The sequence below is a fragment of the Oncorhynchus clarkii genome, chromosome 1 (assembly GCF_045791955.1).
Source record: "Oncorhynchus clarkii lewisi isolate Uvic-CL-2024 chromosome 1, UVic_Ocla_1.0, whole genome shotgun sequence".
Taxonomy (NCBI): domain Eukaryota; kingdom Metazoa; phylum Chordata; class Actinopteri; order Salmoniformes; family Salmonidae; genus Oncorhynchus; species Oncorhynchus clarkii.
The window spans coordinates 90,725,171-90,797,259 of record NC_092147.1 but is presented as its reverse complement, the minus strand read 5'-3'; the positions used below and the strand labels follow the sequence as shown (position 1 = coordinate 90,797,259).

The 72,089-nt window shown below is 44.6% G+C and overlaps 1 protein-coding gene across 1 annotated transcript; it reads left to right on the top strand.

The window, feature by feature from the left end:
• Positions 1 to 27,311: 27,311 nt before the first annotated feature.
• Positions 27,312 to 60,826, top strand: LOC139413862 (receptor expression-enhancing protein 3-like). Its single transcript, XM_071161686.1, has 8 exons — positions 27,312 to 27,798; positions 37,573 to 37,645; positions 39,650 to 39,726; positions 42,449 to 42,569; positions 42,843 to 42,956; positions 48,686 to 48,845; positions 55,507 to 55,643; positions 59,078 to 60,826. The coding sequence occupies exons 1-8, from the start codon at positions 27,767 to 27,769 to the stop codon at positions 59,150 to 59,152; spliced, it is 789 nt and encodes a 262-aa protein (XP_071017787.1). The 5' UTR covers positions 27,312 to 27,766; the 3' UTR covers positions 59,153 to 60,826.
• Positions 60,827 to 72,089: the final 11,263 nt, after the last annotated feature.

Here is a 72,089-nt window from a genome sequence, read left to right as displayed (position 1 = left end):
CTTATGGCTGTGCTGCCTTATGGCTGTTCTGTGCTGCCTTATGGCTGTGCTGCCTTATGGCTGTTCTGTGCTGCCTTATGGCTGTGCTGCCTTATGACTGTGCTGCCTTATGGCTATGCTGCCTTATGGCTGTTCTGTGCTGCCTTATGGCTGTGCTGCCTTATGGCTGTTCTGTGCTGCCTTATGGCTGTGCTGCCTTATGACTGTGCTGCCTTATGGCTGTGCTGTGCTGCCTTATGGCTGTGCTGCCTTATGGCTGTGCTATGCTGCCTTATGGCTGTGCTGTGCTGCCTTATGGCTGTGCTGCCTTATGGCTATGCTGCCTTATGGCTGTGCTGCCTTATGGCTGTTCTGTGCTGCCTTATGGCTGTGCTGCCTTATGGCTGTTCTGTGCTGCCTTATGGCTGTGCTGCCTTATGGCTGTTCTGTGCTGCCTTATGGCTGTGCTGCCTTATGGCTGTTCTGTGCTGCCTTATGGCTGTGCTGCCTTATGACTGTGCTGCCTTATGGCTGTGCTGTGCTGCCTTATGGCTGTGCTGCCTGTATTATAAAGGAGAAGGTGTCTCGCTGTATGTAAAGCCTGTCCACTGGAGCCAATCAGCCTTGTGTTACCTTCAGGTCAGGGCAGTAGACGGAGAAACATATCTCAGCTACTGATAGAATTACATGTCACCTGAGACGACTTTTAAACTGTGCTGCTTGGCCAAACGGAACCCTATTCCCTACATAGTGCACTACTCTATGGGCCCTGGTCAAACGTTGTGCACTATATAGGGAATAGGGTGCCTTTTGGGACCTAGATACACTCTCCTCCTGAAAACAGAGTCCAACCAGCTGAGATGTACCCAAGCAGAGCAGGCAATTCCACCAGTCTAATGTTTAGCCACTTGAACACCAATGACTGCAATCAGAAATGGCATCACACCCTTCAGTGGCATCGTGCTTTCAGTCAGAAGCAAAATCACTACATTATTTCTGCAATTGCTTCTTCGTGCATTAATCAAATCCTCGCATGTAGCGTACAGAGAAAAATGCAATTGTCTGACTCAAGAGGAATGTCATTCTATCCTTATCCGTTATTGTAAAAATTCCACATTTTGAACAGCCTCGTAATGTTGACATTGTGTAGCAACACCTTCCCTGGCAGTTCATGGAGAGGTTAATGCACCAACGAGGTTAATGCACTCTTCAATGCACCAACGTGGCATCTGGCGTGTTCATGAATAACATTCAGTATTATCTACAGTGAGACCAGGGATCCCGTGGGGAATCTCTCCAGCCTCCTGGCGTGTTCATGAATAACATTCAGTATTATCTACGGTGAGACCAGGGATCCCGTGGGGAATCTCTCCAGCCTCCTGGCGTGTTCATGAATAACATTCAGTATTATCTACGGTGAGACCAGGGATCCCGTGGGGAATCTCTCCAGCCTCCTGGCGTGTTCATGAATAACATTCAGTATTATCTACGGTGAGACCAGGGATCCCGTGGGGAATCTCTCCAGCCTCCTGGCGTGTTCATGAATAACATTCAGTATTATCTACGGTGAGACCAGGGATCCCGTGGGGAATCTCTCCAGCCTCCTGGCGTGTTCATGAATAACATTCAGTATTATCTACGGTGAGACCAGGGATCCCGTGGGGAATCTCTCCGGCCTCCTGGCGTGTTCATGAATAACATTCAGTATTATCTACGGTGAGACCAGGGATCCCGTGGGGAATCTCTCCGGCCTCCTGGCGTGTTCATGAATAACATTCAGTATTATCTACGGTGAGACCAGGGATCCCGTGGGGAATCTCTCCGGCCTCCTGGCGTGTTCATGAATAACATTCAGTATTATCTACGGTGAGACCAGGGATCCCGTGGGGAATCTCTCCGGCCTCCTGGCGTGTTCATGAATAACATTCAGTATTATCTACGGTGAGACCAGGGATCCCGTGGGGAATCTCTCCGGCCTCCTGGCGTGTTCATGAATAACATTCAGTATTATCTACGGTGAGACCAGGGATCCCGTGGGGAATCTCTCCGGCCTCCTGGCGTGTTCATGAATAACATTCAGTATTATCTACGGTGAGACCAGGGATCCCGTGGGGAATCTCTCCGGCCTCCTGGCGTGTTCATGAATAACATTCAGTATTATCTACGGTGAGACCAGGGATCCCGTGGGGAATCTCTCCGGCCTCCTGGCGTGTTCATGAATAACATTCAGTATTATCTGCGGTGAGACCAGGGATCCCGTGGGGAATCTCTCCGGCCTCCTGGCGTGTTCATGAATAACATTCAGTATTATCTGCGGTGAGACCAGGGATCCCGTGGGGAATCTCTCCAGCCTCCTGGCGTGTTCATGAATAACATTCAGTATTATCTGCGGTGAGACCAGGGATCCCGTGGGGAATCTCTCCAGCCTCCTGGCGTGTTCATGAATAACATTCAGTATTATCTACGGTGAGACCAGGGATCCCGTGGGGAATCTCTCCAGCCTCCTGGCGTGTTCATGAATAACATTCAGTATTATCTACGGTGAGACCAGGGATCCCGTGGGGAATCTCTCCAGCCTCCTGGCGTGTTCATGAATAACATTCAGTATTATCTACGGTGAGACCAGGGATCCCGTGGGGAATCTCTCCAGCCTCCTGGCGTGTTCATGAATAACATTCAGTATTATCTACGGTGAGACCAGGGATCCCGTGGGGAATCTCTCCAGCCTCCTGGCGTGTTCATGAATAACATTCAGTATTATCTACGGTGAGACCAGGGATCCCGTGGGGAATCTCTCCAGCCTCCTGGCGTGTTCATGAATAACATTCAGTATTATCTACGGTGAGACCAGGGATCCCGTGGGGAATCTCTCCAGCCTCCTGGCGTGTTCATGAATAACATTCAGTATTATCTACGGTGAGACCAGGGATCCCGTGGGGAATCTCTCCAGCCTCCTGGCGTGTTCATGAATAACATTCAGTATTATCTACGGTGAGACCAGGGATCCCGTGGGGAATCTCTCCAGCCTCCTGGCGTGTTCATGAATAACATTCAGTATTATCTACGGTGAGACCAGGGATCCCGTGGGGAATCTCTCCAGCCTCCTGGCGTGTTCATGAATAACATTCAGTATTATCTACGGTGAGACCAGGGATCCCGTGGGGAATCTCTCCAGCCTCCTGGCGTGTTCATGAATAACATTCAGTATTATCTACGGTGAGACCAGGGATCCCGTGGGGAATCTCTCCAGCCTCCTGGCGTGTTCATGAATAACATTCAGTATTATCTACGGTGAGACCAGGGATCCCGTGGGGAATCTCTCCAGCCTCCTGGCGTGTTCATGAATAACATTCAGTATTATCTACGGTGAGACCAGGGATCCCGTGGGGAATCTCTCCAGCCTCCTGGCGTGTTCATGAATAACATTCAGTATTATCTACGGTGAGACCAGGGATCCCGTGGGGAATCTCTCCAGCCTCCTGGCGTGTTCATGAATAACATTCAGTATTATCTACGGTGAGACCAGGGATCCCGTGGGGAATCTCTCCAGCCTCCTGGCGTGTTCATGAATAACATTCAGTATTATCTACGGTGAGACCAGGGATCCCGTGGGGAATCTCTCCAGCCTCCTGGCGTGTTCATGAATAACATTCAGTATTATCTGCGGTGAGACCAGGGATCCCGTGGGGAATCTCTCCAGCCTCCTGGCGTGTTCATGAATAACATTCAGTATTATCTACGGTGAGACCAGGGATCCCGTGGGGAATCTCTCCAGCCTCCTGGCGTGTTCATGAATAACATTCAGTATTATCTACGGTGAGACCAGGGATCCCGTGGGGAATCTCTCCAGCCTCCTGGCGGGTTCATGAATAACATTCAGTATTATCTACGGTGAGACCAGGGATCCCGTGGGGAATCTCTCCAGCCTCCTGGCGTGTTCATGAATAACATTCAGTATTATCTACTGTGGCAAGAAAACCCTTTGGGTTTATGCATAAATTGGTCATAAAATGTAGATCTGATCTTCATCTAAGTCACAACAACAGACAAACACCATGGGATTAAACTAATAACACACAAATGATTGTATTTTTTTTGTCTATATTGAATACATCATTTAAACATTCACAGTGTAGGTTGGGAAAAGTATGTGAACCCCCTAGGCTAATGACTTCTCCAAAAGCTAATTGGAGTCAGGAGTCAGCTAAGCTGGAGTCCAATCAATGAGACGAGATTGGAGATGTTGGTTAGAGCTGCCTAGAAGTATAAAAAACACTCACAAAATGTTAGTTTGCTATTCACAAGAAGCATTGCCTTATGTGAACCATGCCTCGAACAAAAGAGATATCAGAAGACTGAAGATTAAGAATTGTTGACTTGCATAAGGCTGGAAAGGGTTACAAAAGTATCTCTAAAAGCCTCGATGTTCATCAGTCCACGGTAAGACAAATTGTCTATAAATGGAGAAAGTCCAGCACTGTTGCTACTCTCCCTATGAGTGGCCTTCCTGCAAAGATGACTGCAAGAGCACAGCGCAGAATGCTCAATGAGGTTCAGAAGAATCTTACTGTGTCAGTTAAAGACTTACATGCTAACATCTCTGTTGACGAGTCTACGATACGTAAAACACTGAACAAGAACGGTGTTCATGGGAGGACACCACGGAAGAAGCCACTGCTGTCCAAATTAAAATTTTGCTGCAAGTCTGAAATTTGCAAAAGTGCACCTGCATTTTTCACAGCGCTACTGGCAAAATATTATGTGGACAGATGGAACTACAGTTGTTTGGAAGGAACACACAACACTATGTGTGGAGAAAAAAAGGCACAGCACACCAACATCAAAACCTCATCCCAACTGTAAAGTCTGGTGGAGGAAGCATCATGGTTTGGAGCTGCTTTGCTGCCTCAGGACCTGGAAGGCTTGCTGTCATCGACAGAAAAACAAATTCCCAAGTTTATTAGGACATTTTGCAGGAGAATGTAAGGCTATCTGTCTGCCAATTGAATCTCAACAGAAGTTTGATGATGCAACAGGACAACGACCCAAAACACAGAATTAAATCAACAACAGAATGGCTTCAACAGAAGAAAATACGCCTTCTGGATTGAGATGCTGTGGCATGAAGTCAAGAGAGCGGTTCACATCAGACATCTCAAGAATATTGCTGAACTGAAATTTAGGAATTTAGGAATTTTCCTAAATTCTTCCCGACCGTTGTGCAGGTCTGATCCGCAACTACAGAAAACGTTTGGTTGAGGTTATTGCTGCCAAATGAGTTATTAAATCCAAGGGTTCACATACTTGTTCCCACCCTGCACAGTGAATGTGTACATGGTAGGTTCAATAAAGACATGAAAACGTATAATTGTTTGTGTGTTATTAGTTTAAACAGGCTGTGTTTGTCTATTGTTGTGACTCAGATCAAATCAAATGTATTAAATAGCCCTTCGTACATCAGCTGATATCTCAAAGTGCTGTACAGAAATCCAGCCCAAATCCCCAAACAGCAAGCAATGCAGGTGTAGAAGCACGGTGGCTAGGAAAAACTCCCTAGAAAGGCCAAAACCTAGGAAGAAACCTAGAGAGGAACCAGGCTATGAGGGGTGGCCAGTCCTCTTCTGGCTGTGCCGCGTGGAGATTACAACAGAACATGGCCAAGATGTTCAAATGTTCATAAATGACCAGCAGGGTCGAATAATAATAATCACAGTAGTTGTTGAGGGTGCAGCAAGTCAGCACCTCAGGAGTAAACGTCAGTTGGCTTTTCATAGCCGATCATTAAGAGTATCTGTACCGCTCCTGCTGTCTCCAGAGAGTTGAAAACAGCAGGTCTAGGACAGGTAGCACATCCGGTGAACAGGTCAGGGTTCCATAGCCTCAGGCAGAACAGTTGAAACTGGAGCAGCAGCATGACCAGGTGGACAGGGGGCAGCCAGGAGTCATCATGCCAGGTATTCCTGGGGCATGGTCCTAGGGCTGCGGAACCCAGAGAGAGAGAAAAAAAGAGAGAAATAGAGAATTAGAGAGAGCATACTTAAATTCACATAGGACACCGGATAAGACAGGAGAAGTACTCCAGATTTAACAGACTGACCCTAGCCCCCCGACACATGAACTACTGCAGCATAAATACTGGAGGCTGAGACAGGAGGGGTCAGGAGACACTGTGGCTTCATCCGATGATACCCCCGGACAGGGCCAAACAGGCAGGATATAAACCCACCCACTTTGCCAAAGCACAGCCCCCACACTACTAGAGGGATATCTTCAATCACCAACTTACCATCCTGAGACAAGGCCGAGTATAGCCCACAAAGATCTCCGCCATGGCACGAACCCAAGGTGGGGTGCCGACCCAGACAGGAAGATCACGTCAGTGACTCAACCCACTCAAGTGATGCACCCCTCCTAGGGACGGCATGGAAGAGCACCAGTAAGCCAGTGACTCAACCCCCTCCTAGGGACGGTATGGAAGAGCCCCAGTAAGCCAGTGACTCAGCCCTCCTAGGGACGGTATGGAAGAGCCCCAGTAAGCCAGTGACTCAACCCCCTCCTAGGGACGGTATGGAAGAGCCCCAGTAAGCCAGTGACTCAACCCCCTCCTAGGGACGGTATGGAAGAGCCCCAGTAAGCCAGTGACTCAACCCCCTCCTAGGGACGGTATGGAAGAGCCCCAGTAAGCCAGTGACTCAACCCCCTCCTAGGGACGGTATGGAAGAGCCCCAGTAAGCCAGTGACTCAGCCCTCCTAGGGACGGTATGGAAGAGCCCCAGTAAGCCAGTGACTCAACCCCCTCCTAGAGACGGTATGGAAGAGCACCAGTAAGCCAGTGACTCAACCCCCTCCTAGGGACGGTATGGAAGAGCCCCAGTAAGCCAGTGACTCAACCCCCTCCTAGGGACGGTATGGAAGAGCCCCAGTAAGCCAGTGACTCAACCCCCTCCTAGGGACGGTATGGAAGAGCCCCAGTAAGCCAGTGACTCAACCCCCTCCTAGGGACGGTATGGAAGAGCCCCAGTAAGCCAGTGACTCAGCCCTCCTAGGGACGGTATGGAAGAGCCCCAGTAAGCCAGTGACTCAACCCCCTCCTAGGGACGGTATGGAAGAGCCCCAGTAAGCCAGTGACTCAACCCCCTCCTAGGGACGGTATGGAAGAGCCCCAGTAAGCCAGTGACTCAACCCCCTCCTAGGGACGGTATGGAAGAGCCCCAGTAAGCCAGTGACTCAACCCCCTCCTAGGGACGGTATGGAAGAGCCCCAGTAAGCCAGTGACTCAGCCCTCCTAGGGACGGTATGGAAGAGCCCCAGTAAGCCAGTGACTCAACCCCCTCCTAGGGACGGTATGGAAGAGCACCAGTAAGCCAGTGACTCAACCCCCTCCTAGGGACGGTATGGAAGAGCCCCAGTAAGCCAGTGACTCAACCCCCTCCTAGGGACGGCATGGAAGAGCCCCAGTAAGCCAGTGACTCAACCCCCTCCTAGGGACGGTATGGAAGAGCCCCAAGAGCCCCACTCAACCCCCTCCTAGGGACGGTATGGAAGAGCCCCAGTAAGCCAGTGACTCAACCCCCTCCTAGGGACGGTATGGAAGAGCCCCAGGACGCCAGTGACTCAGCCCTCCTAGGGACGGTATGGAAGAGCCCCAGTAAGCCAGTGACTCAACCCCCTCCTAGGGACGGTATGGAAGAGCCCCAGTAAGCCAGTGACTCAGCCCTCCTAGGGACGGTATGGAAGAGCCCCAGTAAGCCAGTGACTCAACCCCCTCCTAGGGACGGTATGGAAGAGCCCCAGTAAGCCAGTGACTCAACCCCCTCCTAGGGACGGTATGGAAGAGCCCCCGTAAGCCAGTGACTCAACCCCCTCCTAGGGACGGTATGGAAGAGCCCCAGTAAGCCAGTGACTCAACCCCCTCCTAGGGACGGTATGGAAGAGCCCCAGTAAGCCAGTGACTCAGCCCCCTCCTAGGGACGGTATGGAAGAGCCCCAGTAAGCCAGTGACTCAACCCCCTCCTAGGGACGGTATGGAAGAGCCCCAGTAAGCCAGTGACTCAACCCCCTCCTAGGGACGGTATGGAAGAGCCCCAGTAAGCCAGTGACTCAACCCCCTCCTAGGGACGGTATGGAAGAGCCCCAGTAAGCCAGTGACTCAACCCCCTCCTAGGGACGGTATGGAAGAGCCCCAGTAAGCCAGTGACTCAACCCCTGTAATTTTTTATTTTTTTTATTTTTTTATTTCACCTTTATTTAACCAGGTAGGCTAGTTGAGAACAAGTTCTCATTTGCAACTGCGACCTGGCCAAGATAAGGCATAGCAGTGTGAACAGACAACACAGAGTTACACATGGAGTAAACAATTAACAAGTCAATAACACAGTAGAAAAAAGGGGAGTCTATATATATTGTGTGCAAAAGGCATGAGAAGGTAGGCAAATAATTACAATTATGCAGATTAACACTGGAGTGATAAATGATCAGATGGTTATGTACAGGTAGAGATATTGGTGTGCAAAAGAGCAGAAAAGTAAATAAATAAAAACAGTATGGGGATGAGGTAGGTAAAATGGGTGGGCTATTTACCAATAGACTATGTACAGCTGCAGCGATCGGTTAGCTGCTCAGATAGCAGATGTTTGAAGTTGGTGAGGGAGATAAAAGTCTCCAACTTCAGCGATTTTTGCAATTCGTTCCAGTCACAGGCAGCAGAGAACTGGAACGAAAGGCGGCCAAATGAGGTGTTGGCTTTAGGGATGATCAGTGAGATACACCTGCTGGAGCGCGTGCTACGGGTGGGTGTTGCCATCGTAACCAGTGAACTGAGATAAGGCGGAGCTTTACCTAGCATGGACTTGTAGTAGGGTTAGAGGCAGACAATCCCAGTGGATGAAGATCAGATCAAATTTGATGACCAATTTATGCAGAAATCCAGGTATTACCAAAAGATTCACATATTTTTTCTTGCCACTGTGTGGATGGAGTCCACAGTTCAATCCACAGATTCTATCAGATGCCAGATGCATTATACATGATATGACCTGAGGATATAGTGAATATACTGTGATGACCACCGTGCCCCTGAGTTTAGTCTGATTCGTCTCCTGTCCTGCTGATGTTGCTATATCATTGTGGGCCGTTAGACTGCCTACATTCTTGGACATTACCATTTACTAAATAGAAAGACATCTATATTTTCCGACAAGGGGCTATCACTATACAAGTTAGCAGGCCACTACTGTGTATTAGTAGTAGAGCATTGTGAGCTAATGTATAGCTCACTAAAGACCTTGGAAGAAAGCCCATTTGGGTTAATACAATGGTCTCTTATTACATTAGTCCTCTGCAGTGCATTTGGAGAACGTCTCCTGTAGCTGGGGTTGATTGGATTAGATCATGTGCTGGGGTTTACTTCACTGTAGAGTGGAGTGGACATTTATATTTTTTCTCTCTTTAAAATAGCTGAAATACACTGTAGGGCTTTCCCCTGTTCACATTCTAAATCCACTGCATGGAACAGGAGGCTCCCAGTGGTCTGCTTTTCCTCTGATCTCCCATCAGTAGGTTACTGACCAGAACACAATAGTATACGGTTCATCAGTAACCAGACCAGAACACAATAGTATACGGTTCATCAGTAACCAGACCAGAACACAATAGTATATGGTTCATCAGAAACCAGACCAGAACACAATAGTACGGTTCATCAGTAACCAGACCAGAACACAATAGTATACGGTTCATCAGAAACCAGACCAGAACACAATAGTATATGGTTCATCAGAAACCAGACCAGAACACAATAGTATACGGTTCATCAGTAACCAGACCAGAACACAATAGTATACGGTTCATCAGTAACCAGACCAGAACACAATAGTATACGGTTCATCAGTAACCAGACCAGAACACAATAGTATACGGTTCATCAGAAACCAGACCAGAACACAATAGTATACGGTTCATCAGAAACCAGACCAGAACACAATAGTATATGGTTCATCAGTAACCAGACCAGAACACAATAGTATGGTTCATCAGTAACCAGACCAGAACACAATAGTATACGGTTCATCAGTAGGTTACAGACCAGAACACAATAGTATACGGTTCATCAGTAACCAGACCAGAACACAATAGTATATGGTTCATCAGTAACCAGACCAGAACACAATAGTATACGGTTCATCAGTAACCAGACCAGAACACAATAGTATACGGTTCATCAGTAACCAGACCAGAACACAATAGTATACGGTTCATCAGTAACCAGACCAGAACACAATAGTACGGTTCATCAGTAACCAGACCAGAACACAATAGTACGGTTCATCAGTAACCAGACCAGAACACAATAGTATATGGTTCATCAGTAACCAGACCAGAACACAATAGTACGGTTCATCAGTAACCAGACCAGAACACAATAGTATATGGTTCATCAGTAACCAGACCAGAACACAATAGTATACGGTTCATCAGTAACCAGACCAGAACACAATAGTATGGTTCATCAGTAACCAGACCAGAACACAATAGTATACGGTTCATCAGTAACCAGACCAGAACACAATAGTACGGTTCATCAGTAACCAGACCAGAACACAATAGTATGGTTCATCAGTAACCAGACCAGAACACAATAGTATACGGTTCATCAGTAACCAGACCAGAACACAATAGTATACGGTTCATCAGTAACCAGACCAGAACACAATAGTATGGTTCATCAGTAACCAGACCAGAACACAATAGTATACGGTTCATCAGTAACCAGACCAGAACACAATAGTATACGGTTCATCAGTAACCAGACCAGAACACAATAGTATACGGTTCATCAGTAACCAGACCAGAACACAATAGTACGGTTCATCAGTAACCAGACCAGAACACAATAGTACGGTTCATCAGTAGGTTACAGACCAGAACACAATAGTATGGTTCATCAGTAACCAGACCAGAACACAATAGTATACGGTTCATCAATAACCAGACCAGAACACAATAGTATACGGTTCATCAGTAACCAGACCAGAACACAATAGTATACGGTTCATCAGTAACCAGACCAGAACACAATAGTATACGGTTCATCAGTAACCAGACCAGAACACAATAGTATACGGTTCATCAGTAACCAGACCAGAACACAATAGTATACGGTTCATCAGTAACCAGACCAGAACACAATAGTATATGGTTCATCAGTAACCAGACCAGAACACAATAGTATACGGTTCATCAGTAACCAGACCAGAACACAATAGTATACGGTTCATCAGTAACCAGACCAGAACACAATAGTATACGGTTCATCAGTAGGATACAGACCAGAACACAATAGTATACGGTTCATCAGTAACCAGACCAGAACACAATAGTATATGGTTCATCAGAAACCAGACCAGAACACAATAGTATACGGTTCATCAGTAACCAGACCAGAACACAATAGTATATGGTTCATCAGAAACCAGACCAGAACACAATAGTATACGGTTCATCAGTACCAGACCAGAACACAATAGTATATGGTTCATCAGAAACCAGACCAGAACACAATAGTATACGGTTCATCAGTACCAGACCAGAACACAATAGTATATGGTTCATCAGTAACCTGACCAGAACACAATAGTATACGGTTCATCAGTAACCAGACCAGAACACAATAGTATACGGTTCATCAGTAACCAGACCAGAACACAATAGTATATGGTTCATCAGTAACCAGACCAGAACACAATAGTATACGGTTCATCAGTAACCAGACCAGAGCACAATAGTATACGGTTCATCAGTAACCAGACCAGAACACAATAGTATACGGTTCATCAGTAACCAGACCAGAACACAATAGTATACGGTTCATCAGTAACCAGACCAGAACACAATAGTATACGGTTCATCAGTAACCAGACCAGAACACAATAGTATACGGTTCATCAGTAACCAGACCAGAACACAATAGTATGGTTCATCAGTAACCAGACCAGAACACAATAGTATACGGTTCATCAATAACCAGACCAGAACACAATAGTATACGGTTCATCAGTAGGTAGTTACAGACCAGAACACAATAGTATACGGTTCATCAGTAACCAGACCAGAACACAATAGTATACGGTTCATCAGTAACCAGACCAGAACACAATAGTATACGGTTCATCAGTAACCAGACCAGAACACAATAGTATACGGTTCATCAGTAACCAGACCAGAACACAATAGTATACGGTTCATCAGTAACCAGACCAGAACACAATAGTACGGTTCATCAGTAACCAGACCAGAACACAATAGTATACGGTTCATCAGTAACCAGACCAGAACACAATAGTATGGTTCATCAGTAACCAGACCAGAACACAATAGTATACGGTTCATCAGTAACCAGACCAGAACACAATAGTATATGGTTCATCAGTAACCAGACCAGAACACAATAGTATACGGTTCATCAGTAACCAGACCAGAACACAATAGTATACGGTTCATCAGTAACCAGACCAGAACACAATAGTATACGGTTCATCAGTAACCAGACCAGAACACAATAGTATACGGTTCATTAGTAACCAGACCAGAACACAATAGTATACGGTTCATCAGTAACCAGACCAGAACACAATAGTATACGGTTCATCAGTAACCAGACCAGAACACAATAGTATACGGTTCATCAGTAACCAGACCAGAACACAATAGTATACGGTTCATCAGTAACCAGACCAGAACACAATAGTATACGGTTCATCAGTAACCAGACCAGAACACAATAGTATGGTTCATCAGTAACCAGACCAGAACACAATAGTATACGGTTCATCAGTAACCAGACCAGAACACAATAGTACGGTTCATCAGTAACCAGACCAGAACACAATAGTATATGGTTCATCAGTAACCAGACCAGAACACAATAGTATACGGTTCATCAGTAACCAGACCAGAACACAATAGTATACGGTTCATCAGTAACCAGACCAGAACACAATAGTATGGTTCATCAGTAACCAGACCAGAACACAATAGTATACGGTTCATCAGTAACCAGACCAGAGCACAATAGTATACGGTTCATCAGTAACCAGACCAGAACACAATAGTATACGGTTCATCAGTAACCAGACCAGAACACAATAGTATACGGTTCATCAGTAGGTTACAGACCAGAACACAATAGTATACGGTTCATCAGTAACCAGACCAGAGCACAATAGTATACGGTTCATCAGTAACCAGACCAGAACACAATAGTATACGGTTCATCAGTAACCAGACCAGAACACAATAGTATACGGTTCATCAGTAGGTTACAGACCAGAACACAATAGTATACGGTTCATCAGTAACCAGACCAGAACACAATAGTATACGGTTCATCAGTAACCAGACCAGAACACAATAGTATACGGTTCATCAGTAACCAGACCAGAACACAATAGTATACGGTTCATCAGTAACCAGACCAGAACACAATAGTATAAGGTTCATCAGTAACCAGACCAGAACACAATAGTATACGGTTCATCAGTAACCAGACCAGAACACAATAGTATGGTTCATCAGTAACCAGACCAGAACACAATAGTATACGGTTCATCAGTAACCAGACCAGAACACAATAGTATACGGTTCATCAGTAACCAGACCAGAACACAATAGTATGGTTCATCAGTAACCAGACCAGAACACAATAGTATACGGTTCATCAGTAACCAGACCAGAACACAATAGTACGGTTCATCAGTAACCAGACCAGAACACAATAGTATACGGTTCATCAGTAACCAGACCAGAACACAATAGTATGGTTCATCAGTAACCAGACCAGAACACAATAGTATACGGTTCATCAGTAACCAGACCAGAACACAATAGTATACGGTTCATCAGTAACCAGACCAGAACACAATAGTATATGGTTCATCAGTAACCAGACCAGAACACAATAGTATACGGTTCATTAGTAACCAGACCAGAACACAATAGTATACGGTTCATCAGTAACCAGACCAGAACACAATAGTATACGGTTCATCAGTAACCAGACCAGAACACAATAGTATACGGTTCATCAGTAACCAGACCAGAACACAATAGTATACGGTTCATCAGTAACCAGACCAGAACACAATAGTATGGTTCATCAGTAACCAGACCAGAACACAATAGTATACGGTTCATCAGTAACCAGACCAGAACACAATAGTATACGGTTCATCAGTAACCAGACCAGAACACAATAGTATACGGTTCATCAGTAACCAGACCAGAACACAATAGTATACGGTTCATCAGTAACCAGACCAGAACACAATAGTATGGTTCATCAGTAACCAGACCAGAACACAATAGTATACGGTTCATCAGTAACCAGACCAGAACACAATAGTATACGGTTCATCAGTAACCAGACCAGAACACAATAGTATACGGTTCATCAGTAACCAGACCAGAACACAATAGTATACGGTTCATCAGTAACCAGACCAGAACACAATAGTATGGTTCATCAGTAACCAGACCAGAACACAATAGTATACGGTTCATCAGTAACCAGACCAGAACACAATAGTATACGGTTCATCAGTAACCAGACCAGAACACAATAGTATGGTTCATCAGTAACCAGACCAGAACACAATAGTATACGGTTCATCAGTAACCAGACCAGAACACAATAGTACGGTTCATCAGTAACCAGACCAGAACACAATAGTATACGGTTCATCAGTAACCAGACCAGAACACAATAGTATACGGTTCATCAGTAACCAGACCAGAACACAATAGTATACGGTTCATCAGTAACCAGACCAGAACACAATAGTATACGGTTCATCAGTAACCAGACCAGAACACAATAGTATACGGTTCATCAGTAACCAGACCAGAACACAATAGTTTATGGTTCATCAGTAACCAGACCAGAACACAATAGTATACGGTTCATCAGTAACCAGACCAGAACACAATAGTATACGGTTCATCAGTAACCAGACCAGAACACAATAGTATGGTTCATCAGTAACCAGACCAGAACACAATAGTATACGGTTCATCAGTAACCAGACCAGAACACAATAGTATACGGTTCATCAGTAACCAGACCAGAACACAATAGTATACGGTTCATCAGTAACCAGACCAGAACACAATAGTATACGGTTCATCAGTAACCAGACCAGAACACAATAGTATACGGTTCATCAGTAACCAGACCAGAACACAATAGTATATGGTTCATCAGTAACCAGACCAGAACACAATAGTATACGGTTCATCAGTAACCAGACCAGAACACAATAGTATACGGTTCATCAGTAACCAGACCAGAACACAATAGTATACGGTTCATCAGTAGGTTACAGACCAGAACACAATAGTATACGGTTCATCAGTAACCAGACCAGAACACAATAGTATATGGTTCATCAGAAACCAGACCAGAACACAATAGTATACGGTTCATCAGTAACCAGACCAGAACACAATAGTATATGGTTCATCAGAAACCAGACCAGAACACAATAGTATACGGTTCATCAGTACCAGACCAGAACACAATAGTATATGGTTCATCAGAAACCAGACCAGAACACAATAGTATACGGTTCATCAGTACCAGACCAGAACACAATAGTATATGGTTCATCAGTAACCTGACCAGAACACAATAGTATACGGTTCATCAGTAACCAGACCAGAACACAATAGTATACGGTTCATCAGTAACCAGACCAGAACACAATAGTATACGGTTCATCAGTAACCAGACCAGAACACAATAGTATACGGTTCATCAGTACCAGACCAGAACACAATAGTATATGGTTCATCAGAAACCAGACCAGAACACAATAGTATACGGTTCATCAGTACCAGACCAGAACACAATAGTATATGGTTCATCAGTAACCTGACCAGAACACAATAGTATACGGTTCATCAGTAACCAGACCAGAACACAATAGTATACGGTTCATCAGTAACCAGACCAGAACACAATAGTATACGGTTCATCAGTAACCAGACCAGAACACAATAGTATACGGTTCATCAGTAACCAGACCAGAACACAATAGTATGGTTCATCAGTAACCAGACCAGAACACAATAGTATACGGTTCATCAGTAACCAGACCAGAACACAATAGTATACGGTTCATCAGTAGGTTACAGACCAGAACACAATAGTATACGGTTCATCAGTAACCAGACCAGAACACAATAGTATACGGTTCATCAGTAACCAGACCAGAACACAATAGTATACGGTTCATCAGTAACCAGACCAGAACACAATAGTATACGGTTCATCAGTAACCAGACCAGAACACAATAGTATACGGTTCATCAGTAACCAGACCAGAACACAATAGTACGGTTCATCAGTAACCAGACCAGAACACAATAGTATACGGTTCATCAGTAACCAGACCAGAACACAATAGTATGGTTCATCAGTAACCAGACCAGAACACAATAGTATACGGTTCATCAGTAACCAGACCAGAACACAATAGTATATGGTTCATCAGTAACCAGACCAGAACACAATAGTATACGGTTCATCAGTAACCAGACCAGAACACAATAGTATACGGTTCATCAGTAACCAGACCAGAACACAATAGTATACGGTTCATCAGTAACCAGACCAGAACACAATAGTATACGGTTCATTAGTAACCAGACCAGAACACAATAGTATACGGTTCATCAGTAACCAGACCAGAACACAATAGTATACGGTTCATCAGTAACCAGACCAGAACACAATAGTATACGGTTCATCAGTAACCAGACCAGAACACAATAGTATACGGTTCATCAGTAACCAGACCAGAACACAATAGTATACGGTTCATCAGTAACCAGACCAGAACACAATAGTATGGTTCATCAGTAACCAGACCAGAACACAATAGTATACGGTTCATCAGTAACCAGACCAGAACACAATAGTACGGTTCATCAGTAACCAGACCAGAACACAATAGTATATGGTTCATCAGTAACCAGACCAGAACACAATAGTATACGGTTCATCAGTAACCAGACCAGAACACAATAGTATACGGTTCATCAGTAACCAGACCAGAACACAATAGTATGGTTCATCAGTAACCAGACCAGAACACAATAGTATACGGTTCATCAGTAACCAGACCAGAGCACAATAGTATACGGTTCATCAGTAACCAGACCAGAACACAATAGTATACGGTTCATCAGTAACCAGACCAGAACACAATAGTATACGGTTCATCAGTAGGTTACAGACCAGAACACAATAGTATACGGTTCATCAGTAACCAGACCAGAGCACAATAGTATACGGTTCATCAGTAACCAGACCAGAACACAATAGTATACGGTTCATCAGTAACCAGACCAGAACACAATAGTATACGGTTCATCAGTAGGTTACAGACCAGAACACAATAGTATACGGTTCATCAGTAACCAGACCAGAACACAATAGTATACGGTTCATCAGTAACCAGACCAGAACACAATAGTATACGGTTCATCAGTAACCAGACCAGAACACAATAGTATACGGTTCATCAGTAACCAGACCAGAACACAATAGTATAAGGTTCATCAGTAACCAGACCAGAACACAATAGTATACGGTTCATCAGTAACCAGACCAGAACACAATAGTATGGTTCATCAGTAACCAGACCAGAACACAATAGTATACGGTTCATCAGTAACCAGACCAGAACACAATAGTATACGGTTCATCAGTAACCAGACCAGAACACAATAGTATGGTTCATCAGTAACCAGACCAGAACACAATAGTATACGGTTCATCAGTAACCAGACCAGAACACAATAGTACGGTTCATCAGTAACCAGACCAGAACACAATAGTATACGGTTCATCAGTAACCAGACCAGAACACAATAGTATACGGTTCATCAGTAACCAGACCAGAACACAATAGTATACGGTTCATCAGTAACCAGACCAGAACACAATAGTATACGGTTCATCAGTAACCAGACCAGAACACAATAGTATATGGTTCATCAGTAACCAGACCAGAACACAATAGTATACGGTTCATCAGTAACCAGACCAGAACACAATAGTATACGGTTCATCAGTAACCAGACCAGAACACAATAGTATACGGTTCATCAGTAACCAGACCAGAACACAATAGTATACGGTTCATCAGTAACCAGACCAGAACACAATAGTATACGGTTCATCAGTAACCAGACCAGAACACAATAGTATACGGTTCATCAGTAACCAGACCAGAACACAATAGTATACGGTTCATCAGTAACCAGACCAGAACACAATAGTATACGGTTCATCAGTAACCAGACCAGAACACAATAGTATACGGTTCATCAGTAACCAGACCAGAACACAATAGTATACGGTTCATCAGTAACCAGACCAGAACACAATAGTATGGTTCATCAGTAACCAGACCAGAACACAATAGTATACGGTTCATCAGTAACCAGACCAGAACACAATAGTATGGTTCATCAGTAACCAGACCAGAACACAATAGTATACGGTTCATCAGTAACCAGACCAGAACACAATAGTATACGGTTCATCAGTAACCAGACCAGAACACAATAGTATACGGTTCATCAGTAACCAGACCAGAACACAATAGTATACGGTTCATCAGTAACCAGACCAGAACACAATAGTATACGGTTCATCAGTAACCAGACCAGAACACAATAGTATACGGTTCATCAGTAACCAGACCAGAACACAATAGTATACGGTTCATCAGTAACCAGACCAGAACACAATAGTTTATGGTTCATCAGTAACCAGACCAGAACACAATAGTATACGGTTCATCAGTAACCAGACCAGAACACAATAGTATACGGTTCATCAGTAACCAGACCAGAACACAATAGTATGGTTCATCAGTAACCAGACCAGAACACAATAGTATACGGTTCATCAGTAACCAGACCAGAACACAATAGTATACGGTTCATCAGTAACCAGACCAGAACACAATAGTACGGTTCATCAGTAACCAGACCAGAACACAATAGTATACGGTTCATCAGTAACCAGACCAGAACACAATAGTATACGGTTCATCAGTAACCAGACCAGAACACAATAGTACGGTTCATCAGTAACCAGACCAGAACACAATAGTATACGGTTCATCAGTAACCAGACCAGAACACAATAGTATACGGTTCATCAGTAACCAGACCAGAACACAATAGTATACGGTTCATCAGTAACCAGACCAGAACACAATAGTATACGGTTCATCAGTAACCAGACCAGAACACAATAGTATACGGTTCATCAGTAACCAGACCAGAACACAATAGTATACGGTTCATCAGTAACCAGACCAGAACACAATAGTATACGGTTCATCAGTAACCAGACCAGAACACAATAGTATACGGTTCATCAGTAACCAGACCAGAACACAATAGTATACGGTTCATCAGTAACCAGACCAGAACACAATAGTATACGGTTCATCAGTAACCAGACCAGAACACAATAGTATACGGTTCATCAGTAACCAGACCAGAACACAATAGTACGGTTCATCAGTAACCAGACCAGAACACAATAGTATACGGTTCATCAGTAACCAGACCAGAACACAATAGTATACGGTTCATCAGTAACCAGACCAGAACACAATAGTATACGGTTCATCAGTAACCAGACCAGAACACAATAGTATACGGTTCATCAGTAACCAGACCAGAACACAATAGTATACGGTTCATCAGTAACCAGACCAGAACACAATAGTACGGTTCATCAGTAACCAGACCAGAACACAATAGTATATGGTTCATCAGTAACCAGACCAGAACACAATAGTATACGGTTCATCAGTAACCAGACCAGAACACAATAGTATACGGTTCATCAGTAACCAGACCAGAACACAATAGTATACGGTTCATCAGTAACCAGACCAGAACACAATAGTATGGTTCATCAGTAACCAGACCAGAACACAATAGTATACGGTTCATCAGTAACCAGACCAGAGCACAATAGTATACGGTTCATCAGTAACCAGACCAGAACACAATAGTATACGGTTCATCAGTAACCAGACCAGAACACAATAGTATACGGTTCATCAGTAGGTTACAGACCAGAACACAATAGTATACGGTTCATCAGTAACCAGACCAGAGCACAATAGTATACGGTTCATCAGTAACCAGACCAGAACACAATAGTATACGGTTCATCAGTAACCAGACCAGAACACAATAGTATACGGTTCATCAGTAGGTTACAGACCAGAACACAATAGTATACGGTTCATCAGTAACCAGACCAGAACACAATAGTATGGTTCATCAGTAACCAGACCAGAACACAATAGTATACGGTTCATCAGTAACCAGACCAGAACACAATAGTACGGTTCATCAGTAACCAGACCAGAACACAATAGTATACGGTTCATCAGTAACCAGACCAGAACACAATAGTATGGTTCATCAGTAACCAGACCAGAACACAATAGTATACGGTTCATCAGTAACCAGACCAGAACACAATAGTATACGGTTCATCAGTAACCAGACCAGAACACAATAGTATACGGTTCATCAGTAACCAGACCAGAACACAATAGTATATGGTTCATCAGTAACCAGACCAGAACACAATAGTATACGGTTCATTAGTAACCAGACCAGAACACAATAGTATACGGTTCATCAGTAACCAGACCAGAACACAATAGTATACGGTTCATCAGTAACCAGACCAGAACACAATAGTATACGGTTCATCAGTAACCAGACCAGAACACAATAGTATGGTTCATCAGTAACCAGACCAGAACACAATAGTATACGGTTCATCAGTAACCAGACCAGAACACAATAGTATACGGTTCATCAGTAACCAGACCAGAACACAATAGTATACGGTTCATCAGTAACCAGACCAGAACACAATAGTATACGGTTCATCAGTAACCAGACCAGAACACAATAGTATGGTTCATCAGTAACCAGACCAGAACACAATAGTATACGGTTCATCAGTAACCAGACCAGAACACAATAGTATACGGTTCATCAGTAACCAGACCAGAACACAATAGTATACGGTTCATCAGTAACCAGACCAGAACACAATAGTATACGGTTCATCAGTAACCAGACCAGAACACAATAGTACGGTTCATCAGTAACCAGACCAGAACACAATAGTATACGGTTCATCAGTAACCAGACCAGAACACAATAGTATACGGTTCATCAGTAACCAGACCAGAACACAATAGTATACGGTTCATCAGTAACCAGACCAGAACACAATAGTATACGGTTCATCAGTAACCAGACCAGAACACAATAGTACGGTTCATCAGTAACCAGACCAGAACACAATAGTATACGGTTCATCAGTAACCAGACCAGAACACAATAGTATACGGTTCATCAGTAACCAGACCAGAACACAATAGTATACGGTTCATCAGTAACCAGACCAGAACACAATAGTATACGGTTCATCAGTAACCAGACCAGAACACAATAGTATACGGTTCATCAGTAACCAGACCAGAACACAATAGTTTATGGTTCATCAGTAACCAGACCAGAACACAATAGTATACGGTTCATCAGTAACCAGACCAGAACACAATAGTATACGGTTCATCAGTAACCAGACCAGAACACAATAGTATGGTTCATCAGTAACCAGACCAGAACACAATAGTATACGGTTCATCAGTAACCAGACCAGAACACAATAGTATACGGTTCATCAGTAACCAGACCAGAACACAATAGTACGGTTCATCAGTAACCAGACCAGAACACAATAGTATGGTTCATCAGTAACCAGACCAGAACACAATAGTATACGGTTCATCAGTAACCAGACCAGAACACAATAGTATACGGTTCATCAGTAACCAGACCAGAACACAATAGTATACGGTTCATCAGTAACCAGACCAGAACACAATAGTATGGTTCATCAGTAACCAGACCAGAACACAATAGTATACGGTTCATCAGTAACCAGACCAGAACACAATAGTATACGGTTCATCAGTAACCAGACCAGAACACAATAGTATACGGTTCATCAGTAACCAGACCAGAACACAATAGTATACGGTTCATTAGTAACCAGACCAGAACACAATAGTATACGGTTCATCAGTAACCAGACCAGAACACAATAGTATACGGTTCATCAGTAACCAGACCAGAACACAATAGTATACGGTTCATCAGTAACCAGACCAGAACACAATAGTATACGGTTCATCAGTAACCAGACCAGAACACAATAGTATACGGTTCATCAGTAACCAGACCAGAACACAATAGTATACGGTTCATCAGTAACCAGACCAGAACACAATAGTACGGTTCATCAGTAACCAGACCAGAACACAATAGTATGGTTCATCAGTAACCAGACCAGAACACAATAGTATACGGTTCATCAGTAACCAGACCAGAACACAATAGTATACGGTTCATCAGTAACCAGACCAGAACACAATAGTATACGGTTCATCAGTAACCAGACCAGAGCACAATAGTATACGGTTCATCAGTAACCAGACCAGAACACAATAGTATACGGTTCATCAGTAACCAGACCAGAACACAATAGTATACGGTTCATCAGTAGGTTACAGACCAGAACACAATAGTATACGGTTCATCAGTAACCAGACCAGAACACAATAGTATACGGTTCATCAGTAACCAGACCAGAACACAATAGTATACGGTTCATCAGTAACCAGACCAGAACACAATAGTATACGGTTCATCAGTAACCAGACCAGAACACAATAGTATACGGTTCATCAGTAACCAGACCAGAACACAATAGTATACGGTTCATCAGTAACCAGACCAGAACACAATAGTATGGTTCATCAGTAACCAGACCAGAACACAATAGTATACGGTTCATCAGTAACCAGACCAGAACACAATAGTACGGTTCATCAGTAACCAGACCAGAACACAATAGTATACGGTTCATCAGTAACCAGACCAGAACACAATAGTATACGGTTCATCAGTAACCAGACCAGAACACAATAGTATACGGTTCATCAGTAACCAGACCAGAACACAATAGTATGGTTCATCAGTAACCAGACCAGAACACAATAGTATACGGTTCATCAGTAACCAGACCAGAACACAATAGTATACGGTTCATCAGTAACCAGACCAGAACACAATAGTATGGTTCATCAGTAACCAGACCAGAACACAATAGTATACGGTTCATCAGTAACCAGACCAGAACACAATAGTATACGGTTCATCAGTAACCAGACCAGAACACAATAGTATGGTTCATCAGTAACCAGACCAGAACACAATAGTATACGGTTCATCAGTAACCAGACCAGAACACAATAGTATACGGTTCATCAGTAACCAGACCAGAACACAATAGTATACGGTTCATCAGTAACCAGACCAGAACACAATAGTATACGGTTCATCAGTAACCAGACCAGAACACAATAGTATACGGTTCATCAGTAACCAGACCAGAACACAATAGTATACGGTTCATCAGTAGGTTACAGACCAGAACACAATAGTATACGGTTCATCAGTAACCAGACCAGAACACAATAGTATACGGTTCATCAGTAACCAGACCAGAACACAATAGTATACGGTTCATCAGTAACCAGACCAGAACACAATAGTATATGGTTCATCAGTAACCAGACCAGAACACAATAGTATGGTTCATCAGTAACCAGACCAGAACACAATAGTACGGTTCATCAGTAACCAGACCAGAACACAATAGTATACGGTTCATCAGTAACCAGACCAGAACACAATAGTATACGGTTCATCAGTAACCAGACCAGAACACAATAGTATACGGTTCATCAGTAACCAGACCAGAACACAATAGTATACGGTTCATCAGTAACCAGACCAGAACACAATAGTATACGGTTCATCAGTAGGTTACTGACCAGAACACAATAGTATACGGTTCATCAGTAGGTTACTGACCAGAACACACTAGTATGGTTCATCAGTAACCAGACCAGAACACAATAGTATACGGTTCATCAGTAACCAGACCAGAACACAATAGTATACGGTTCATCAGTAACCAGACCAGAACACAATAGTATATGGTTCATCAGTAACCAGACCAGAACACAATAGTATACGGTTCATCAGTAACCAGACCAGAACACAATAGTATACGGTTCATCAGTAACCAGACCAGAACACAATAGTATACGGTTCATCAGTAACCAGACCAGAACACAATAGTATACGGTTCATCAGTAACCAGACCAGAACACAATAGTATACGGTTCATCAGTAACCAGACCAGAACACAATAGTATACGGTTCATCAGTAACCAGACCAGAACACAATAGTATACGGTTCATCAGTAACCAGACCAGAACACAATAGTATATGGTTCATCAGTAACCAGACCAGAACACAATAGTATGGTTCATCAGTAACCAGACCAGAACACAATAGTATACGGTTCATCAGTAACCAGACCAGAACACAATAGTATACGGTTCATCAGTAACCAGACCAGAACACAATAGTATACGGTTCATCAGTAACCAGACCAGAACACAATAGTATACGGTTCATCAGTAACCAGACCAGAACACAATAGTATACGGTTCATCAGTAACCAGACCAGAACACAATAGTATACGGTTCATCAGTAACCAGACCAGAACACAATAGTATACGGTTCATCAGTAACCAGACCAGAACACAATAGTATACGGTTCATCAGTAACCAGACCAGAACACAATAGTATACGGTTCATCAGTAACCAGACACTTTGTTTTTGTGATCGTAGTAATCACCATGATAACGAGTTATTCTTGATCTACTCTACTGCGTATATCATAATAGTTTCTAAACCCTAAGATACGGATCAATATCTCAAATGGATTTGTTGTTGGACTTTGTACGGTGTTGTATAAGAGAGAATACTTTATAGCACAGTGCATGAAATGAATCAATATATATATATAACTAGGCAAGTCAGTTAAGAACAAATTCTTATTTACAATGACAGCCTACCCCGGCCAAACCCTAACACGGAAGATGCTGGGCCAAATGTGCACCGCCCTATGAGATTCCCAATCACGGCCAGTTGTGATACAGCCTGGATTTGAACTGTGTGTGTAGTGAAGCCTGTAGCAATGAGATGCAGTGCCTTAGACCGCTGCGCCACTCTGGAGAATATAATTATACACATATATTTATCCATGATAACAGATATAGGTTTCTCTCTGTGTTGTGACTCTTCATCTCTCTGAAAATGAAAACTATGTGATGTGCTCCAGAGTAATTAATCAGATTACCGACCATTTCGAATCCCACCGTACCTTCTCCGCTGGTCACGGGTGCACCTCAGCCACACTCAAGGTCCTAAACAACATCATAAACGCCATCGATAAGAGACATTACTGTGCAGCCGTATTCATCAACCTGGCCAAGGCTTTCGACTCTGTCAGTCAAACCACATTCTTGTTGGCAGACTCGACAGCCTTGGTTTCTCAAATTATTGCCTCTCCTGGTTTACCAACTACTTCTCTGATAGAGTTCAGCGTGTCAAATCGGAGGGCCTGTTGTCCGGACCTCTGGCAGTCTCTATGGGGGTGCCACAGGGTTCAATTCTCGGGCCGACTCTCTTCTCTGTATACATCAATGATGTCGCTCTTGCTGCTGGTGATTCTCTGATCCACCTCTACGCAGACGACACCATTCTGTATACTTCTGGCCCCTCTTTGGACACTGTGTTAACTAACCTCCAGACGAGCTTCAATGCCATATACAACTCTCCTTCCGTGGCCTCCAACTGCTCTTAAATGCAAGTAAAACTAAATGCATGCTCTTCAACCGATCGCTGCCTGCACCTCCCCGCCCGTCCAGTATCACTACTCTGGACGGTTCTGACTTAGAATATGTGGACAACTACAAATACCTAGGTGTCTGGTTAGACTGTAAACTCTCCTTCCAGACTCACATTAAGCATCTCCAATCCAAAATTAAATCTAGAATCGGCTTCCTATATCGCAACAAAGCATCCTTCACTCATGCTGCCAAACATACCCTCGTAAAACTGACCATCCTACCGATCCTCGACTTCGGCGATGTCATCTATAAAATAGCCTCCAACACTCTACTCAACAAATTGGATGCAGTCTATCACAGTGCCATCCGTTTGTCACCAAAGCCCCATACACTACCACCACTGCGACCTGTATGCTCTCGTTGGTTCGCCCTCGCTGCATACTTGTCGCCAAATCCACTGGCTACAGGTTATCTACAAGTCTCTGCTAGGTAAAGCCCCGCCTTATCTCAGCTCACTGGTCACCATAGCGCACCCACTCGTAGCACGTGCTCCAGCAGGTATATCTCACTGGTCACCCCCAAAGCCAATTCCTCCTATGGTCGCCTTTCCTTCCAGTTTGCACAGTTCTCTGCTGCCAATGACTGGAACGAATTGCAAAAATCACTGAAGCTGGAGACTCATGTCTTCCTCACTAGCTTTAAGCACCAGCTGTCAGAGCAGCTAACAGATCACTGCACCTGTGCATAGCCCATCTGTAAACAGCCCATCTATCTACCTCATCCCCATACTGTATTTATTTATCTTGCTCCTTTGCACCCCAGTATCTCATATTCCTCTTCTGCACATCTACCATTCCAGTGTTTAATTGCTATATTGTAATTGCTTAGTCACCATTGGCTTAATTATTGCCTTAACTCCCTTATCTTACCTCATTTGCACTCACTGTATATAAACTTTTTGTTTTAATTAGTTTGTTTTTTTCTACTGTATTATTGACTGTATGTTTTGTTTGTTCCATGTGTAACTCTGTGTTGTTCTATGTGTCGAATTGCTATGCTTTATCTTGGCCAGGTCGCAGTTGTAAATGAGGACTTGTTCTCAACTAGCCTACCTGGTTAAATAAAGGTGTTGTCTATTTTTAAATAAATCACTGCCAACCGTTGAGGTTATTATTTTACAGTACCTCCTTGTAACAACAGCGTATTTGTAAAGCAACAATACTATTCTCAACGCTTTGTACCGTGATTGGTTCATACTCGCCACGCATCGAATCTACACCAATCAGAGTTGAGTATGATATTTCATCATTATTTCACATGGACCATCTTCAATAGCCAATAGTTATGCGGCATTGGTGTAAACAGGCACTTCTGTCCAATGAGATAAAGCAGGAGGAAGGTCTATCTGATCTCAGGTCGCCTGGTGTGGAGCTCCTTCCTGCTTGCGGAGCACAGACAGAAGAGAGGTGAAGGAGTTGGACCCGAAGAGGAGTTGGACCCAAAGGAGAGTTGGATCCAAAGGAGTTGGACCCGAAGAGGAGTTGGATCCAAAGGAGTTGGACCCAAATGAGAGTTGAACCCAAAGGAGAGTTGAACCCAAAGGAGAGTTGAACCCAAAGAGGAGTTGGACAAGCTTTAATAAAACATAATTTAAACATAGCTGGCTAAATCGTAACCTCTCGCGTTTAACTTAGATTTGTGAAACAACACGTTTTTTTGTGTTTTTTTTCCAAAGTTCACGGACATGTTTGAGAAGATCGCTTGTAGTTATTAACTTGTTACCGGCGTTTACTGTGTCTACCATCACCACCCGGTGTACCCGTTACCCCTCCAGCCCCTGGGCCCTGTCTCTCTATCTCTTCTGCCTCTCAGCTAACCTCGATCTGGGAAAGATGGTGTCGTGGATGATCTCCAGAAGCGTTGTGTAAGTTACAGACGAGAATTGTATATTGTATTTTGCTGAAATGATTATTATCTTACGAGTTGTTTTAAAGCTGTTTTCTGTAGCTAGCTGGAGAGCTAACCAAGTAGCTAGCTAACGCTAATTTTAGCACGGCACTTCAACTAACTTTTAATTAAGCAAAGCAATTTCGCTTATTGTAATGGTATTAATTTCGAAGTTATATTTGTAAAAGTTCTGTAGAAGTTCTATAAAAACTTTTTAAAAAACAACAACCTCATATTGTCAACATTGAGAAGTATTACCTAATCGTTACCTTGCTAGCTAACGTTAGCTTGTTGTTGTTTACGTTTTTTGTCCCTGTAACTTAGTAACTAAGGATGTTTAACCACGTCTTAACTAACTAGAGGCAGCTCGGTGAGTTATGCTCTCTGGAAACGAGTTAGTTAGTTAAATGAGTTAGCTAGTTAGTTAGTTAGCTTTGGAACCGAAATACTCCCCATCTGTGTGGACTGTGGTAGATTCAGTGGGATATTTAGGCCTGAAGTTTGTGGTTTAATGGAAACACGGAATGTGGTGCGGTTCGGACTAAAGTTTCAGATGTTTATTTGATAGCGAAGGACACATTTCACTTTACATAAAGTAGAGTTAATCGAGAGAATTAATTTGCCTTTGCATTTTGTTAGAGCCGGCTTTATCGTGGTAGGGTTATTTTCAGTCGCCGTCCTCCAGAATAATGCACACCTCAAGTAGCCCAACTAATACAGACTTCCAATATTGTGTCCCATGACTACTAGTTAGTTTGCTGACCACACAAGTATGTGCGATCAGATGATGGATGAGTTTGTACATTTTAGAGAAAGAAAACGCCCTGTCTTTACTCTGGGCTCCCCTCACAACTCATGGCCCAGTACAATTACATAACTGTACTGTAGGCTACAGTACATGGAAGGGGGAGACTGCTTCAGGTGTGATTGGGAGAAGAGACAGCACAGTATTTACAGTCTACTCTGTGTCCTGTTCTTCCACTGTAGCCTACACTGGACATGAGTCACTGGTAAAGGCATCATGTCAATGCTTCAAAACAATCAGACAATTCATTTAAAAGTAATGCATAAGTGAAAGCATTAGTCAACGCATGTTCTGGTCTCCAGGGCTAGTAGCCATATGCATTAGATAACATGTTCTGGTCTACAGGGCTAGTAGCCATATGCATTAGATAACATGTTCTGGTCTACAGGGCTAACTAGTAGCCATATGCATTAGACAACATGTTCTGGTCTACAGGGCTAGTAGCCATATGCATTAGTCAACGCATGTTCTGGTCTACAGGGCTAGTAGCCATATGCATTAGATAACACATGTTCTGGTCTACAGGGCTAGTAGCCATATGCATTAGATAACACATGTTCTGGTCTACAGGGCTAGTAGCCATATGCATTAGATAACACATGTTCTGGTCTACAGGGCTAACTAGTAGCCATATGCATTAGATAACACATGTTCTGGTCTACAGGGCTAGTAGCCATATGCATTAGTCAACGCATGTTCTGGTCTACAGGGCTAGTAGCCATATGCATTAGACAACACATGTTCTGGTCTACAGGGCTAGTAGCCATATGCATTAGACAGCACATGTTCTGGTCTACAGGGCTAGTAGCCATATGCATTAGACAACACATGTTCTGGTCTACAGGGCTAGTAGCCATATGCATTAGATAACACATGTTCTGGTCTACAGGGCTAGTAGCCATATGCATTAGACAGCACATGTTCTGGTCTACAGGGCTAGTAGCCATATGCATTAGACAACACATGTTCTGGTCTACAGGGCTAGTAGCCATATGCATTAGATAACACATGTTCTGGTCTACAGGGCTAGTAGCCATATGCATTAGATAACACATGTTCTGGTCTACAGGGCTAGTAGCCATATGCATTAGACAGCACATGTTCTGGTCTACAGGGCTAGTAGCCATATGCATTAGACAACACATGTTCTGGTCTACAGGGCTAACTAGTAGCCATATGCATTAGATAACACATGTTCTGGTCTACAGGGCTAGTAGCCATATGCATTAGATAACACATGTTCTGGTCTACAGGGCTAGTAGCCATATGCATTAGACAACATGTTCTGGTCTACAGAGCTAGTAGCCATATGCATTAGACAACACATGTTCTGGTCTACAGGGCTAGTAGCCATATGCATTAGATAACACATGTTCTGGTCTACAGGGCTAACTAGTAGCCATATGCATTAGACAACACATGTTCTGGTCTACAGGGCTAGTAGCCATATGCATTAGACAACATGTTCTGGTCTACAGGGCTAGTAGCCATATGCATTAGATAACACATGTTCTGGTCTACAGGGCTAGTAGCCATATGCATTAGATAACACATGTTCTGGTCTACAGGGCTAGTAGCCATATGCATTAGACAGCACATGTTCTGGTCTACAGGGCTAGTAGCCATATGCATTAGATAACACATGTGCTGGTCTACAGGGCTAACTAGTAGCCATTTGCATTAGACAACACATGTTCTGGTCTACAGGGCTAACTAGTAGCCATTTGCATTAGATAGCACATGTTCTGGTCTACAGGGCTAACTAGTAGCCATATGCATTAGATAACACATGTTCTGGTCTACAGGGCTAGTAGCCATATTACGCTGCAGACAAGTTAACTTGCCAGTTACGGTCTGCCTGTGTCCACGTTTAGCGTTTCAAGGTCTAAGTCTGAAGTCTTGAGGGCAGAACTAGGCTCCTGCACTGATTCTGGCGTCGCTCTGGTTTCACCTAATCAAATTAACCTGATCATGTGGCTGATCACATGATTTAATTCACCAATGACAAAAATAACTTGTACAGCCTTCTTTAAGTGGTTATTACAGTTATTTAAGCACGTTATGGTTTAGTGGATTATCTGGTCTCCCAAGACACGTTGAACCTTATAAGCATGTGTAAAACCAGTTTTACCAGGCTGCTGTGTGGCGCTGGCTGGGTCCTTTCCATAGGTTAGTCATTATAAGGTGTGTTCATGATTGATTTGTTTTTGAGGCGTCGTGGAATAGGAATGTGAAATTAGTCATGTAACTTACAATGAACTCGCTGTTTATGTGATCACATTTGTTTACATCATTGGAAATGTTGGGGGGGGGGTTAATTTGAGTATTTCTTACTACACTGAACAAACAATATAAATCACAAAATGCAACCATTTCAAAGTTACAGTTTATATAAGGAAATCAATCAATTGAAATAAAGAAATTAGGCTCTACTTTATGGATTTCACATGACTGGGAATACAGATACACTACATGACTGGGAATACAGTGTGTTGGTCACAGATACACTACATGACTGGGAATACAGTCTGTTGGTCACAGATACACTACATGACTGGGAATACAGATATACAGTCTGTTGGTCACAGATACACTACATGACTGGGAATACAGTCTGTTGGTCACAGATACACTACATGACTGGGAATACAGTCTGTTGGTCACAGATACACTACATGACTAGGAATACAGTCTGTTGGTCACAGATACACTACATGACTGGGAATACAGTCTGTTGGGTCACAGATACACTACATGACTGGGAATACAGATATACAGTCTGTTGGTCACAGATACACTACATGACTGGGAATACAGTCTGTTGGGTCACAGATACACTACATGACTGGGAATACAGATATACAGTCTGTTGGTCACAGATACACTACATGGCTGGGAATACAGTCTGTTGGTCACAGATATACTACATGACTGGGAATACAGTCTGTTGGTCACAGATACACTACATGACTGGGAATACAGTCTTGGTCACAGATACACTACATGACTGAGAATACAGTCTTGGTCACAGATACACTACATGACTGGGAATACAGATACACTACATGGCTGATAATACAGTCTGTTGGTCACAGATACACTACATGACTGAGAATACAGTCTGTTGGTCACAGATACACTACATGACTGGGAATACAGTCTGTTGGTCACAGATACAGGGCCTTCGGAAAGTATTCAGACTCCTTGACTTTTCCCATATTTTTATGTTACAGCCTTATTCTAAAATTACTTTTTTCCCGCCCTCATCAATCTACACACAAAACCAGTGTTTGCTTTGTCATTATGTGGTATTCAGAAATGGTTGTTAATTTCTATTTAAACTTATTTACGCATTACTTTGTTGAAGCACCTTTGGCAGCGACTATAGCCTGGAGTCTTCTTGGGTATGACGCTACAAGCTTGGCAGTGACTATAGCCTGGAGTCTTCTTGGGTATGACGCTACAAGCTTGGCACACCTGTATTTGGGGAGTTTCTCCCATTCTTCTCTGCAGATCCTCTCAATCTCTGTCAGGTTGGCTGGGGAGCGTCGTTGCATAGCTATTTTCCCTCGATCCTGACTATTCTCTCTGTTCCCACCACTGACAAACATCCCCACAGCATGATGCTTCCACCACCATGCTTCACCGTAGGGATGGTGGCAGGTTTCCTCCAGACCTGATGCTTGGCCTTAAGGACAAAGAGTTCAATCTTGGTTTAATCAGACCAGAGAATCTTGTTTCTCATGGTCTGAGAGTCTTTAGGTGACTTTTTGGCAAACTCCAACCGGGCCGTCATGTGCCTTTTTACTGAGGAGTGGCTTCCGTCTGGCCCACTCTACTAGACATGTGGCTGGTCTCAGCCGATGTAGAGGTCCTGGGCTGGCGTGGTTACATGTGGTCTGTGGTTGAGGCCGGTGGGATGTAATGACAAATGATCTAAATGGACTTTGGAGGCGGCTTCTCTGGCAGAAGCTCTGGTGGACATTCCTGCAGTCAGCATGCCAACTGCACGCTCTGTCATCTTACCTTGGCAAAGGAGAAATGCTCCCTGACAGGGATGAAAAACAAATTTGTGCACAAAAATAAGCTTTTTGTTCATAAGGAAAATGTCTGGGATCTTTTATTTTGGCTCATGGGACCAACACTTTTGTTTTTCTATTGTTTCTACTTCTACTGGAACGTTGTAATTTTAGTTTGGATAATGACCAGGACAGATCTGGTTAGAAATGCCTGTCATTTTTAACGCATCTTTCTCCCAACTTGGTTAAATCCAAAACCAAGCCCCGTTTATTCAGAGGGCCGTTCTACAACGCTTTGAACGCTCTTCAAGTCTCCACGTTCACGCAGCCTGACATTTCAGTCACCGATTAGTAACGTTTGTCCTTGTATTTCAAGATTGAAAAATATAACAACATAATGTGGTGGACCGAACTAACCCTTAACGCTCAGACAGTCAATGGCTGTAGTCATAGCGTATTCTTAATTAAATATTTAAGAAATGATGAATAATAAGCATATGTTTTTACCTGATAATAGACTGCTAATGATAATAAAACAACTTCTAATACCGAGATAGTAACGTTAAGTTGTCTGGGTTAACATAGCTGACCTTCAATACAGGGAATTCAGCAGAGTTCTCGGAGACATTTTTACAACTCACTGAAACTCTGAAAATAAATATATGGGCAAATGATATCAAACATGATGATAATAATTGGCCTGCATTACGGCAGGCAGCTAACTGTTAAATTACACTTTCCATCCTTACTTTGGAAGGTCACTGTCTCTGCGCTGGTTGCCTGTGAGTGAGACAACGCTAGCAAGCCAATGGGAGCATAGTAGTACTAAATAACGGGGCGTGGTTTTGGCCTAACTGCGTTAGGGGAAACGAAAGACGCCATTTTAACCTCAAAAGATGGCTGACAGAACCACCGCTAAAGTGTGCTGTAGCAACAGATGTGTATTTCCACAGGGGAAAGCCTTCAGCCCTTTACCCCTGTAGCTGAAACCAGATGTTGGAGTTGAGATCTCTGCCTGGATCTTAAAGTCCTTCCTCCGTCTTTATCCCAGTAACTCTACATCTGACTCTCTCCCAGGCTTCATGCTAGGAGCTGTGAGCGAGCGGTGGGTGTACTGTCAGACATTACATTTTTATTTTTTTACCAGAACTGGGAAAGTTGATCTAAAAACAGAATGTCAAGGCTTGTGTATCGTGTTTTCCTGCTGCATACTGCTAGAGAGGCCCCATTTCACACAATTGTTTCAAGAAGCCTCTGCAGGCTCTGTCTCCTTCATGGAGAAATATTCCTCCTCTCCTGTGTGAAAATACTCCAGCCTGCCCCGAGCTGGACAGGGTCTATTTCTGCAGGCTCTGTCTCCTTCATGGAGAAATATTCCTCCTCCCCTGTGTGAAAATACTCCAGCCTGCCCCGAGCAGGACAGGGTCTATTTCTGCAGGCTCTGTCTCCTTCATGGAGAAATATTCCTCCTCTCCTGTGTGAAAATACTCCAGCCTGCCCCGAGCGGGACAGGGTCTATTTCTGCAGGCAAACAATGATTTATGTTTTATTTGGATTGTCCATCTGTAGATGCTCTATATAATAACTACTAACACTAGCGCTAACAGTACCCTTCTCCTAACCCTTAACATAAACCCTGACCTCTTAACCCTTATCTTAACCCTAACCTCTTAACCCTTATCCTAAGCCTAAACTGAACCCTAGCCTTAACCCTTACCCTAACCTTAGCAAGTAATTGCTTATCAACAGGTAGTTTGTTGATAGTATGACCATCCTGAAAGCATCTACAGATGGAAAATCCAGATTGTCCAAATAAAGCGTGACCCAATGATTGTGTCCCAGAGACCTGACGGTGGGGTACCAGGACACACAACCTCTCCTTCAACGTCAGCAAGACAAAGCAGCTGATGGTGGGCTACCAGGACAACAACCTCTCCTTCAACGTCAGCAAGACAAAGGAGCTGATTTCAGATCCTCCAAGTTCTTCACCATTGAGAGCGTCTTGACTGACTGCTTGACATCCGACCGCAAGGCACCACAGAGGGTAGTGCGGCCCAGTACGTCCCTGGGGCCAAGCTTCCTGCCATCCAGGACCTCTATACCAGGCGGTGTCAGGGGAAGGCACCACAGAGGGTAGTGCGGCTCAGTACGTCCCTGGGGCCAAGCTTCCTGCCATCCAGGACCTCTATACCAGGGAGCGTCAGAGGAAGGCCCTAAAGATTGTCAAAGACTCCAGCCACGCTTGTCATAGACTGTTCTCTGTTTCCGCACTGCAAGTGAGTCTGGAACCAATAGGACCCTGAACAGCTTCTACCCCCGAGGGTGGCAGGTAGCCTAGCGGTTAAGTGTTGGCACGGCAGTTAACTCACAACAACAGCTCCCCGGGCGCCGACAGCGTGGGTTTTTAAGGCCTTAACTCTGTGAGTCAGAGGGGTTAAATGCAGAAGACTCATTTCGGTTGAATGCGTTGTTGTACAACTGACAAGGTTTTACCTTCCCATTAGACTAGTTAGTGCAGGAAGCTATTTGAACTATTCAACTACCTGCATTTTCACTAACTTGTATGACTCATCACATACGCTGCTACTCTGATCAGTCACTATATTCCTAGTTATATGTACATATCTACCTCAATTACTTGACACGCCATGTGGTACCTGGTACTTCCTGTATATAGCCATGTTATTACCTGGTACTTCCTGCATATAGCCATGTTATTACCTGGTACTCCCTCTTTATAGCCATGTTATTACCTGGTACTTCCTGTGTGTAGCCGTGTTATTACCTGGCACTTCCTGTATATAGCCGTGTTATTACCTGGTACTTCCTGTGTGTAGCCGTGTTATTACCTGGTACTTCCTGTGTGTAGCCGTGTTATTACCTGGTACTCCCTGTGTGTAGCCGTGTTATTACCTGGTACTTCCTGCAGGGCAGCTCCTGTTCAAACAGAAGAACTAGATGAGGTGTGATAATATGCATATGTTTTATCACTATCTTTACTTTACATGGTGGACTAAGTCGTTGCTGTCCAGGAGGAAGGGATGTTGGCGTTGTCTTCCCAGTGTAAATCTACTTCTATGGTGTTGTCTACTGCCTGCTATCTGTGTTGTGGGTGGCGCTAGATTAAGCTGATTTTTAAGAACAGCAGCCAAATTGAAGGAAAAATGGCACCTATTAACTAAGCAGACCACCGTTTTAATTCAACAAGTAGCTGTTACATGGAAGGACTTTTACAAATTACACCCCTTCCTTCCTTCCCTGTTGGAGGCTTAGAGAAAGGACTGTCTGACTACAGCCAACCACGGCTATTCTTGGAGACTGCTGTTTCTATGGCAACAGCTCAATAAACTCTGTCATGGAGGCGAGTGAGGTGGATCCCTGGACAGAGGCCATGAAACATAAAACGAACAGGAAGAGAATTTCACTCTTATACGCTCGTTGGCCAGTTTATTAGGTACACTCATCTAGTACTGGGTTGGATCCACCTTTGCCTCCAGAACACTGAATTCTTCAGGGAATCAATTTGCTAAATTTTTATAAAGGGACCTTGAATAAAGATAACCCTGGAATGAGTAGATTGAAGTGAGGGGGGGACATATATATATTTTTTAATGCGGCTGTAATGTAGCAAAATGTGGAAAAAGTCAAGGGGTCTGAATATTTTTCACCTGCATTGTACGTACATGCATACATAGTGACTCCTCACTGCAGCCCGGTCTCAGATCAGAGAGGATCCTATAGGGCCTATAAATGACACACAGAGTACATCCCATATGGCAGCATTCCCTATATAGTGGACTACTTTTGACGAGGGCTCATGGGGTAGTGGACTACTTTTTGACGAGGGCTCATGGGGTAGTGGACTACTTTTTGACGAGGGCTCATGGGGTAGTGGACTACTTTTTGACGAGGGCTCATGGGGTAGTGGACTACTTTTTGACGAGGGCTCATGGGGTAGTGGACTACTTTTTGACGAGGGCTCATGGGGTAGTGGACTACTTTTTGACGAGGGCTCATGGGGTAGTGGACTACTTTTTGACGAGGGCTCATGGGGTAGTGGACTACTTTTTGACGAGGGCTCATGGGGTAGTGGACTACTTTTTGACGAGGGCTCATGGGGTAGTGGACTACTTTTTGACGAGGGCTCATGGGGTAGTGGACTACTTTTTGACGAGGGCTCATGGGGTAGTGGACTACTTTTTGACGTGGGTTCATGGGGTAGTGGACTACTTTTTGACGAGGGCTAATGGGGTAGTGGACTACTTTTTGACGAGGGCTCATGGGGTAGTGGACTACTTTTTGACGAGGGCTCATGGGGTAGTGGACTACTTTTTGACGTGGGTTCATGGGGTAGTGGACTACTTTTTGACGAGGGCTCATGGGGTAGTGGACTACTTTAGACCAGGGCTCATGGGTAGTGAATAGGATGCCATTCGGTATTCAACCATGTGTATTCTTTACATCTAGTGTGGGTCATCCACTGGGACGTGCTGGGTTGTGTTCTCTCCCTGAGAACCCCCCTCCCAGAAAAGCTTGGACCCCAGGATGTAAATTAAGAGCACATGTTGGATCAAATCTCTGTTGTGAAACAGTCACAGCTCTCCCATGTGTAGGGAGTGGTAGTGCATCCTAACGCCAGGCTACATAGAGGACTACAGGAAACTCAGGAGGCTGTTGTGAAACAGACACAGCTCCCCCCATGTGTAGGGAGTGGTAGTGCATCCTAACACCAGGCTACGTAGAGGACTACAGGAAACTCAGGAGTCTGGTTCAGTACAGCAGCTCTTAGCAGCCTGTGATTATGATGCTTTCGGTGAGTCTGGCTTGTTGTTGCTTTAGTTTAATTGAATGTGTCCTTTTATATGTTCTCTCTTGGTGGTAAATGATTTGACGCTGATAGTTTCATATTTCTCTGGTCTCTACACAGGCTCGTCTTCGGGACCCTGTATCCTGCATACTATTCCTACAAAGCAGTGAAAACCAAAAATGTCAAGGAATATGTAAGTACAAAAACCCTTATTTCAACATCATTGATTTCATCATACTTGTGTGTGTGTGTGTGTGTGTGTGTGTGTGTGTGTGTGTGTGTGTGTGTGTGTGTGTGGTTCCCCCGAGGGTGTGTCTTTTATGAGTTTGAAAAGCAGCCCATGTCTGGTCTGAAGGTATTGAGGACAAGTCCAGGCATGTGAATGGGAGTTAACTGCCTATGACTGGAACAAACACATTGACATGCCTATCTGTGGAGACGTGCAGCAGGGCACTGTGAAGGATGGGCTCCAAGCAGGTGCTTTACAGGAATGCTATATTGAGTGTGTGGCCAACAGGTTTAGGAGAGTTTCTCTATGAGGATATCATCGGTCTCCACCCCTCTGTCTCTCCCTCCTCTCCTCCATCTCTCCTCTCCTCCGTCTCTCCCTCCTCTCCTCAGCCCTTTCTCCTCTCCTCCGTCTCTCCCTCCTCTCCTCCGTCTCTCCCTCCTCTCCTCCGTCTCTCCCTCCTCTCCTCCGTCTCTCCCTCCTCTCCTCCGTCTCTCCCTCCTCTTCTCAGCCCTTTCTCCTCTCCTCAGTCCTTTCTCCTCTCCTCCATCTCTCCCTCCTCTCCTCCGTCTCTCCCTCCTCTCCTCAGCCCATTCTCCTCTCCTCCGTCTCTCCCTCCTCTCCTCAGCCCTTTCTCCTCTCCTCAGTCCTTTCTCCTCTCCTCAGTCCTTTCTCCTCTCCTCCATCTCTCCCTCCTCCATCTCTCCCTCCTCTCTTCCGTCTCTCCCTCCTCTCCTCCGTCTCTCCCTCCTCTCCTCAGTCCTTTCTCCTCTCCTCAGCCCTTTCTCCTCTCCTCAGCCCTTTCTCCTCTCCTCAGCCCTTTCTCCTCTCCTCAGCCCTTTCTCCTCTCCTCAGCCCTTTCTCCTCTCCTCAGTCCCTCCCTCCTCTCCTCAGTCCTTTCTCCTCTCCTCCGTCGCTCCCTCCTCTCCTCTCCTTCTCTTTTTAAACATACATATGGTATTTGACTATAGACAGGTATTGATGCACAGACCACTGTGTTTTTACGTTACCTTCTCTACCGGTATTTGAATGTTTGGTTTGTTAAATGTGATACACCTTGAGTCCTCTCTCTCCTAGCCCCGCCCCCCTGTCACTCAAGGAGCGCGCCTGTTGTCTCTTGACCACGAGACGCATGCGTTCAGTCTGCGTGGTCAATGCAGCACGAGCAACAATGATGCTTTTTTTCTTTTGCTTTGTATGTTATAATAAAAAATAACATTTTCAACAGCTGTATTTGAGAGAGAGACTGCCTCCCAAACTGGTTTTAGCCTTAAGGCCCGAACAAGGCTTTAGTTAGACATGAGGAATAATCTAGCTAGAACAAGTTGACATGTAATTTCTCAGAGCCCATGGCTTGTTGGCTAGGTATCTCCTCTCTGAGTCTGTCTAAGAGGGAGGAATGCTTGCTTTGGATGGTAGGCCTGTAAGCCTGTAAGCTTGTTGTCCTGTAGCCTGTTGTCCTGTAGCCTGTTGTCCTGTAGCCTGTTGTCCTGTAGCCTGTTGTCCTGTAGCCTGTTGTCCTGTAGCCTGTTGTCCTGTAGCCTGTTGTCCTGTAGCCTGTAGGCCTGTAAGCTTGTTAGCCTGTAGCCTGTAGGCCTGTAAGCTTGTTAGCCTGTAGCCTGTAGGCCTGTTAGCCGGTAGAACTGTAGGCCTGTTAGCCTGTAGGCCTGTTAGCCTGTTGGTCTGTGGCCTGTTGGTCTGTGGTCTGTGGCCTGTTGGTCTGTGGTCTGTGGCCTGTAGTCCTGTTAGCCTGTAGGCCTGTTAGCCGGTAGAACTGTAGGCCTGTTAGCCTGTAGGCCTGTTGGTCTGTGGCCTGTTGGTCTGTAGCCTGTAGGTCTGTAGCCTGTAGGTTAATTTAAGAAATCTGTTCCAAAGTATATATCTTTATTGTTCCAACAGATGTATGTCTAGCATACTGTAACATGCAGGAAGTGTTGATTATCTCTCTCTCTTTCTCTGTTCCAACAGGTCCGTTGGATGATGTACTGGATTGTGTTTGCTCTCTACACCGTAGTGGAGACCATCACAGACCTCACTGTAGCCTGGTAAGACTGAATACAGACCTCACTGTAGCCTGAATACAGACGTCACTGTAGCCTGAATACAGACGTCACTGTAGCCTGAATACAGACGTCACTGTAGCCTGAATACAGACGTCACTGTAGCCTGAATACAGACGTCACTGTAGCCTGAATACAGACGTCACTGTAGCCTGAATACAGACCTCACTGTAGCCTGAATACAGACCTCACTGTAGCCTGAATACAGACCTCACTGTAGCCTGGGGAGACTGAATACAGACCTCACTGTAGCCTGGGGAGACTGAATACAGACCTCACTGTAGCCTGGGGAGACTGAATACAGACCTCGCTGTAGCCTGAATACAGACCTCACTGTAGTCTGGGGAGACTGAATACAGACCTCGCTGTAGCCTGAATACAGACCTCGCTGCAGCCTGGGGAGACTGAATACAGACCTCGCTGTAGCCTGAAAACAGACCTCACTGTAGCCTGGGGAGACTGAATACAGACCTCGCTGTAGCCTGAATACAGACCTCGCTGCAGCCTGAATACAGACCTCGCTGTAGCCTGAATACAGACCTCGCTGTAGCCTGAATACAGACAGCGGCATCTACTTTATGCTAATTCTTCATTTGGTTGATTCCCCTTTAATGTGCCAAACAAGCCAATCCCATTTAGTTTTCCATGTTGTCTTTGATCAACACACGATGCCGAAAACAATCCAGGCTTAATGAGATGTAATTGAGATTCAGTCTTATAAATGTGTTGTTCAGATTTAATGAGGAGCGTCACGTCGGCTGGTTAATAGGATTTAGGCAGTGTATATTTGACTGGCAGAAAATGAATAGCAGTGGACGGTGGTACGCTAACACAATGCCTTTCCCTAATGCTAACGCTAACCCTTTCCCTAACCGTAACCCAATGCCTTTCCCTAATGCTAACGCTAACCCTTTCCCTAACCGTAACCCAATGCCTTTCCCTAATGCTAACGCTAACGCTAACCCTTTCCCTAACCGTAACCCAATGCCTTTCCCTAATGCTAACCCTTTCCCTAACCGTAACCCAATGCCTTTCCCTAACGCTAACCCTTTCCCTAACCGTAACCCAATGCCTTTCCCTAATGCTAACCCTTTCCCTAACCGTAACACAATGCCTTTCCCTAACGCTAACCCTTTCCCTAACCGTAACACAATGCCTTTCCCTAATGCTAACGCTAACCCTTTCCCTAACCGTAACACAATGCCTTTCCCTAATGCTAACCCTTTCCCTAACCGTAACACAATGCCTTTCCCTAACGCTAACCCTTTCCCTAACCGTAACACAATGCCTTTCCCTAACGCTAACGCTTTCCCTCACTGTACTATGAGATATCTGGTCTCTCTCTAGGTTCCCCCTGTACTATGAGATATCTGGTCTCTCTCTAGGTTCCCCCTGTACTATGAGATATCTGGTCTCTCTCTAGGTTCCCCCTGTACTATGAGATATCTGGTCTCTCTCTAGGTTCCCCCTGTACTATGAGATATATGGTCTCTCTCTCTAGGTTCCCCCTGTACTATGAGATATCTGGTCTCTCTCTCTAGGTTCCCCCTGTACTATGAGATATCTGGTCTCTCTCTAGGTTCCCCCTGTACTATGAGATATCTGGTCTCGCTCTAGGTTCCCCCTGTACTATGAGATATCTGGTCTCGCGCTAGGTTCCCCTTGTACTATGAGATATCTGGTCTCTCTCTAGGTTCCCCCTGTACTATGAGATATCTGGTCTCGCTAGGTTCCCCCTGTACTATGAGATATCTGGTCTCTCTAGGTTCCCCCTGTACTATGAGATATCTGGTCTCTCTCTAGGTTCCCCCTGTACTATGAGATATCTGGTCTCTCTCTAGGTTCCCCCTGTACTATGAGATATCTGGTCTCTCTCTCTAGGTTCCCCCTGTACTATGAGATATCTGGTCTCTCTCTCTAGGTTCCCCCTGTACTATGAGATATCTGGTCTCTCTCTAGGTTCCCCCTGTACTATGAGATATCTGGTCTCGCTCTAGGTTCCCCCTGTACTATGAGATATCTGGTCTCGCTCTAGGTTCCCCTTGTACTATGAGATATCTGGTCTCTCTCTAGGTTCCCCCTGTACCATGAGATATCTGGTCTCTCTAGGTTCCCCCTGTACTATGAGATATCTGGTCTCTCTCTCTAGGTTCCCCCTGTACTATGAGATATCTGGTCTCTCTCTCTAGGTTCCTTCCCCCTGTACTATGAGATATCTGGTCTCTCTCTAGGTTAATACTGTAATGTGGTGTCTCTCTCTAGGTTCCCCCTGTACTATGAGATATCTGGTCTCTCTAGGTTAATACTGTAATGTGGTGTCTCTCTCTAGGTTCCCCCTGTACTATGAAATATCTAGTCTCTCTAGGTTAATACTGTAATGTGGTGTCTCTCTCTAGGTTCCCCCTGTACTATGAGATATCTGGTCTCTCTCTAGGTTCCCCCTGTACTATGAGATATCTGGTCTCTCTAGGTTAATACTGTAATGTGGTGTCTCTCTCTAGGTTCCCCCTGTACTATGAGATATCTGGTCTCTCTAGGTTCCCCCTGTACTATGAGATATCTGGTCTCTCTAGGTTCCCCCTGTACTATGAGATATCTGGTCTCTCTAGGTTAATACTGTAATGTGGTGTCTCTCTCTAGGTTCCCCCTGTACTATGAGATATCTGGTCTCTCTAGGTTAATACTGTAATGTGGTGTCTCTCTCTAGGTTCCCCCTGTACTATGAGATTAAGATAGCATTTGTTATCTGGTTGCTGTCTCCCTACACCAGAGGAGCTAGTCTCATCTACAGGAAGTGTCTCCATCCTCTACTGTCCTCAAGAGAGAGGGTAAGACTGACTGACTGAGCACTGTAACTGTGTATTGAATGTGTATTGAATATGAAGCCTGGTCAAGCAACAGAAGAATACGTTTGCATCCTATATTTGTTTTTATTCCTCCTACTAAGAAAGCTGGCTGACACGTAAAATGATCTGCTGTCAGTTGATGACAAGATATTTAGCTTTTGTGTTGTCATGGGTTTTGACATATTGTTGCATACTATAGTTGTTATTCTGTGAACTGACTCTCTGTTTGTCTCTGTAACGGTTGTTGTCACCCAGGAGATAGATGAGTACATTGTCCAGGCCAAGGAGCGTAGCTACGAGACCATGGTGACCTTTGGCAAGCAGGGCCTAAGTATAGCTGCTACTGCAGCTGTCTCCGCAGCTGTCAAGGCAAGTACTGCACGAGTCGTCTCCCCACCCCCACGCCCCCACCCCCACCCTCACCTAGCTATCTGAATATACCAACTACTGTGATATGTGGTTGTCTCACCTAGCTATCTGAAGATGAATATACTAACTACTGTGATATGTGGTTGTCCACATAGCTATCTGAATATACTAACTACTGTGATATGTGGTTGTCCCACCTAGGTATCTGAATATACTAACTACTGTGATATGTGGTTGTCCCATCTAGCTATCTGAATATACTAACTACTGTGATATGTGGTTGTCCACCTAGCTATCTGAATATACTAACTACTGTGATATGTGGTTGTCCCATCTAGCTATCTGAATATACTAACTACTGTGATATGTGGTTGTCTCACCTAGCTATCTGAATATACTAACTACTGTGATATGTGGTTGTCCACCTAGCTATCTGAATATACTAACTACTGTGATATGTGGTTGTCCCACCTAGCTATCTGAATATACTAACTACTGTGATATATGGTTGTGGAAACGTGTCTGGCTAAAGGACTGACGTGGAAACGTGTCTGTTAAAGGACTGACGTGGAAACGTGTCTGTTAAAGGACTGACGTGGAAACGTGTCTGTTTAAAGGACTGACGTGGAAACGTGTCTGTTTAAAGGACTGACGTGGAAACGTGTCTGGCTAAAGGACTGACGTGGAAACGTGTCTGGCTAAAGGACTGACGTGGAAACGTGTCTGGCTAAAGGACTGACGTGGAAACGTGTCTGGCTAAAGGACTGACGTGGAAACGTGTCTGGCTAAAGGACTGACGTGGAAACGTGTCTGGCTAAAGGACTGACGTGGAAACGTGTCTGGCTAAAGGACTGACGTGGAAACGTGTCTGGCTAAAGGACTGACGTGGAAACGTGTCTGGCTAAAGGACTGACGTGGAAACGTGTCTGGCTAAAGGACTGACGTGGAAACGTGTCTGGCTAAAGGACTGACGTGGAAACGTGTCTGGCTAAAGGACTGACGTGGAAACGTGTCTGGCTAAAGGACTGACGTGGAAACGTGTCTGGCTAAAGGACTGACGTGGAAACGTGTCTGGCTAAAGGACTGACGTGGAAACGTGTCTGCTAAAGGACTGACGTGGAAACGTGTCTGCTAAAGGACTGACGTGGAAACGTGTCTGTTTAAAGGACTGACGTGGAAACGTGTGTCTGTGAGATTCTCTATTGGGTGTAACTGCAAACAGCCATGCACAGAGCAGCACGTGTCAGTCCCTGGGCTAACAGCCATGCACAGAGCAGCACGGGCCAGTCCCTGGGCTAACAGCCATGCACAGAGCAGCACGTGTCAGTCCCTGGGCTAACAGCCATGCACAGAGCAGCACGTGTCAGTCCCTGGGCTAACAGCCATGCACAGAGCAGCACGTGCCAGTCCCTGGGCTAACAGCCATGCACAGAGCAGCACGTGCCAGTCCCTGGGCTAACAGCCATGCACAGAGCAGCACGTGCCAGTCCCTGGGCTAACAGCCATGCACAGAGCAGCACGTGCCAGTCCCTGGGCTAACAGCCATGCACAGAGCAGCACGTGCCAGTCCCTGGGCTAACAGCCATGCACAGAGCAGCACGTGCCAGTCCCTGGGCTGTGTCATCAGGATTCAACACAGAGGGACTAGTGTTTGTTCTCCTTCTCTACTCTTAATAGGACTGTTGTTGCTTCAGAGACCGAGAGTTCCATGGAGGCATTGGTCTTGTCTGTTGAAGCCAGACGGATCTGATTGATGTGCTGGTATTGTGTCCTGTGGCTGACTGGTTGTGACTAACAATAGGAACATGCTAGTGTTGAGCCCTATAAAGTCTGCCATGAGGACGGAATCCAGGCATTCTAAAACGGAATTCAACAATATTCTGAAATGTGTTGACCTTAGTAGCAACTAAATGTATTGAATTTATTAGAAAACGTATATTAGTTTGAACCCAGTTAATCAAAACACATGAACAAAGTGTATCAGTGATTTGGTATTTTCCTACAACTTTCTGAAAGGACACAGGAATGCCCCCGTGTGTGTGTCTACCTGTTAGCGTTGACGCAATTCATGATAACCGTCTTCTGGTAGATGGAAAGGCTGTCAAAAAAAATATATGTTTCTATTAAATGTTAACTACAAAGTAGCCTCTGCCTACCTGCCAGAATGAGATGATTATTTGCGTCGATCAAGTGGCCATTTTGTTTTTGAAAACTCGGCCATCACGTGCTACAGGAACACCGCTAACCATACAAGTTTCTTGCACTTGAATTAAAGGGTATCAACACCCCAAAATGTGCATATTTCTTAGATTTTTCCCAGACCTCCAAAGTGGTCTCCACATTATGGACTAAGAACATCCAAAAGGTTTTTTCTATTAGTGTGATTTTTGCGAGAAGAAAATAGGCAGAAACCTGAAACCTGGGGTGGGGAAACAGATTTGGGACAGAGCCTCAGTCCAGGCCTGGATAAACAACCTGGGCATGCTAGCTGGGACGGAGCCTCGGTCCAGGCCTGGATAAACAACCCGAGCATGCTAGCTGGGACGGAGCCTCGGTCCAGGCCTTGATAAACAACCCGAGCATGCTAGCTGGGACGGAGCCTCGGTCCAGGCCTGGATAAACAACCTGAGCATGCTAGCTGGGACAGCGCCTCGGTCCAGGCCTGGATAAACAACCTGAGCATGCTAGCTGGGTCAGAGCCTCGGTCCAGGCCTGGATAAACAACCTGAGCATGCTAGCTGGGACAGAGCCTCGGTCCAGGCCTGGATAAACAACCTGAGCATGCTAGCTGGGACAGAGCCTCGGTCCAGGCCTGGATAAACAACCTGAGCATGCTAGCTGGGTCAGAGCCTCGGTCCAGGCCTGGATAAACAACCTGAGCATGCTAGCTTGGTCAGAACCTCGGTCCAGGCCTGGATAAACAACCTGAGCATGCTAGCTGGGACAGAGCCTCTGCCCAGGCCTGGATAAACAACCTGAGCATGCTAGCTGGGACAGAGCCTCTGCCCAGGCCTGGATAAACAACCTGAGCATGCTAGCTGGGACAGAGCCTTGGTCCAGGCCTGGATAAAGCAACAATAGGATGCCTTCTTTCTATGTCCTATCTTTCAACACAGAGTCAGAAACCGCATATAACCTTGACTCTGCATCCAGCAGACATATATTTTATGTCTCTACTCTGCCTCTATCAAACCAGCCAATTGATCAGGTCTTCTATGGCTCTACTTTTCCCCTCCTCCTAGTCTCTTCTTTTTTTCCTGTTCTCCTGACTGTGTTCTAACTTTGGTGTTGATCTGTCTTTCTACCAATCTTGTCTGATGTGCAGTCTGTCTCTAGGGGCACAGCACTACTAGTGGCAGCTCTCTGAGGTAATAATGATAGAGATATATTTTACTGTAGCATGAAGAAATACCTCAGATCTAGGGCTGGGCGATTATGGCCAAAATCTCACATATCCCGATAATGATACATATCACGATTCTAGCAATTTTTTTGTAAATTCAATTTCTGCACATTGAGAATTTCCACACTGTCCCGTAGGGCTGCATTATATGGGCAAGTCATATGGGCCTTATTTTTAACCAAATGTTGCAATTTGACTTGCGATTTAGAGCGAAACACTCGGGTTAACTGTTGGAATCATGGAAATAGAATGTATATTATAATTATATAGTTAAAATATAATTGGGCACTTTTAATACAGTGTTTGACTGAGACCACGAATTAAATTGCCAGGGAGGAGTTGTTGTGACAGGGTACAAACTAATGTGTTGATAAGTGTTTCCTAGGGGATCCTATAATCTTTGGCTAGATTGAACGTGTTGTCATAACTACTTCATGTAGCTAACATATTCTTGCTTTGAGTTTACCTCTTTAATTTATAAGACACTGTTGCACAAACAACATGCTGATTTAGGCCTACACAATCACTGGTATTATCAGGCTGTATTAGCTAGCTAAGTTACGTTTGCTCTTACTCAGTACTTTTATTAGCTAGCTAGCGATTAGCATTAGTGGCTAACAATTAGCGGCTAACAAGATTTAGGAACAACTTACTAAGAAAAGACAAACAAGCTAATAGTGTAATTATAGAACGCTAGTAGATGTATATATTTAGAAGCAAAGGGAAAGCAGCATTGTTGTCGTCAACAGTGTTACTTGTGCTGCATTGACCAGGCGGACTGAACACATGGGTCACGTGGTTGAGGAACATCCAACGCGCTCCTTGAGTGACAGGGGGCGTGGCTAGGTGTGTGCGTCATAAAGAGAGAGGAACACATGGACACTGCCATCACATTTAACAAGTCAAACATTCAAATACCTGGGATAGAAGAAAGTAAAAACCCAAACCAGTCCGTGCATCAATACCGGTATATCGCTAAACACAGTCTACCGCCCAGCCCTACTCCGATCATTCATAGATTCACCTATTCATCGTTTTTATGGCGTTTGCTAGTTTTTTTTAATCTTTTTGGTATTTTCTGTGATGTTGTCAAGCTGTGCTGCACACATAACCACTAATGTTCCCTTCATGATAGTACACTGCTGTCTGTTCCCCAGTTCTGTTATGGAAAAGGTTCTGCGTTGTCATAAGCTGTTTGAAAACACGATGATAAACACTAGGAATTTAACTTATGTAGTAGTTTAACACAAACACTCCCTCAGCCTGTTACTGTGTCAGAACACAGCAACACAAACACTCCCTCAGCCTGTTACTGTCTGTCAGAACACAAACACTCCCTCAGCCTGTTACTGTCTGTCAGAACACAAACACTCCCTCAGCCTGTTACTGTCTGTCAGAACACAAACACTCCCTCAGCCTGTTACTGTGTCAGAACACAACAACACAAACACTCCCTCAGCCTGTTACTGTCTGTCAGAACACAAACACTCCCTCAGCCTGTTACTGTCTGTCAGAACACAACAACACAAACACTCCCTCAGCATGTTACTGTCTGTCAGAACACAACAACACAAACACTCCCTCAGCATGTTACTGTCTGTCAGAACACAACAACACAAACACTCCCTCAGCATGTTACTGTGTCAGAACACAACAACACAAACACTCCCTCAGCATGTTACTGTGTCAGAACAAAACAACACAAACACTCCCTCAGCATGTTACTGTGTCAGAACACAACAACACAAACACTCCCTCAGCATGTTACTGTATCAGAACACAACAACACAAACACTCCCTCAGCATGTTACTGTGTCAGAACACAACAACACAAACACTCCCTCAGCATGTTACTGTATCAGAACACAACAACACAAACACTCCCTCAGCCTGTTACTGTCTGTCAGAACACAACAACACAAACACTCCCTCAGCATGTTACTGTCTGTCAGAACACAACAACACAAACACTCCCTCAGCCTGTTACTGTGTCAGAACACAACAACACAAACACTCCCTCAGCATGTTACTGTGTCAGAACACAACAACACAAACACTCCCTCAGCCTGTTACTGTCTGTCAGAACACAACAACACAAACACTCCCTCAGCCTGTTACTGTCTGTCAGAACACAACAACACAAACACTCCCTCAGCATGTTACTGTCTGTCAGAACACAACAACACAAACACTCCCTCAGCCTGTTACTGTATTTTGTCGGAGCACAGTAAGATACTGGAGCCATGATGTCATGAGGAGAGGGGAGGCGTTTAGAGGACAGTGTTATCCCTGTGGTGACACTAACTGTGTGTGTGTGTGTGTTTAGGGCCAGGGGGCGATCACAGAGAAGCTGAGGAGCTTCAGTATGCACGACCTGACTCAGATACCCCTCGACGACGCAGCAGCCAATCAGATCTATACGGCCCATGCCGGCAACCCTGCCGTGAGCAGGAGGGCGCTCGCCGCAAACTCGACCGACAGAACAGGTAGGACATGTTCCCCCTCCCCACACACACGCACACACACACACACACACAGGTCCTTACATGAACCCATCACCTAGTACCTTCCACTGGTCTGTTAATCATTGATCTGAAGAGGGAGCCAATTATACCACAGTAAGACTCTGGTCTCCACCTTCCTCAAACATCCTCTATAGCTGGGTCTGTGTTGAGTAACATGGGTTAACCCTCACTATGAGTAACATGGGTTAACCCTCACTATGAGTAACATGGGTTAACCCTCACTATGAGTAACATGGGTTAACCCTCCCTATGAGTAACATGGGTTAACCCTCCCTATGAGTAACACGGGTTAACCCTCCCTATGAGTAACACGGGTTAACCCTCCCTATGAGTAACACGGGTTAACCCTCCCTATGAGTAACACGGGTTAACCCTCACTATGAGTAACACGGGTTAACCCTCCCTGTGAGTAACATGGGTTAACCCTCCCTGTGAGTAACACGGGTTAACCCTCCCTGTGAGTAACACGGGTTAACCCTCCCTATGAGTAACACGGGTTAACCCTCCCTATGAGTAACACGGGTTAACCCTCCCTATGAGTAACACGGGTTAACCCTCCCTATGAGTAACACGGGTTAACCCTCCCTATGAGTAACACGGGTTAACCCTCCCTATGAGTAACACGGGTTAACCCTCCCTATGCGTAACACGGGTTAACCCTCCCTATGAGTAACACGGGTTAACCCTCCCTATGAGTAACACGGGTTAACCCTCCCTATGAGTAACATGGGTTAAACCTCCCTATGAGTAGCATGGGTTAACCCTGCCTATGAGTAGCATGGGTTAACCCTCCCTATGAGTAACACGGGTTAACCCTCCCTATGAGTAGCATGGGTTAACCCTCCCTGTTCCCTATGAGTAACATGGGTTAACCCTCCCTATAGGTTAACCCTCCCTATGAGTAACATGGGTTAACCCTCCCTATGAGTAACACGGGTTAACCCTCCCTATGAGTAACACGGGTTAACCCTCCCTGTTCCCTATGAGTAACACGGGTTAACCCTCCCTATGAGTAACATGGGTTAACCCTCCCTATGAGTAACACGGGTTAACCCTCCCTATGAGTAACACGGGTTAACCCTCCCTATGAGTAACATGGGTTAACCCTCCCTATGAGCCCTGGTCTAAAGCAGCTGTTCGTCTCTAAGAGCTTTGGCAGTGATTCCAGCTGTTCGTCTCTAAGAGCTGTGCCAGTGATTCCAGCTGTTCGTCTCTAAGAGCTGTGCCAGTGATTCCAGCTGTACGTCTCTAAGAGCTGTGCCAGTGATTCCAGCTGTTCGTCTCTAAGAGCTGTGCCAGTGATTCCAGCTGTACGTCTCTAAGAGCTTTGGCAGTGATTCCAGCTGTACGTCTCTAAGAGCTGTGCCAGTGATTCCAGCTGTACGTCTCTAAGAGCTGTGCCAGTGATTCCAGCTGTTCGTCTCTAAGAGCTTTGGCAGTGATTCCAGCTGTATGTCTCTAAGAGCTGTGCCAGTGATTCCAGCTGTACGTCTCTAAGAGCTTTGGCAGTGATTCCAGCTGTTCGTCTCTAAGAGCTGTGCCAGTGATTCCAGCTGTTCGTCTCTAAGAGCTGTGCCAGTGATTCCAGCTGTTCGTCTCTAAGAGCTGTGGCTGTGATTCCAGCTGTTCGTCTCTAAGAGCTGTTCCAGTGATTCCAGCTGTTCGTCTCTAAGAGCTGTTCCAGTGATTCCAGCTGTTCGTCTCTAAGAGCTGTTCCAGTGATTCCAGCTGTTCGTCTCTAAGAGCTTTGGCAGTGATTCCAGCTGTTCGTCTCTAAGAGCTGTGCCAGTGATTCCAGCTGTTCGTCTAAGAGCTTTGGCAGTGATTCCAGCTGTTCGTCTCTAAGAGCTGTGCCAGTGATTCCAGCTGTTCGTCTCTAAGAGCTGTGCCAGTGATTCCAGCTGTTCGTCTCTAAGAGCTTTGGCAGTGATTCCAGCTGTTCGTCTCTAAGAGCTGTTCCAGTGATTCCAGCTGTTCGTCTCTAAGAGCTTTGGCAGTGATTCCAGCTGTTCGTCTCTAAGAGCTGTGGCAGTGATTCCAGCTGTTCGTCTCTAAGAGCTGTGCCAGTGATTCCAGCTGTTCGTCTCTAAGAGCTGTGGCAGTGATTCCAGCTGTTCGTCTCTAAGAGCTGTGCCAGTGATTCCAGCTGTTCGTCTCTAAGAGCTCTGCACACCTGGATTGTACAACATTTGCCCATTTCTATGATTTTCAAACTTCTTCATGCTCTTTCGAATTGGTTGTTGATCACTGCTAGACAACCGTACTGCACCCTATTCCCTATGTAGTGCACCCTATTCCCTATGTAGTGCTCCCTATTCCCTGTGTACTGCACCCTATTCCCTATGTAGTGTCCCTATTCCCTGTGTAGTGTCCCTATTCCCTATGTAGTGTACCCTATTCCCTATGTAGTGTCCCTATTCCCTATGTAGTGCACCCTATTCCCTATGTAGTGTCCCTATTCCCTATGTAGTGTCCCTATTCCCTATGACCAGCTGAAAGCTCAGATGTGGTGGTTCCATTCTGCACCCTATTCCCTATGTAGTGCACCCTATTCCCTATGTAGTGCACCCTATTCCCTATGTAGTGCTCCCTATTCCCTATGTAGTGCACCCTATTCCCTATGTAGTGTCCCTATTCCCTGTGTAGTGTGACCAGCTGAAAGCTCAGATGTGGTGGTTCCATTCTGCACCCTATTCCCTATGTAGTGTCTCCTCAGGTTGACAGAGGATCAGTACAGGGAGGGGTTGGTTCTGTTCTCCTCAGGTTGATCAAGGATCAGTACAGGGAGGGGTTGGTTCTGTTCTCCTCAGGTTGATCGAGGATCAGTACAGGGAGGGATTTGGTTCTGTTCTACTCAGGTTGACAGAGGATCAGTACAGGGAGTGGTTGGTTCTGTTCTACTCAGGTTGACAGAGGATCAGTATAGGGAGTGGTTGGTTGGTTCTGTTCTCCTCAGGTTGACAGAGGATCAGTACAGGGAGGGATTTGGTTCTGTTCTACTCAGGTTGACAGAGGATCAGTACAGGGAGGGGTTGGTTGGTTCTGTTCTCCTCAGGTTGACAGAGGATCAGTACAGGGAGGGGTTGGTTGGTTCTGTTCTACTCAGGTTGACAGAGGATCAGTACAGGGAGGGGTTGGTTCTGTTCTCCTCAGGTTGACAGAGGATCAGTACAGGGAGTGGTTGGTTCTGTTCTACTCAGGTTGACAGAGGATCAGTACAGGGAGGGGTTGGTTGGTTCTGTTCTCCTCAGGTTGACAGAGGATCAGTACAGGGAGGGGTTGGTTGGTTCTGTTCTCCTCAGGTTGACAGAGGATCAGTACAGGGAGGGGTTGGTTCTGTTCTCCTCAGGTTGACAGAGGATCAGTACAGGGAGGGGTTGGTTCTGTTCTCCTCAGGTTGACAGAGGATCCGTACAGGGAGGGGTTGGTTGGTTCTGTTCTCCTCAGGTTGACAGGATCAGTACAGGGAGTGGTTGGTTGGTTCTGTTCTCCTCAGGTTGACAGGATCAGTACAGGGAGGGGTTGGTTGGTTCTGTTCTACTCAGGTTGACAGAGGATCAGTACAGGGAGTGGTTGGTTGGTTCTGTTCTCCTCAGGTTGACAGAGGATCAGTACAGGGAGGGGTTGGTTCTGTTCTACTCAGGTTGACAGAGGATCAGTACAGGGAGGGATTTGGTTCTGTTCTCCTCAGGTTGACAGAGGATCAGTACAGGGAGGGGTTGGTTGTGTTCTCCTCAGGTTGACAGAGGATCAGTACAGGGAGTGGTTGGTTCTGTTCTACTCAGGTTGACAGAGGATCAGTACAGGGAGGGGTTGGTTGGTTCTGTTCTCCTCAGGTTGACAGAGGATCAGTACAGGGAGGGGTTGGTTGGTTCTGTTCTCCTCAGGTTGACAGAGGATCAGTACAGGGAGGGGTTGGTTCTGTTCTCCTCAGGTTGACAGAGGATCAGTACAGGGAGGGGTTGGTTCTGTTCTCCTCAGGTTGACAGAGGATCCGTACAGGGAGGGGTTGGTTGGTTCTGTTCTCCTCAGGTTGACAGGATCAGTACAGGGAGTGGTTGGTTGGTTCTGTTCTCCTCAGGTTGACAGGATCAGTACAGGGAGGGGTTGGTTGGTTCTGTTCTACTCAGGTTGACAGAGGATCAGTACAGGGAGTGGTTGGTTGGTTCTGTTCTCCTCAGGTTGACAGAGGATCAGTACAGGGAGGGGTTGGTTCTGTTCTACTCAGGTTGACAGAGGATCAGTACAGGGAGGGATTTGGTTCTGTTCTCCTCAGGTTGACAGAGGATCAGTACAGGGAGGGGTTGGTTGGTTCTGTTCTCAGGGAGGGAAAGTCTCATTACTCGTCATCACGCAAGTATGTTCTGGGCTGGACTGCTCTGGGCTGTTCTGGGCTGGACTGGGCTGGGCTGTTCTGGGCTGGGCTGTTCTGGGCTGGACTGCTCTGGGCTGGACTGCTCTGGGCTGGACTGGGCTGGACTGGACTAGCTCAGCCATGACCAGTCAGAGGTATGCTAGAAGACAGATAAATAGATCATTAGTGGGATGAATGGAATGGGCTCCTCACCTTTGTCATACTAGGAAAATGATATCTGATGTGGAGAATTAGATGTTTCTCCTAAAACAGCTGTCAACCAATAGGGCTCAATAGCTTCATCTGATACCAGTTTGCCTTGGACTGTGTGAAGGCTAGCATAAAAAACACATTTCTTAGGTTGCAGAAAGTTTAAATCCTCAAACAAATATGAACAGCCTTGTAGAGTTAATAGTGGCTCCAGATCCCAAGGATCTTTCTAGAATGGAGAGCAGATGTGACTACAGGAACAAAGGAAAGGAGGACTGGAGGCAGTTACTATGTTACTGCTGCCCCCTGGTGGAGGCTGGTAGAATGGCAGCTGTTGTGACTCACAACACATAACAGTCCCAGTCAGTTAGTAGGGGTCGTAGCCCAGTAATGATATTACAGAACAGCCCCAGTCAGTTAGTAGGGGTCGTAGCCCAGTGATTATATTACAGAACAGCCCCAGTCAGTTAGTAGGGGTCGTAGCCCAGTGATGATATTACAGAACAGCCCCAGTCAGTTAGTAGGGGTCGTAGCCCAGTGATGATATTACAGAACAGAACAGCCCCAGTCAGTGAGTAGGGGTCATAGCCCAGTGATGATATTACAGAACAGAACAGCCCCAGTCAGTTAGTAGGGGTCATAGCCCAGTGATGGTATTGCAGAACAGAACAGTCCCAGTCAGTTAGTAGGGGTCATAGCCCAGTGATGATATTACAGAACAGCCCCAGTCAGTTAGTAGGGGTCGTAGCCCAGTGATATCACAGAACAGCCCCAGTCAGTTAGTAGGGGTCGTAGCCCAGTGATATTACAGAACAGTCCCAGTCAGTTAGTAGGGATCGTAGCCCAGTCGTGATATTACAGAACAGCCCCAGTCAGTTAGTAGGGGTCGTAGCCCAGTGATGATATTACAGAACAGCCCCAGTCAGTTAGTAGGGGTCATTGCCCAGTGATATTACAGAACAGCCCCAGTCAGTTAGTAGGGGTCATAGCCCAGTGATATTACAGAACAGCCCCAGTCAGTTAGTAGGGGTCGTAGCCCAGTGATGGTATTACAGAACAGCCCCAGTCAGCTAGTAGTGGTGATGGAGTGGTGTAAATCTCGCCACCATTGGACTGTGGATCAGTGGAAACTTGTTCTCTGGAGTGATGAGTCATGTTTCACCAACTGGCTGTCTGACGGACAAATCTGGGTTTGGCGGATGCCAGGAGAACGTTACCTTCCCCAATGCATCGTGCCCACTGTAAAGTTTGGTGGAGGAGGAATAATTGTCTGGGGCTGTTTTTCATGGTTCGGGCCCCTTAGTTCCAATGAAGGGAAATCTTAACACTACAGCATACAATGACATTCTAGATGATTCTGTGCTTCCAACTTTGTGGCAACAGTTTGGGGAAGGCCATTTCCTGTTTCACCATGACAATCCCCCCATGCACAAAGTGAGGTCCAATCAGAAATGGTTTGTGGAGATCAGTGTGGAAGAACTTGACTGTCCCGCACAGTTTACACATACTTTAGGTCATGTAGTGTATGTTATAGCAATCTGTTAGGGGATAACACCGTTGGTTGTTGTGGCCTCAGCTGTGGAATTCATCCCCAGTGATTGGCTCCGTCCCCAGGCAGCCTGTCTCTCTCTCTCTCTCTCTCCAACACACCAGTCAGAATGTCAGTCAGCCCCCCTCGGACTCAGCACTTCTACCATGAGGACACGACCTAGGAGACCAAGTTAACCTTCTTCTGGTTTAGTTGTACTATGTCTAACTGATATGGACATGTCTAACTGATATGGACATGTCTCCCCAGAGTACCCTGTCTAACTGATATGGACATGTCTAACTGATATGGACATGTCTCCCCAGAGTACCCTGTCTAACTGATATGGACATGTCTCCCCAGAGTACCCTGTCTAACTGATATGGACATGTCTCCTCAGAGTACCCTGTCTAACTGATATGGACATGTCTCCCCAGAGTACCCTGTCTAACTGATATGGACATGTCTCCCCAGAGTACCATGTCTAACTGATAGGGACATGTCTAACTGATAGGGACGTTTCTCCCCAGAGTACTATGCCTATGATCAGGAGGACAGGACAGACGAGGAGGGGGAACAACTTTTCTCAGAGGACGAGGCTGTCACCCAGAGAGGTCTGAGGAGGTCCCAGAGTGTCAAGATCGTGCGCTCTAAAGCTCGCAAAGATGTAAGTCTGAATACAACACACTGTAAAGATGTCTGTCTGAATATAACACACTGTAAAGATGTCTGTCTGAATACAACACACTGTAAAGATGTCTGTCTGAATACAACACACTGTAAAGATGTCTGTCTGAATATAACACACTGTAAAGATGTCTGTCTGAATATATCACACTGTAAAGATGTCTGTCTGAATATAACACACTGTAAAGATGTCTGTCTGAATATAACACACTGTAAAGATGTCTGTCTGAATACAACACACTGTAAAGATGTCTGTCTGAATACAACACACTGTAAAGATGTCTGTCTGAATATAACACACTGTAAAGATGTCTGTCTGAATATATCACACTGTAAAGATGTCTGTCTGAATATATCACACTGTAAAGATGTCTGTCTGAATACAACACACTGTAAATATGTCTGTCTGAATATATCACACTGTAAAGATGTCTGTCTGAATATATCACACTGTAAAGATGTCTGTCTGAATACAACACACTGTAAAGATGTCTGTCTGAATATAACACGCTGTAAAGATGTCTGTCTGAATATATCACACTGTAAAGATGTCTGTCTGAATACAACACACTGTAAAGATGTCTGTCTGAATATAACACACTGCAAAGATGTCTGTCTGAATACAACACACTGTAAAGATGTCTGTCTGAATACAACACACTGTAAATATGTCTGTCTGAATATATCACACTGTAAAGATGTCTGTCTGAATATATCACACTGTAAAGATGTCTGTCTGAATACAACACACTGTAAAGATGTCTGTCTGAATATAACACGCTGTAAAGATGTCTGTCTGAATATATCACACTGTAAAGATGTCTGTCTGAATACAACACACTGTAAAGATGTCTGTCTGAATATAACACACTGTAAAGATGTCTGTCTGAATACAACACACTGTAAAGATGTCTGTCTGAATATAACACCCTGTAAAGATGTCTGTCTGAATATACCACACTGTAAAGATGTCTGTCTGAATATACCACACTGTAAAGATGTCTGTCTGAATACAACACACTGTAAAGATGTCTGTCTGAATATATCACACTGTAAAGATGTCTGTCTGAATATATCACACTGTAAAGATGTCTGTCTGAATACAACACACTGTAAAGATGTCTGTCTGAATATAACACCCTGTAAAGATGTCTGTCTGAATATACCACACTGTAAAGATGTCTGTCTGAATATACCACACTCTGTGGCTGCTCTCCTCTGGTTTGGATAGGTTAAATACTAGCTCTCTAATGCAGTGGTCACCAACCGGTTGATCACCAAACATTTGTGTTGAAAAGCCAACATCGAATATTGAGAAAGATAAAAAATAATAAAGCAAACTATTTAAATTTATTCTCAGCTGTGCCTCGCAAGTGCAACACCAACTGATCTCTTCTGTTATCAGAGCTCAAGTTCTGAAATATCATATGGTCTGAGAATAACGATACCGCCAGGCATATAGCCACTATGCTGTGATAATGTATTAGGCCAGGAGGCATATAGCCACTATGCTGTGATAATGTATTAGGCCAGGCATATAGCCACTATGCTGTGATAATGTATTAGACCAGGCATATAGCCACTATGCTGTGATAATGTATTAGACCAGGCATATAGCCACTATGCTGTGATAATGTATTAGGCCAGGAGGCATATAGCCACTATGCTGTGATAATGTATTAGGCCAGGAGGCATATAGCCACTATGCTGTGATAATGTATTAGACCAGGCATATAGCCACTATGCTGTGATAATGTATTAGGCCAGGAGGCATATAGCCACTATGCTGTGATAATGTATTAGGCCAAGAGGCATATAGCCACTATGCTGTGATAATGTATTAGACCAGGCATATAGCCACTATGCTGTGATAATGTATTAGGCCAGGCATATAGTCACTATGCTGTGATAATGTATTAGACCAGGCATATAGTCACTATGCTGTGATAATGTATTAGACCAGGCATATAGCCACTATGCTGTGATAATGTATTAGACCAGGCATATAGCCACTATGCTGTGATAATGTATTAGACCAGGCATATAGTCACTATGCTGTGATAATGTATTAGACCAGGCATATAGTCACTATGCTGTGATAATGTATTAGACCAGGCATATAGCCACTATGCTGTGATAATGTATTAGACCAGGAGGCATATAGCCACTATGCTGTGATAATGTATTAGACCAGGAGGCATATAGCCACTATGCTGTGATAATGTATTAGACCAGGAGGCATATAGCCGCTGTGCTGTTTTTATTGGTTTAAAGTTACATTAGAATGTTTAAATAAATCATCTCTGCTTGCTTTTTGACACTGAAAGTGATCTGGACTGAGGAAAGACAGGTGACCACCTCTACAGTCTCTATACAAGGGTCTTATTCTTCAGTCTTTTCAAAGGGTTTCAGGAGGCTGTAATGCTTGTTATAGTATATTAACTAGGTCAGAGTTATACCAGTCTGATGGTCTGTTCTGTTTCAGGAGGCTGTAATGCTTGTTATCGTATATTAACTAGGTCAGAGTTATACCAGTCTGATGGTCTGTTCTGTTTCAGGAGGCTGTAATGCTTGTTATAGTACATTAACTAGGTCAGAGTTATACCAGTCTGATGGTCTGTTTCAGGAGGCTGTAATGCTTGTTATAGTATATTAACTAGGTCAGAGTTATACCAGTCTGATGGTCTGTTTCAGGAAGCTGTAATGCTTGTTATCGTATATTAACTAGGTCAGAGTTATACCAGTCTGATGGTCTGTTTCAGGAGGCTGTAATGCTTGTTATAGTATATTAACTAGGTCAGAGTTATACCAGTCTGATGGTCTGTTCTGTTTCAGGAGGCTGTAATGCTTGTTATAGTACATTAACTAGGTCAGAGTTATACCAGTCTGATGGTCTGTTTCAGGAGGCTGTAATGCTTGTTATAGTATATTAACTAGGTCAGAGTTATACCAGTCTGATGGTCTGGTCTGTTTCAGGAGGCTGTAATGCTTGTTATAGTACATTAACTAGGTCAGAGTTATACCAGTCTGATGGTCTGTTCTGTTTCAGGAAGCTGTAATGCTTGTTATCGTATATTAACTAGGTCAGAGTTATACCAGTCTGATGGTCTGTTTCAGGAGGCTGTAATGCTTGTTATAGTATATTAACTAGGTCAGAGTTATACCAGTCTGATGGTCTGTTCTGTTTCAGGAAGCTGTAATGCTTGTTATAGTATATTAACTAGGTCAGAGTTATACCAGTCTGATGGTCTGTTTCAGGAGGCTGTAATGCTTGTTATAGTATATTAACTAGGTCAGAGTTACACCAGTCTGATGGTCTGTTTCAGGAGGCTGTAATGCTTGTTATAGTATATTAACTAGGTCAGAGTTACACCAGTCTGATGATGATGATAAATAATCTGTTCTGTCCAACAGGCCCGTTATGGATCTCTGAAGATCAAAGGAAAGCGGAGACCGGTTCTGACTGCTGCTACCTACAGTGCCATGTAATGAACGGTCCAGGAGACGTGACTGCTGGCTGGTGCCATGGATGGGTTTCCTTCTGTAGTGCTCTACTGTTGACCAGAGCACGGTGGGTCCTGGCTAAAAGTAGTGCATTATGGGCCCTGGCCAACAGTAGTGCACGAGAATGGGAATAGGCTTTTTGGGATGGACAAGGAAATCAGTCAACAATTCAGGAAGGACTACTGACGGCTCCAACATCCATATCAGTGACTACTGACATGTTAGACCATCCATTCTATGGAGAACGATGCTGTGGAACTGTTCTCCTGGTGTTTTTTTTAAACTGTCCTGGGGTCTAATTCTATTCACGCTGGGAGCATCTGTCTCTTTTTAAATGAACCACCAACTCACTATATTTATGACATTATTCTGACTGTGTGTATTTAAACCATCGTACAGCGGTAGCTGTACAGAAAGAATCTTAAGGTCTCCTGTCTTTTAGTTAAGTGTTGTTGTTGCATGGATCTTATATTCTGGGTTGTTTTTATGTGAGGATGTGGACTTTTTAGGATCTTGGCTTTTTTTTTTGAGGGGTTATATCATTCATTTAGCTTCATTTTGTCATATATGCTGCCTTGTATTTTGAGTTTAGCCGATTTTAAATAGTAGAATACATTATAATAGTGATCATTCTGGCACTTAAAAAGATTGTTACCAAGTAACAGCTGACCAAAAAGTGTCCCTTATTCCTTCCGGAGGAATAAACCAATGATGAGAGAAAGGGAACAGAGAAGCCTGTTATATGTGTCCCAAATGGCATCATTCCCTATACAGGGCACTACCCAATGGGCCCTGCTCTAAAGTGGTGCACTACCCAATGGGCCCTGCTCTAAAGTAGTGCACTACGTAGGGAATAGGGTGCCATAGGGCCCTGCTCTAAAGTAGTGCACTACGTAGGGAATAGGGTGCCATAGGGCCCTGCTCTAAAGTAGTGCGCTACGTAGGGAATAGGGTGCTATAGGGCCCTGCTCTAAAGTAGTGCGCTACGTAGGGAATAGGGTGCCATTAGGGAATGCAACCCAATGTTGAGGTATGTTTGTGTTGACCGTAACTGGCCTGTCCAGTTTGAATGACTGCATTTCCTGTTTTAGATTTTGGAACAAAGCTTTTTTTTCCTCCCATAACCAATCTTTTTGCACACTCTCTTCCAAAACGATGTCCTTTTGTAAGGCTCTGATGTCATCTGTTTTAGAATGTGTCCTGCTGCATTCTGGGATGCTTTTAACCACGTGATGAAACCTATTTTAATACCAAAGCTTTATCTACTAAACCAGTGACCTGGGTCTGATTTGTGTGGGAATGTATCATAGAGGTGTTGTAAATAAATGTATACATTCAACAATGTCTGAATGTCTGCAAAGTAATTCAACTTTTGATCATGTGGTTTTCAACAAAACCATGGCAACAAGTGGAATATAATACATTACTACCAATCAACAGCTGATAGGGATTCCTCTGACGGGACTTCTAGTCATCACATTTCATTTGTCACATGCAGATTACAACCGCTATAGACCTTACAGGGACATTCTGACTGACAAGTGTTTTACCTGTCATCCTTTGTTGTTATTACCGGGAGGTAAGTGCCCTTCTCTGGCCAGTTCTCTTCAAGCCACTCACAATGGATTTAATTTCCCCCCCAGTTCTAATCACCTCCACCAGGGGTCGCTGTTGAACATTAAAATCAGAAAAAAGAGAGGACTTTGGTATTCAATGCAACTCATTTTGGGATTCCACATTTCCCATAGTACACCAACTAGACCAGAAACACATTTCCCATAGCACACCAACTAGACCAGAAACACATTTCCCATAGTACACCAACTAGACCAGAAACACATTTCCCATAGTACACCAACTAGACCAGAAACACATTTCCCATAGTACACCAACTAGACCAGAAACACATTTCCCATAGCACACCAACTAGACCAGAAACACATTTCCCATAGCACACCAACTAGACCAGAAACACATTTCCCATAGTACACCAACTAGACCAAAAACACATTTCCCATAGTACACCAACTAGACCAGAAACACATTTCCCATAGTACACCAACTAGACCAGAAACACATTTCCCATAGTACACCAACTAGACCAGAAACACATTTCCCATAGTACACCAACTAGACCAGAAACACATTTCCCATAGCACACCAACTAGACCAGAAACACATTTCCCATAGTACACCAACTAGACCAGAAACACATTTCCCATAGTACACCAACTAGACCAGAAACACATTTCCCATAGCACACCAACTAGACCAGAAACACATTTCCCATAGCACACCAACTAGACCAGAAACACATTTCCCATAGCACACCAACTAGAACAGAAACACATTTCCCATAGTACACCAACTAGAACAGAAACACATTTCCCATAGCACACCAACTAGACCAGAAACACATTTCCCATAGTACACCAACTAGACCAGAAACACATTTCCCATAGCACACCAACTAGACCAGAAACACATTTCCCATAGTACACCAACTAGACCAGAAACACATTTCCCATAGCACACCAACTAGACCAGAAACACATTTCCCATAGCACACCAACTAGACCAGAAACACATTTCCCATAGTACACCAACTAGACCAGAAACACATTTCCCATAGCACACCAACTAGACCAGAAACACATTTCCCATAGCACACCAACTAGACCAGAAACACATTTCCCATAGTACACCAACTAGACCAGAAACACATTTCCCATAGCACACCAACTAGACCAGAAACACATTTCCCATAGTACACCAACTAGACCAGAAACACATTTCCCATAGTACACCAACTAGACCAGAAACACATTTCCCATAGTACACCAACTAGACCAGAAACACATTTCCCATAGTACACCAACTAGACCAGAAACACATTTCCCATAGTACACCAACTAGACCAGAAACACATTTCCCATAGCACACCAACTAGACCAGAAACACATTTCCCATAGTACACCAACTAGACCAGAAACACATTTAACATGGTTTGAATAGAACAGAGTCAAATTGTTAAAACATGACATGGTGCATGGGACATATAGCAACATCCTTCCATGAGTTAACCTTCACTAAATCAGTTCATTCAGAGGAACAATCAATGATGTATTAAATATTGCTAATTACTAAAACACACCCACCACTTGTTTAGAAGGAGTGCTGATTGACGCTGGACTATGAGGATGATGTACGATCAACAACACAAAACAATTAGTATAGAAGAGGTTAATTGAAAGTGTTATTCACAGCAGTGTGGTGAGTGTTGACATGATGAAGAGCAGAGTGTTGACATGATGAAGAGCAGAGTGGTGAGTGTTGACATGATGAAGAGCAGTGTGGTGAGTGTTGACATGATGAAGAGCAGAGTGTTGACATGATGAAGAGCAGTGTGGTGAGTGTTGACATGATGAAGAGCAGAGTGTTGACATGATGAAGAGCAGAGTGTTGACATGATGAAGAGCAGAGTGGTGAGTGTTGACATGATGAAGAGCAGAGTGTTGACATGATGAAGAGCAGTGTGGTGAGTGTTGACATGATGAAGAGCAGAGTGATGACATGATGAAGAGCAGAGTGTTGACATGATGAAGAGCAGTGTGGTGAGTGTTGACATGATGAAGAGCAGAGTGTTGACATGATGAAGAGCAGAGTGTTGAGATGATGAAGAGCAGTGTGATGAGTGTTGACATGATGAAGAGCAGAGTGATGACATGATGAAGAGCAGTGTGATGAGTGTTGACATGATGAAGAGCAGAGTGATGACATGATGAAGAGCAGTGTGGTGAGTGTTGACATGATGAAGAGCAGAGTGATGACATGATGAAGAGCAGTGTGGTGAGTGTTGACATGATGAAGAGCAGAGTGATGACATGATGAAGAGCAGAGTGTTGACATGATGAAGAGCAGTGTGGTGAGTGTTGACATGATGAAGAGCAGAGTGTTGACATGATGAAGAGCAGAGTGTTGAGATGATGAAGAGCAGAGTGTTGACATGAGGAAGAGCAGAGTGTTGACATGATGAAGAGCAGAGTGTTGACATGATGAAGAGCAGTGTGGTGAGTGTTGACATGATGAAGAGCAGAGTGTTGACATGATGAAGAGCAGAGTGTTGACATGATGAAGAGCAGTGTGGTGAGTGTTGACATGATGAAGAGCAGAGTGTTGACATGATGAAGAGCAGAGTGTTGACATGATGAAGAGCAGTGTGGTGAGTGTTGACATGATGAAGAGCAGAGTGTTGACATGATGAAGAGCAGAGTGTTGACATGATGAAGAGCAGTGTGGTGAGTGTTGACATGATGAAGAGCAGAGTGTTGACATGATGAAGAGCAGAGTGTTGACATGATGAAGAGCAGAGTGTTGAGATGATGAAGAGCAGAGTGTTGACATGATGAAGAGCAGAGTGTTGACATGATGAAGAGCAGAGTGTTGACATGATGAAGAGCAGTATGATGAGTGTTGACATGATGAAGAGCAGAGTGATGACATGATGAAGAGCAGAGTGTTGACATGATGAAGAGCAGAGTGATGACATGATGAAGAGCAGAGTGTTGACATGATGAAGAGCAGTGTGATGAGGGTTGACATGATGAAGAGCAGAGTGTTGACATGATGAAGAGCAGTGTGATGAGTGTTGACATGATGAAGAGCAGTGTGATGAGTGTTGACATGATGAAGAGCAGAGTGTTGACATGATGAAGAGCAGAGTGTTGACATGATGAAGAGCAGTATGATGAGTGTTGACATTATGAAGAGCAGTATGATGAGTGTTGACATGATGAAGAGCAGAGTGTTGACATGATGAAGAGCAGAGTGTTGAGATGATGAAGAGCAGAGTGTTGAGATGATGAAGAGCAGAGTGATGACATGATGAAGAGCAGAGTGTTGACATGATGAAGAGCAGAGTGTTGAGATGATGAAGAGCAGAGTGTTGACATGATGAAGAGCAGTGTGATGAGTGTTGACATGATGAAGAGCAGAGTGTTGACATGATGAAGAGCAGAGTGATGAGTGTTGACATGATGAAGAGCAGAGTGTTGACATGATGAAGAGCAGTATGATGAGTGTTGCCATGATGAAGAGCAGAGTGTTGACATGATGAAGAGCAGAGTGATGACATGATGAAGAGCAGAGTGTTGACATGATGAAGAGCAGAGTGATGACATGATGAAGAGCAGAGTGTTGACATGATGAAGAGCAGTGTGATGAGGGTTGACATGATGAAGAGCAGAGTGTTGACATGATGAAGAGCAGTGTGATGAGTGTTGACATGATGAAGAGCAGTGTGATGAGTGTTGACATGATGAAGAGCAGAGTGTTGACATGATGAAGAGCAGAGTGTTGACATGATGAAGAGCAGTATGATGAGTGTTGACATTATGAAGAGCAGTATGATGAGTGTTGACATGATGAAGAGCAGAGTGTTGACATGATGAAGAGCAGAGTGTTGAGATGATGAAGAGCAGAGTGTTGAGATGATGAAGAGCAGAGTGATGACATGATGAAGAGCAGAGTGTTGACATGATGAAGAGCAGAGTGTTGAGATGATGAAGAGCAGAGTGTTGACATGATGAAGAGCAGTGTGATGAGTGTTGACATGATGAAGAGCAGAGTGTTGACATGATGAAGAGCAGAGTGATGAGTGTTGACATGATGAAGAGCAGAGTGTTGACATGATGAAGAGCAGTATGATGAGTGTTGCCATGATGAAGAGCAGAGTGTTGACATGATGAAGAGCAGAGTGATGAGTGTTGACATGATGAAGAGCAGAGTGATGAGTGTTGACATGATGAAGAGCAGAGTGATGAGTGTTGACATGATGAAGAGCAGTGTGTTGACATGATGAAGAGCAGTGTGTTGACATGATGAAGAGCAGTATGATGAGTGTTGACATGATGAAGAGCAGTGTGATGAGTGTTGACATGATGAAGAGCAGTGTGTTGACATGAGGAAGCGCAGTGTATGGGGGATGAGGGGATGGGGATGAAGGGGAGGGGGATGAAGGGATGGGGATGAAGGGATGACGGGATGGAGGATGAAGGGATGGGGGATGAAGGGATGGGGGATGGAGGGATGATAGCTGGGGGATGAAGGGATGATGGGATGGGGGATGAAGGGATGACGGGATGGGGGATGAAGGGATGGGGGATGAAGGGATGGGGATGAAGGGATGGGGGATGAAGGATGAAGGATGGAGAATGAAGGGATGGGGGATGAAGGGGTGGGGGATGAAGGGATGGGGATGATGGGATGGGGGATGAAGGGATGGGGATGGAGGGATGGGGGATGAAGGATGAGGATGGAGGGATGGGGGATGAAGGGATGGGGGATGAAGGGATGGGGATGAAGGGATGGGGGATGAAGGATGAAGGGATGGAGGATGAAGGGGTGGAGGATGAAGGGATGGGGGATGAAGGGATGAAGGATGAAGGGATGGAGGGATGAAGGGATGGAGGATGATGGGATGAAGGGATGGGGGATGAACGAATGGAGGAGTGATGAGTGTTGACATGATGAAGAGCAGAGTGATGAGTGTTGACATGATGAAGAGCAGAGTGATGAGTGTTGACATGATGAAGAGCAGTGTGTTGACATGATGAAGAGCAGTGTGTTGACATGATGAAGAGCAGTATGATGAGTGTTGACATGATGAAGAGCAGTGTGATGAGTGTTGACATGATGAAGAGCAGTGTGTTGACATGAGGAAGCGCAGTGTATGGGGGATGAGGGGATGGGGATGAAGGGGAGGGGGATGAAGGGATGGGGATGAAGGGATGACGGGATGGAGGATGAAGGGATGGGGGATGAAGGGATGGGGGATGGAGGGATGATAGCTGGGGGATGAAGGGATGATGGGATGGGGGATGAAGGGATGACGGGATGGGGGATGAAGGGATGGGGGATGAAGGGATGGGGATGAAGGGATGGGGGATGAAGGATGAAGGATGGAGAATGAAGGGATGGGGGATGAAGGGGTGGGGGATGAAGGGATGGGGATGATGGGATGGGGGATGAAGGGATGGGGATGGAGGGATGGGGGATGAAGGATGAGGATGGAGGGATGGGGGATGAAGGGATGGGGGATGAAGGGATGGGGATGAAGGGATGGGGGATGAAGGATGAAGGGATGGAGGATGAAGGGATGGGGGATGATGGGATGAAGGGATGGGGGATGAAGGGATGGAGGATGAAGGGATGTGGGATGAAGGGATGAAGGATGAAGGTATTGGGGATGAAGGGATGGGGAATGAAGGGATGGAGGATGAAGGATGAAGGGATAGGGGATGGAGGGATGGTGGATGAAGGGATGGGGGATGGTGGATGAAGGGATGGGGGATGAAGGGATGGGGATGAAGGGATGGGGGATGAAGGGATGGTGGATTAAGGGATGGGGGATGAAGGGATGGGGGATGAAGGGATGGGGGATGAAGGGATGCGGGATGGGGGATGAAGGATGGAGGGATGAAGGATGGAGGGATGAGGGGATGGGGGATGAAGGGATGCGGGATGGGGGATGAAGGATGGAGGGATGAAGGATGGAGGGATGAAGGGATGGGGATAAAGGGATGGGGGATGAAGGGATGGAGGGATGAAGGGATGGAGGATGAAGGGATGGTGGATGAAGGGATGGGGGATGAAGGGATGGGGATGGAGGGATGAAGGATGAGGGATGGGGCATGAATGGATGGAGATTGAAGGGATGCGGGATGGTGGATTAAGGGATGGGCGATGAAGGGATGGGGATGAAGGGATGGGGGATGGTGGATTAAGGGATGAAGGGATGGGGGATGAAGGGATGGGGATGAAGGGATGGGGGATGAAGGGATGGTGGATTAAGGGATGGGGATGAAGGGATGGGGGATGAAGGGATGGGGGTGAAGGGATGGGGGATGAAGGATGGAGGGATGGAGGGATGAAGGGATGGGATAAAGGGATGGAGGATGAAGGGATGGAGGGATGGGGGATGGAGGGATGGAGAATGAAGGGATGGGGGATGAAGGGATGGAGGATGAAGGGATAGAGAATGAAGGGATGGGGTATGAAGGGATGAAGGGATGGGTGATGAAGGGATGATGGGATGGAGGGATGTAGAATGAAGGGATGGGGGATGAAGGATGAAGGGATGGGGGATGGAGGATGAAGGGATGGGGGATGGAGGATGGTGGATGAAGGATGGAGGATGAAGGGATGGATAATGAAGGGATGGGGGATGAAGGATGAAGGGATGAAGGGATGGGGATGAAGGGATGGGGGATGAAGGATGGAGGGATGGGGGATGAAGGGATAGAGGATGATGGGATGGGGGATGAAGGGATGGAGGATGAAGGGATGGAGGATGAAGGGATGGAGGATGAAGGGATGGAGGATGAAGGGATGGAGGATGAAGGGATGGGGGATGAAGGGATGGAGGATGAAGGATGAAGGGATGGAGGATGAAGGGGTGGAGGATGAAGGGATGGGGGATGAAGGGATGAAGGATGAAGGGATGGGGGATGGAGGGATGAAGGGATGGAGGATGATGGGATGAAGGGATGGGGGATGAACGAATGGAGGATGAAGGGATGGAGGATTGGGGGATGAAGGGATGGGGGATGAAGGGATGGAGGATGAAGGATGAAGGGATGGGGGATGGAGGGATGGAGGATGAAGGGATGGAGGATGAAGGATGAAGGGATGGAGGATGAAGGGGTGGAGGATGAAGGGATGGGGGATGAAGGGATGAAGGATGAAGGGATGGAGGGATGAAGGGATGGAGGATGATGGGATGAAGGGATGGGGGATGAACGAATGGAGGATGAAGGGATGGAGGATTGGGGGATGAAGGGATGGGGGATGAAGGGATGGAGGATGAAGGATGAAGGGATGGGGGATGGAGGGATGGAGGATGAAGGGATGGAGGATGAAGGGATGGGGGATGAAGGGATGGGGGATGAAGGGATGGAGGATGAAGGATGAAGGTATGGGGGGGATGAAGGGATGGGGGATGAAGGGATGGGGGATGAAGGGATGGAGGATGAATGGATGGGGGATGAAGGGATGGAGGATGAATGGATGGGGGGTGAAGGGATGGGGGATGAAGGATGAAGGGATGGAGGATTGGGGGATGAAGGGATGGGGGATGAAGGGATGGAGGATGAAGGATGAAGGGATGTGGGATGGAGGGATGGAGGATGAAGGGATGGAGGGATGGAGGATGAAGGGATGGAGGATTGGGGGATGAAGGGATGGGGGATGAAGGGATGGGGTGTGGGGGAAAGGTCTGAAGTGTACCTATGATAAAAATTACAGGCCTCTCATCTTTTTAAGTGGGAGAACTTGCACAATTGGTGGCTGACTAAATACGTTTTTGCCCCATTGTATATAGGATGGTGTGTATACACAGTAGTTATAAAGGATGGTGTGTATAGACAGTAGTTATATAGGATGGTGTGTATAGACAGTAGTTATATAGGATGGTGTGTATAGACAGTAGTCATATAAGATGGTGTGTATAGACAGTATAGACAGTAGTTATATAGGATGGTGTGTATAGACAGTAGTTATACAGGATGGTGTGTATAGACAGTATAGACAGTAGTTATATAGGATGGTGTGTATAGACAGTATAGACAGTAGTTATATAGGATGGTGTGGATAGACAGTAGTTATATAGGATGGTGTGTATAGACAGTAGTTATATAGGATGGTGTGTATAGACAGTAGTTATAAAAGGATGGTGTGTATAGACAGTAGTTATATAGGATGGTGTGTATAGACAGTAGTTATATAGGATGGTGTGTATAGACAGTAGTTATATAGGATGGTGTGTATAGACAGTAGTTATATAGGATGGTGTGTATAGACAGTAGTTATAAGGATGGTGTTTAGACAGTAGTTATATAGGATGGTGTGTATAGACAGTAGTTATATAGGATGGTGTGTATAGACAGTAGTTATATAGGATGGTGTGTATAGACAGTATAGACAGTAGTTATATAGGATGGTGTGTATAGACAGTAGTTATATAGGATGGTGTGTATAGACAGTAGTTATATAGGATGGTGTGTATAGACAGTAGTTATAAGGATGGTGTGTATAGACAGTATAGACAGTAGTTATAGAGGATGGTGTGTATAGACAGTATAGACAGTAGTTATATAGGATGGTGTGTAGAGAGTAGTTATATAGGATGGTGTGTATAGACAGTAGTTATATAGGATTGTGTGTATAGACAGTAGTTATATAGGATGGTGTGTATAGACAGTATAGACAGTAGTTATATAGGATGGTGTGGATAGACAGTAGTTATATAGGATGGTGTGTATAGACAGTAGTTATATAGGATGGTGTGTATAGACAGTAGTTATATAGGATGGTGTGTATAGACAGTATAGACAGTAGTTATATAGGATGGTGTGTATAGACAGTAGTTATATAGGATGGTGTGTATAGACAGTAGTTATATAGGATGGTGTGTATAGACAGTAGTTATAAGGATGGTGTGTATAGACAGTAGTTATAGAGGATGGTGTGTATAGACAGTAGTTATATAGGATGGTGTGTAGACAATATAGACAGTAGTTATATAGGATGGTGTGTATAGACAGTAGTTATATAGGATGGTGTGTATAGACAGTAGTTATAAAAGGATGGTGTGTATAGACAGTAGTTATATAGGATGGTGTGTATAGACAGTAGTTATATAGGATGGTGTGTAGACAGTATAGACAGTAGTTATAGAGGATGGTGTGTATAGACAGTATAGACAGTAGTTATATAGGATGGTGTGTATAGACAGTAGTTATATAGGATGGTGTGTATAGACAGTATAGACAGTAGTTATATAGGATGGTGTGTATAGACAGTATAGACAGTAGTTATATAGGATGGTGTGTATAGACAGTAGTTATAAAAGGATGGTGTGTATAGACAGTAGTTATATAGGATGGTGTGTATAGACAGTAGTTATATAGGATGGTGTGTAGACAGTATAGACAGTAGTTATAGAGGATGGTGTGTATAGACAGTATAGACAGTAGTTATATAGGATGGTGTGTAGAGAGTAGTTATATAGGATGGTGTGTATAGACAGTAGTTATATAGGATTGTGTGTATAGACAGTAGTTATATAGGATGGTGTGTATAGACAGTATAGACAGTAGTTATATAGGATGGTGTGGATAGACAGTAGTTATATAGGATGGTGTGTATAGACAGTAGTTATATAGGATGGTGTGTATAGACAGTAGTTATATAGGATGGTGTGTATAGACAGTATAGACAGTAGTTATATAGGATGGTGTGTATAGACAGTAGTTATATAGGATGGTGTGTATAGACAGTAGTTATATAGGATGGTGTGTAGACAGTAGTTATATAGGATGGTGTGTATAGACAGTAGTTATATAGGATGGTGTGTATAGACAGTAGTTATATAGGATGGTGTGTGTAGACAGTATAGACAGTAGTTATATAGGATGGTGTGTATAGACAGTATAGACAGTAGTTATATAGGGTGGTATGTATAGACAGTAGTTATATAGGATTGTGTGTATAGACAGTAGTTAAATAGGATGGTGTGTATAGACAGTAGTTATATAGGATGGTGTGTATAGACAGTATAGACAGTAGTTATATAGGATGGTGTGTATAGACAGTAGTTATATAGGATGGTGTGTAGACAGTAGTTATAAGGATGGTGTGTATAGACAGTAGTTATAAGGATGGTGTGTATAGACAGTAGTTATATAGGATGGTGTGTATAGACAGTAGTTATATAGGATGGTGAGTATAGACAGTATAGACAGTAGTTATATAGGATGGTGTTTAGACAGTAGTTATAAGGATGGTGTGTATAGACAGTAGTTATATAGGATGGTGTGTATAGACAGTAGTTATATAGGATGGTGTGTATAGACAGTATAGACAGTAGTTATAGAGGATGGTGTGTATAGACAGTAGTTATATAGGATGGTGTGTATAGACAGTAGTTATATAGGATGGTGTGTAGACAGTAGTTATAGAGGATGGTGTGTATAGACAGTAGTTATATAGGATGGTGTGTATAGACAGTAGTTATAAGGATGGTGTGTAGACAGTAGTTATAGAGGATGGTGTGTATAGACAGTAGTTATATAGGATGGTGTGTATAGACAGTAGTTATATAGGATGGTGTGTATAGACAGTATAGACAGTAGTTATATAGGATGGTGTGTATAGACAGTAGTTATATAGGATGGTGTGTATAGACAGTAGTTATATAGGATGGTGTGTATAGACAGTAGTTATAAGGATGGTGTGTATAGACAGTAGTTATATAGGATGGTGTTTAGACAGTAGTTATATAGGATGGTGTGTATAGACAGTATAGACAGTAGTTATATAGGATGGTGTGTATAGACAGTAGTTATATAGGATGGTGTGTATAGACAGTAGTTATAAGGATGGTGTGTATAGACAGTAGTTATATAGGATGGTGTGTATAGACAGTAGTTATATAGGATGGTGTGTATAGACAGTAGTTATACAGGATGGTGTGTATAGACAGTAGTTATATAGGATGGTGTGTATAGACAGTATAGACAGTAGTTATATAGGATGGTGTGTATAGACAGTAGTTATATAGGATGGTGTGTATAGACAGTAGTTATATAGGATGGTGTGTATAGACAGTAGTTATATAGGATGGTGTGTATAGACAGTAGTTATAAGGATGGTGTGTATAGACAGTAGTTATATAGGATGGTGTGTATAGACAGTAGTTATATAGGATGGTGTTTAGACAGTAGTTATATAGGATGGTGTGTATAGACAGTATAGACAGTAGTTATATAGGATGGTGTGTATAGACAGTAGTTATATAGGATGGTGTGTATAGACAGTAGTTATATAGGATGGTGTGTATAGACAGTATAGACAGTAGTTATAT

What these genes read in the sequence shown, in the direction of transcription:
- LOC139413862 (XM_071161686.1), top strand. Translation starts at nt 27,767, where the DNA reads ATGGTGTCGTGGATGATCTCCAGAAGCGTTGT. An exon ending in TACTGTCCTCAAGAGAGAGG is followed by an intron (nt 42,570 to 42,842) that starts GTAAGACTGACT and finishes GTTGTCACCCAG; the next exon opens with GAGATAGATGAGTACATTGT. An exon ending in AAACTCGACCGACAGAACAG is followed by an intron (nt 48,846 to 55,506) that starts GTAGGACATGTT and finishes GTTTCTCCCCAG; the next exon opens with AGTACTATGCCTATGATCAG.